At 37.9% G+C, this 72,089-nt stretch overlaps 1 protein-coding gene across 3 annotated transcripts; it reads right to left on the bottom strand.

Annotated features, from left to right (window-relative positions):
- Positions 1–13,616: 13,616 nt before the first annotated feature.
- Positions 13,617–66,324, bottom strand: ERCC6L2 (ERCC excision repair 6 like 2). 3 transcript variants are annotated; one of them, XM_040090451.1, is made up of 19 exons: positions 66,211–66,324; positions 63,276–63,700; positions 58,678–58,797; positions 57,049–57,242; positions 54,282–54,443; positions 52,910–53,117; positions 51,383–51,523; positions 49,816–49,929; positions 48,268–48,387; positions 42,307–42,378; positions 40,991–41,136; positions 39,832–39,927; positions 38,382–38,481; positions 35,437–35,589; positions 34,693–34,773; positions 32,245–33,436; positions 31,404–31,558; positions 16,330–16,517; positions 13,617–14,776 (listed from the first exon to the last, which is right to left on the bottom strand). In XM_040090451.1, exons 1-19 carry the CDS (start codon positions 66,230–66,232, stop codon positions 13,846–13,848), a joined length of 4,620 nt encoding a protein of 1,539 aa, XP_039946385.1. In that variant the 5' UTR covers positions 66,233–66,324; the 3' UTR covers positions 13,617–13,845. The 3 variants fall into 3 exon arrangements, with proteins under 3 accessions (XP_039946385.1, XP_039946386.1, XP_039946387.1); XM_040090452.1 differs by having other exon boundaries at positions 14,633–14,776; positions 16,380–16,517; XM_040090453.2 differs by lacking the exons at positions 13,617–14,776; positions 16,330–16,517 and having other exon boundaries at positions 31,362–31,558; positions 32,669–33,436.
- Positions 66,325–72,089: the final 5,765 nt, after the last annotated feature.

Below are 72,089 nucleotides of genomic sequence, written 5' to 3'. Positions count from 1 at the left end.
TCCTTTTAATTAGCAGGTCCATTTCTTTGAAAATATTTAAGTGGCTCCACTGCAATTTCATCTCTTTGGTTGTCATCCAGCACCTGGGAGGTAAGGAAAAAGGAAGCGATCACTGAATTTTTCCATCATTTCTGCCGAGGGTTATTTCTGAGACACTGTACTTTTGTGGGTGGGCGGATGGATGAATAGACAGACGGAAAAGGGAGTTTCCTTTATGGGATTCCAATAATTGGTATGTGGTTTACATTCCATTCATCTGAAAGACTCTTATTTTTAATCAGAAACAGGCTCAGACTACTAAACTATCTCTGGTGTTCAGAATATATCCATGCTTTTGGCTGCCGACTTTTCTCACATGCATCTTTTCTTTGACACCCACAGGCCTCACAGAGTAACGTGGTCATTTACCACCAAGATCTCAGAGTCAGGTCCCCTAATAGGAGTTGGTTCAGAGCCTTTCTCCAGACAGAGTGAGGTTTTCTGATTGCTAGCTCTTTAAAGTGTGGTATTTGAAACTGACATTGATTTATCTAAGTGGGTTTTAGGTTTGGTTGGCTTATTTCCTAGGCTCATCCAACTCTAGGAAAGCCTTGTCTGGACAGTGTTGTGAAAGTCTGGCAGCACAGCTTTGTCTTAGTAGCCAGATGCTAATGCAGACAACTGATGAGAAAACCCCTATACTCAGCAGCTGGACTTGCTGATGCGCTTTGAGCTCAAAGGAATGAAAGACTAACACCTTGTCCAGAACTAGTCAGACTAAACAAACAGTAATACATCAAATTTCAGCTTTGGGGCTTGTGAATATGTGAAAACATTCAGCATCAATTGCTGTCATCCAGGGTCAGGGAAAACATAAAATTACTTGCAGTGAATTAGTATTCTATTTTTCAAATCTCTTCTGATCCTTTTGTGATAGATCCCTAGTAAACACTAAAAATTTCTTCAAATGCCACCTTTCCCTATCAGCTAACTTGTTTCACTGTTCAGATTTGTTTACCGTTAACTTTCATTATGTGAAACATAACAAATTTATCTTTACAGGGTCTGTCTTGTCTAACCTGTCCAGAGAGTAACTGTACATGCCTTAGGGATTTCCATGTCATTCACCCTTGAATGCATTCCATGTCACAACTCCCTCCAGTGCCTACTGCTTAGCAGACCTGTCAAGCAGTGCAGCAGAAAATCTCCTGCAGGCAGATCACAGATTACACAACTGTTCCTAAGAAAGGAAGAACAGTTTCACAGCTAAGATCTATGTCAACCTGAGTCCATCACAGAGATTTTGCACATGCAATTTGCCTGCCTTGTGTCTCACTTTCCCTGTGGGGAGAGGGAAATGAGACACAAATGCAGATATGCCATCAAAGGGAAGGCTAAGTGTTGTAATGCATTAATTGGGTTTATAGTTCATCAGATTTGTAATGTTTTTTCTATGTATCACGTGATCTGTCCTTGCCCGGGGGTGCCCATCCCCCACACCGAAATGTAACCTAACTCTGTTCCCCTCCCACTTCTCCCTTATTGGGTGGTGTCTTGTCCCTGCCTCTGGACCCTGCCTCCTGGGGAAAAAGCCCCAACATGGGAGGGGCAAGGTCTCTGGCACCAGCGAGCCTTCTGGATGGGCTCCAGCCAAGCAGGGCAGGACCCGAGAACAAAAGCTGTAAAGTCCCACCCGGTGAAAGAGAGCAGACCCTTTTGCCATCAGCGGTCGTCTAGTCTTGTGGGGAAATACAACAGGAAAGCCTGTCCCCTCTTTCCCACACTGAAGATGTGATGGAGACAAACTGCAGCAGTGGCCTGTGAACATGCACAAAGGCTGAACAGCCACCAGTTCTTTCCAGATCCATGCATCCTGAAAAGACACCAGGTAACATGGCTTGGCAGTTCATCTGTCTTTGGCCCACACTAAGCAAGTAGGAGTTTCTAATACCATGGAAGAAACAAAACTGTCAAATACCTCTTGTTTCTTCCTTATGATTCAACAGACTCTTGGCAGCATTCATTTCGCTACTGTTTATTTACCTTGGCATCTAATTTAACGTTGGTACTGGGAGGTAAAAAGTATTTGTCTGGGCTGCAAAGGTTTCAGTAAAACCCTGTCTACAACCTGATGATTTCCTCTCTCATGCTACAAGGAAGCAGGAATCTCACTCCTTGGGCAAAGGCATTTAACCCTGCACTCTGATAGACCTCTCAGATGTGTGGACCCAGACCATGCTACTCAGGGCAAGGAGACTGTTATTGCATACCTGTCACAGGATGCTTTCATCAAATCATGTTAGCACATTTTGTCCTGCCTAGGCTTTCACAGATCCTGATCTCTCAGCATACAAGATTTCTGTCTGATACTCACTTTAAAAGAGATTATTTTGTCTTGATTTAGTTCTGAGCTATAATGAAGTTAATCTTTAAACACGTGGATTGGACAATTGCAGAGCTAGCTATATTGCTCATTTGGAGGGAATGTATCAAGATTAGAGATATTCTGCTCACTGAATACTGGATTTAAAACAGGATTTGGAATACTTAACCACATTCTGACCAAAATATTTCAAATAGAATGAATAGTAATATTTTGTTTGTTGTATTTTCTTTCTGCCATGAAATGAAACATCATTTATTTTGGATACTGAGATTTATCACAGAGCTAGAATTTGCTACAATAATGCTTTGCTGATGGACATTCCTAGTATTCCAGGGCAGAGCCATTTATAGATTTTGGACACCAAACCAGCTTGATACAAGGATTCTTTGGATTCATCTTTTTGGGGCTTACTAGAATAATTTTACACCACTTTTGATTAAAGGAAGGTGAAATGCTGAATAAACTGTGACCGGACCACAGGGGACTGACTGCTAGCAGCACAGGCAGTTCATTTAATCATTCCCCAGTCTTCTTCCTGGACTGATCAGACAGCACCTTCATACACCAGGAACTGTAATGCAGCCTTTAATGTTAATTAATATACGACTGCTTAAATTTGTGTGGGTTTTTTCCTCCCCTTCCTTCCCTTGGCTGGCCACAACTGTTCAAGTGTTGCTGTTGGTTATTCTGCTTAAGTATTAAAAAATGCTTAACTAAATAAGCTGACATTTGCTTTTGCTGATAGTAGCAGTCCACCCACAGAGCCCTTTCAAATCTCTTCAATGTTTTGGAAACTGGATAAGGGACTTATTCAGTGACGTGCAAGTTTGTCTGAGCCAGGAATGAAGCGTGCATTTCATGAAATGAGAAATAACCTCAGACCACACACAGTGTAATTTCTGAACTCCAGCTTGGGCTCTCTTCCCCTCATCCCTTTGCACACATACACACACCCCTGCTAAAAAACCAGATGATGACTGACATCTCTAAATTCTTTAGGCATTCTTTTACAGCTAAGAGCAGAGGGGGATTTTCAGAGCTTAGGTGGCTCATTATTAGTAACACACTGATGAAAAAAAATTGATTACTACAGTATGTGCATACCAGGCCAAAGAGAAATAGCAAAAAGCCTATGCCATCCAAATATTTTCATGAGAAGAAACTGCTGATGCAATATATTAAAGCTATTTTTACTGCATAGAGACATGAGAAGTCCTTCCCACAATTTTCCTAGAGACTAATGTTGGTTTTACCACTACTTGTTTAGTTAAGCTAAAAACACTGAGTGTTTCAAATATTATTTTCCATTATAATAATAAAAAGAAGTAAACCAGGAAGATATGTTTATTGCATATTAAAAACTCACACTCTTTCCTCTCCTAAGCAGAGGAACTATACTGTATAGCTGTTGAGAACAAACTACACAACAAAGAGGCAAAGGGCAAACTTTTCCACAGCTGTTACTCCATAGCTTAAATATCTCCTCCTACACTTAATTCTTCACAGCCTTATAGCAAATGACTACACTTAAACAATGAGACAGCAGGCAGACTCCTGCTCAGCTCTCTTTAAATATTTCCTTTATGCTAGACTAAAAGAAGTAGCTTCATTGTCTTCAACAGGTTAGGAGTTCTCCTGCATTACAGTTGTAGCACCACTGTTGAACCGCTCATGCAAAGCTTAAAATGGACATACCTGTGCCTCTTCCATTGCTTTGTACCTGATCAGTAATACTCTCATACAACTGAGCCATTGATACTATCTGCTTATGCATACAAATGTACACCTCTACTCATATCATACACACTGTGACACTTCCACCAATAAAGTTTGCAAAACTCTTTCTGTTACAGGATCCTAATTCAGTTGTTCAAAACTGTCAAATAAGTGCTCAAGCTGAAATTCTTCCTGCTACATGTCTCCATCAGGCTGAATTTTCCTCATAAATTTCAACTAAAACAGCTGTTCTGAAAAGGGGACTAAAGGGAATCAATCTCACTTTGCCTCCTGTTTTTTCTACAGCCATTTCACTGAGAACCTGTTTTATCTGCATGTTTGGGGAGAAATACTGTGGGTGGCAAGAGTAAGCATGATTGCTTACTGGAAGCAATCATACGCAGTAACAGCCTTCTGAAAAGCTGCCAAATTTTTGCCAGGTTCTAAACACTGTAGTTTACCCACACTCCATACAAATCTCCTAAAGAGAAGCAATATTATTTTCTGAACTCTCTACTAAAACAAATGACTACATTGCCTCATACACTTCCTCCATCACCAGACTACATGTACATCCTTCCCACAGATGAACTGAGTGACTCCACAATTACAAAAGGATTTATAGAGCATTTTGGGTCTTTTTATGCAATTTATGGTACTGGCCCCCAGAAGCTGCTGTAGCACCAGAACTGAGAGCTGAGAAATCCTGCCTGTTGTTCCACCAATACTCATTGATGGTCCCCATACAGGACACTGAGGAAGCTCATTAATTTGGAAACAAGCTGAAGAGCTTGGGCTAACAATAAAGAAATAGAAAGCAGAGCAGACTTCAAGAGACAGATGCAACATAGAGAGGGCATAATGATCCATTGTCTTAAATACACAAACACTGTCTCCAAACTGTAGAATAGAACAAAGATTTCACAGATGCCTGCACTCTTTTGTTTTCAACCAGTTTCTGTGACATCTATGAACAACTACATCCTTTCTTCCCCTAACTGGCTAGTCTACAAAAGAGATTGTAATCTAGTGCTATTAGCAACTCCAGCTGGTCAAGTAACTGGAATTCTGATTCCAAATTTTCATAATGATCCACATGGGAATCAATCACTTCTGAGTAAAGGAATACCCTTCTCTTTACAGTTTTGTTTGAAAGTTTTCAAAAATCACCTTTTCAGAACTGTGTTAGAAATAATAAAGTTATAATAAAGTTGTTTAAAAAAAACGCTCAGAAGCAAGAAAACAACAGCATTCCAACTGCTCATGCATTCTGCTTAGCAATATTAACTCTTCCCAGAGACATCACCCTCCTCCTCTGCAGATCACCACACTTCTAAAGAGATCCCTTTCTTTCCCTTTAAGATTTATAGTTTTTCCCCTTTGACTGTCTGAGCACAAAGCCAAGCATGAAGAAATCCCAGGTTGCACCACAGCTCAGCGGCAGCCTCTGCAGCTGTGAAGCACAGCTGCACTGTGGGCTACCATCTCAGTGCATCTAAACCAAGCTACTGGGTAGCTATAGTCGTTTCTACTTCCCAGTTCACTGCCTGAACAAAACCAAAAGATAAAGCCAGACACAGACCCCCAGACGTCCAATTTGTTACACTGCAATCCTGCAAGGTTATAAATGAAAGTTCTCTGCTGCCAGGAAGAACAGACTCACTGACACTTCCCAGAGGTTTTGAACACCCACTTCCCCTCCCTGAAGGAATAAAACAACAAAAGATAAACTATTGCTTAAACAGTGACATGCTTAAAGTATAGCAGCTCCGTCACAGAGGGTTTTATTGTCCGCTATGGGCCTTAAACACAACACCTCCTAAGATGTTGGGATTTTGATGGTGAGGAAAGTAAAATAAAAGTGTCTTGTCCTATTTTTTGAACTCCCTTAAAATTTCTTAAATTATTTTCTTGCCAAGGTTTTTTATTTTCAGAGACATCATCCTCAAGACTACCAGGTCACAAATGTTTCCTCTCATGGCAGAAGCAAACACTTCATGTAATGAAATTAAAAACTCTAACTACACTCAACTTATCACCACAGGCTAAATACCTAACCAAGAAGAGTAGCTAAAACCATGCAACAAGGCCTAAACCTTTACCTTTCTTAGGGTAAGGGGTTTTGACACTTGACAGTTTTGGCACTGGACATCAGGGTTTCCAGATGCAAACAAGCTCCGTGTCTTTGGCTTTTTCAGTCACCAGTTAGGTTATTCCTTTCACTGGCATTCATGAACATTAATACATAGAATGCTTGAACCAATGGATAAATGAGAACATTAAAAAAACTCCCATGATTTTAAACAGCTTTTCTCATTAGTAAAGAGGATTATTTAATTATTAAATATTAAATTCCTATTTTAACTTTTCCATTACATAAGCAATAATAAGTTTAACTTTCATCTTCAAGTGGCTTCCTTCTACTTCTATATTTTTTAGTGAAATGGAATTTACGAAGAGAATTCCTTAATATATATCCAGAAATGTTTCAAGAGAAATACCACAGTTTAGTCCAAGCACATTTTCCTAGATTGCACAGTCCAAGATCAAAATAAGAGACTGCACATTATCTTCTCTGCATTTTACAAAGAATCAGAAAGATGAATGGCACTGAATTCAGGTATTTCTAATGTTACAATTTTTTACTGGTTTTCTCATCTGCCTAAGGTTTATGAGTTTGACATAGAAAACTATCAAATAGCAAAGTACCCACTTTCAACAATTTGATAGAACCTTGAAATTTTAAGTTATTCTATGTTCCCAAGGTTCAAAGAGCAGTATGTCAAATATGAAGGTAAAATACCTAGTATTTCTTTTGCCTCAGGCATAAAATACCTATTTCATACAATCATAATTTCTTGTACTGTATGCTAGAAGATGATTATGTTGTATAGATAATTTAAAATATAATACTAATTTATAGATACATAGATATGTATAGTATATAATGTAAAGACAGTACATAAGTACATATATATAAAATATATATTATCTACCTCTAAAGATTAGGGCACATAGTAACATACCGGAAATGTCCATTACAAGGAACACAGGTTCTGTTTTGTCTAAATAGTGCAGAGGAATGCATCTGAAGCAGAACAGAACCTCAGTATTTGACTGAGAGGACATTCCTCCATACTTCCCCCAAGTATGAGACTCTTAAATTATAATTAGTGTATTGTAATTATAGCAATATATATAACCACAACTACAAAACAGTGAGGGCAGAGAGGCAAGAAGAGCACACATGCCTCTAGTAATGCTATTACAGTATACCCATATCGAGGGACCAAGCCAAGCTAATCTCTAAGTCTGCTGTAGAGGTGAAGAGACAAAAGCACAAAGGAGACTTTTAAGAAAACAGCTTTCTCAGAGGTAATTAAATTACATTTCCAATCAAACCACAGTATGAATGTTTTCCTTGCCATAGAATTATAAACCAGAACATGCAGAAACTATCACAGAAGTTCCATCATAGTCCAAATCACGGAGAGGCAAGTGCTGATGACAGTTGTGAGCACTTATCTCAAATAACATAAACAGACATACAGTATTTGTCAAGTAAGTAGCATAGAATGATTTTCAGGATGGTATGGGAGATGATGTTTACATGAGCATTCACATGACGGAAACAACTCAATACAAACAAAAGGGGAGTAAAACCCTTCTGGTATAAACAGTCCTGTTGAAGAAAGAACCAGATTGACTGTGAGGTTAACTGATACTTGTTCAGCATCCCAGCTATCCCCACTGATTAGTAATTGTCTTCACCGGGTACAGTGTTAGGGACTGAGAATGTTGCTATTAAATATAAAAATCAGCCATTGTGACATGCTGCAACAGACCAATGCAAATTGTAATGTAATTAAGCTGTTTCTGTGTATTTTCAGAAAACAATGCTTTAGTGCAGTGGGCGTGTTTATGCTCCAGTTTGTCCAAGTTATGTGTACAATTTCAATTCAGTCATACTGTGTGTTGACACAGCCACTAGGTCAGGTTCTGACCACTCAGTTCCATCCTCTCAGTTCATGCAAACTCGAAGAACAACTGAGACAACGTCCTCAGCTATCATGCATATACATCATGCTTACATTCAATTACGTCCTTTATTTTAGAGCACATTCTTCACTTGGTCTTTGAAAAGGTAATTCAGCTTTCTGATGCCAGCTAAACAAAGGTTAAGATCACAAGCAAACAACCCTGAAGCCCTCCAATAATCTGTTTAGATGTACTTTCTCCCTCTTTCAGATTTAGCTGTCAGAATCACACACAAGATATAGATTCACAAGGACGCTATGATCCACACGTGATCTACAGGACAAGAGGCATGCCTCTTAAATGCTCTAAATCACCACCTACTTTCTCATCTGCAATCTAGACATTCAGTTTCAACAGCAGAAATTGCAACTCCTTAGTCGTCCCTAGCCAATTATCTACTTTTCAGGTACCCTCATAAGGAAGGTAGATTCTGACATCATATCTACTTAAGTGGTCATTACTCTTTTTTTTATCAAATGGACCAAGCCAAGATGTACTCAACTGCAGAATGTGCAAACACAAGGAGAGAATTTATAACACTATTACCTCATTTGTTGCATAAAATGGAAGTTATGCAGTGAATAAGATACGCAGGATACTGCAGGAATGGAAAAAATATGTAGCAGCAAAGGCAGTTAAATGCTTCCTTGGAAGAAATCCTCTCCTCCTTCTGCAGTTGAGATTTCTAAGGAATTAACTTAAGTAATCTTTTTCTTACATTGTAACTGTATTATCACCTTTGAATTTTCCAGTGATACTTTGATTATGTTATTATCAATCACCCTTTCCTCTTAGTGCTGGTTTTTACTCACTGTGCTGAAGCCATGGCACTGGCATCAGTCTGCCTTCTGATGCTCGATCGAAGTCATGACCTACTAAACCTAAGCAAATACATCCTTTCAAACTGTCTTAATGTGTTGACAAATGTTTGCATCCACACACATTTGACTTTCTCAAACATATTCATTACCTGAAATTATTCAGTCTCGCTCCCCCTGATCAAATATGCAATCTGTGTACCACACAGCTACTGCCAAATGCAGTTCTAAGTATAGTCCAAGTTTGCAAAACAACTTTTGATCCAAACTACACTGCAAATCAGACTCAGAACAAACAGTGTCTTTAACTAGGTCTTGTAAGGTGATTGTTGGGATAGCTGTGTTTCTTAGCATAGACAAGCCCAAATTTCTTAAAATTTCACTGGCAACCTGTGTTTTTTCCAGTAAAAGAATTTCTATTGAAGGCAATACTGGAAATACTGGTACCACCTGCAATGTCATGGACCCACAGCCAGATGCATAGGAACTCCAATGAGTAAAAAAAACCAAGGGAACTGCAATAAAGAACAGTAAAACCTACCAAGTCATTTCCACGTGAAAGCAATGACACTCCATCTCCTGCATGATTTATATTCAGATCAGGTGACAACTACTATGAAGCAATTTCCTTATGCCAAGAGGTTATTAAAGTTTTCCTGTAGTCCATGCCTCCCTGCATGGAATCTGTACATGGAAGTATCAACTCCACACTATCATTTTTATTTTTAAAGCCAAACAAAATGATAACCACAGATTTCTAAGAAGACAGAATTGATCTCTTCAGGTCTAATATTTGCAGATTATGTCTTTAAATGTAGGTTCAGATTCATATTTTGAAATTATACAGACATCTTCATGACAAAAACATTTTACAGACAGATCCCTAGGACACTAAATTTCTACATTAATGGCTTGGGTGATATTTCCTTGTAAAATACATTAAATTTGCAGGAAGCTACAGAGTGACATAAATCTTACTTCAAGACTTGTTTCCATATTCAATTCAATTGCATACAACAAACAGACTTCCACAAATATACTGTCAGTATCTGGCATACATGTGAATAAAACATACACATCTATGGAAGTTTTGATTTATGCATACCATCACCTTATAAGAGAAACTTAATTTCCTGATTACTTCAGGAAAATGATGACAGCTTTGTACTTGGGAATCAATAGAAATCTTACTTACCTCAATCAGATTTTGCCCTCTCCAGTATCTAGTGATTCACACCATGACTGACAAACAGGGTGCTAAGGTGAAGCCTCCCTTCAGTACAACAGTATCAGCTGAAATCAATAACATTATCTAGCCCTCAGATGGAGGTTATCAGTCCCTCCTTCTTGCCTAAAACAAGGACAGTTTCCTCTATGCAACTTTTAGCAGGTGCTTTTCTCTCCTATTCTTGATTACGTCAGATACTGCACCACACAACCTACTAACTCCTTACAGAGTTTCTTTCCCTATCACTTAACTTCAATTATCTTTGGTGCAATTTAAGACACTTAACTCCTCTTTTTGTTGTAGATGCAAATGGATTATTCCCTTCCACTCTCTGAATGTATTTGACAACCATATCTTTTTATTCCACCAAACTTTCTCTTTCTTACCTAAGGAGCAGTTTGGCTCTCCAAGCATAAGAACGCTAACTTGTAAAGAAAGTCAATACTGATGTCACAAACAAAAGGCCTTAATTTATCTCATTTATTTACATCAATGAGGGTGTAGGTATTACCCAGCTTAGGCTGACTTCCTTTAGCTGTACATGATTCAAATGTATGATTGACTAATAGTTTACAGCTTCTTCCTTTACTCTCTTTGTTCATACTTTTGCTTGAAAAGTTGTTCCAACTGACCATTATACCATTTGGTATAATAAAGTGGTAACAGCATATATTCAGAGTAAGAAGTTACAGAACACATTAATCTAACTTATGTTAGTTACCTGTAAAACTCAAGGCTTTTATTACTTAACATTTATGTTAAATATTCAGCTCCTTGTTTTGAGTAGTTAAATCAGATTTCACAATCAGGATTTTAGATGGTTTCCACTTACAATATCTACACAATGGGTACCACAGAGACAGAGTGTAGTCTACAACAGCTTCCCATGACCTAAAGTAGAAGCTGCTCCAGCTCAAATTTAAGCTTATTTTCCAGTGGGTAATCTTGCAGACCACAAAAACTACCACCATTCACAGACCGCTGCTGTGCAGGTTCAGTGTCCAGTGTTTTAAAATTTCATAACATTTACCCTTCATATAAAACAATTTATACAGTATACTCAATGTAAACCTGTATACTAATGCTTACAAAAATGAAAAATTAGGGTTAAGATTTCTAGAGCAACGTGAAGCCCTGGTCTCTTCTAGTTATGTGTCACAAGGTACTCTTCACATGGTCTTGTAGCACTGAAAAATGTGACAGACTACTTGGCAAATGAGATATGACACTGTCATGGGTTGGTACAGTTTGGTTTTTTAGTTATGGAGGAATTGCTTTATAAAGGACAGGGACCTATCAGAAGGCTAGTTTGGGATATTGACATGTGTTTTGACCACTGAGAATGTCAACTGCAACTTTGGGAAATATAAATATAAAAAACCCTGATTTCCTGCAGGTCAGCCTCTTTTCCTTTGGCCAGAGAGAGAAAGGTATCATCGCATGGCAGCCAGGGGTTGGCTGGGCCCCGCCGCCCTGGCCGGGCAGCTGTGGCTGGGCTGAGGCGGGCCAGAGGAGCGGCCCTGGCCGGGCTGTGCCTCCGGGCCCCGCTGCTGCCAGCACGGGGGAACAGGCAGGCTCTGCCGGCCGGGCCCTGATACCAGCTACAGGCCTGCCTGGGCCAGGGCCCGCCCCGATTTAAACTGAGGGGTGGGCAAAAAAGGCATTTCTGATCCTGACCGGGGTTTTTGATTCTGGACTGCCCAGGTGCTCTGATCTCTGATGTTTCTGTGTGAGTTCTTCCCCCCCTCACCAGTGTGGCCTTGTACATCTAACACCATGAGCTGCAGCGAGAGAGACAGCGACTCTGGGCAGATTTAACCCTTTCTTGGCAAAATGAAGCTTCTAAAGCCTAACCCTGCCCTGAGAGAGAAAAGAAGGGACAGAGTGAACATAGAGAAAAAACAGCATGAAGTCAGTGGAGCAAGAGTGAAAAGACTGTTTGGGACAGGGGGTTGAGGAGTTTGTCATTCCATTCTTATTGAGCATGGAAATGAACTCCATATTTAGATTATCTCTTTAAATCTAGGGAAATATATGCATTTGGGGAGATAATTGTTTAGATTTGTTTGTGGATTTGAGCAAAGGTGTTTGTGATGGACGAAGTAATATTCATCTCGTAAGATACTTCAACAGAGATAGAGATGAGAAGCCCTCTGAGCCAGTGAAGAAGTGAGAAGATATCTCTGTACCTTGAGATGAAGAATCCTTTGCCTTTGGATTACTCATCTTTAAAAGCTGACACCCCAGTATGCAAAAGTCTAAGACCCATGACCCATAAGCAGCTTGGGAAACTGCTCCTGGGAGGGGTCACGAAAGCAGGTTTCCCCCCTGGTTTTGTGACAGGTAAAAAACCCACAAGAGAATTGTTCTAGGTTGTCAGTGGGATCCATGACTCTTAAGAGACTCCTCAAGATCGGTGAAAGACTTTTCAAATGGTGAAACTGACTGAAAATCACAGGTTTTGTCTCTTTATGCTGTTTTGTAGGAAAGTTAACAGTTTGTAGGGGGAGGGAAGAGTGTTTCTGGAGTTTCATTCTGTTTTGTTTTAGTTTTGTTTTATTTTCCCCAACTTTCTTTTTCCATCCTTTTAGTGTGTGTTAATAAAACTGTTTATTTTTAAGCTTGAGCCTGCTTTGCTTTTCTCCTAATCTTTCTCCCACAGAAAGAGAATAAACACTAGGACTACTACACTAAATTTAGCAACCAGAATTTGACGAATGTGAAACCACTACATTAAATGGTATTTCTGCCCCATTACAGACACTGATTATCTTACACCCTTCCATTCCATGAAGAAGAGTTTTCATTTGGAAGTTTTATTACATCCACCAATCCACATGCAAGATGATAACCTGTCAAGATGTTGAAATTCCTTACTACATATACACTGTACTGGATATTTCCAACATATATACTGTGCTGCGTATTCCCTGACAAAGACATGACAGAAGTCTATAAAAATAAAAAAAAGGAGATGAAAGTGTAACGAGATGAAATTTGAAACCTAACATCATTTAATGAGAAAGATCAAATAAAAAACCCTTCATAGTTCTTCACATCAAACAAGCTGAGAAACTCACTTTTATAGGACACTATGAAGATTTCAAAGGACCACAGCTTCAGAGACTGAACAAAATCATGGAGAATGTGAATCCATCAAAAGCTACTAGACACAAAGACATCATCCCTATCTAAGTAAGTCATCCAGTCTCTAGCACCTCAGAAAATATATGCAGTATCATGGTTAAATCCTGTTATCTCTAAATTGTGTTGATATGACTGACAATGTTCAAATTGAAGTAAAGGGAAAAAATTACATAGTACTTCTGTTGAGCCTAGGAACATAATCAGAATTAAAGAATGCAAAGTGCACTCAGAAAATTCTAAAAAAGTTTAATATAAAATCATTATATATCATAGGTTAAAATATGTATTACATATACATGACTATGCACATATGTACTATACACTGCATATGTAGTTGCATACATATTCACAACTGTAAAATGTAATTCTGTATCACTATAAATATGAATACATCATTTTACCTTTAATTTCATGGAATTACCATGTTTTGTGGCACAATGCTCTCAAAGTTCAAATAAAATAGTTATAGTGCAACTGACATAGAAAACTTTCATTTTACTACACTCTTAAGATTTAGCAGTGGATAATTCATCTCAATCATCTGCACTGTATTTTTTCCACAAAAAAGTTTCATTTCTTTTCCAAAGAGAACTTTCACACACTTCTCTCTCTTCTGCCACTGTGGAATGAGGGGCTCTTTCACAAAGCTTCTCTATGACTGCTATATCTGTAAGCTTTCTGAGGCTCTCCTCGTTCTGTTCATTCAGCATATCCCAGAAATCTTTTGGTCTTCCCTTCAATTTTTCTGCTTGTCCTGAAGAGAATCTCCTCGGTGATCCTGTAGACCCATTTCCATCATTTCTGAAGATTTTATCAAGAATAGAGGTATCTCCAAGTAAGTCCACAAAAGAATTTTTCTTGCAAATCTGAGCTTTTCTTTCCCCATTTTCTGAGTGAGAGAGGGATCTTTTTTTTGGCAGCTGTGTTCCTTTTGAGTCTGGCTGTCCTTCACAACTTTTTACAGGCAGTACCTCAATTATTTCTGATTTACTGTTTAATGAGCCAGATGTTAAAAAATCCTTGAATGCCTGACTGTTTCTTCTTTGGATATGTTGAGTAGCAACAATGGGTGATTGTTTATATTTTTCATCAACAAAAATATCTTGGAAGTAGGAGTCCTTATGAAGTTGTTCTCCTTCTCCTTTATGGCTCTCCTCGGTCTGTGTTTCTGTAGTTCCACTCAGAAGTAGTCTGTTAGGTGATGAAGGTCTAGACTTAGATCTTCCAAAATTAACAACTGATTTTCTTTTTCTGGAGTGTGTATCCAGTTCTCTTTCTTCACAGTTATGTGAAGTTTCTGCCGGTATTTCAAGTGAGAAGAAAGACTCCATCTCTGGATGCTTGGAAACATAGAAGTCCTTCAACATCTTCTGCCTGATTTCTGATGTAGCTTTTACAATATATTCTGCAAGGTCTTTCACTGATCCCATATTAAAGTGGGATACCATATCCTCAAATTGTCTCCTGTAATTATCAAGAAGGAAAAATACGTTATGCTGACACCCTTAACTAAGGGGTGGGGGAAACTGGGAGGAAGCAGTTGTTCCAACTCCTTTTAAAGACGACTTAACAAGAATTGGATAAATGGATGCACAGGAGACAAGCATTCTCCAGATCATCCTACCCAGTGAGTTATGGAATATTTGTTTCTGCTAAAAAGCCAAGCTCTAATTAAAATAGATCACTCTAACTGAGTTAGCCCTAGTCTGAGGTCAGGGAACCTTACTGGAAGGCTGGAGAGGTACATTTATAAACCCATGTTGGAGAAAGGATATGAAACATGTTGCCTTTCCTGTATGAGGGCTCCAAAAGCCAGTAAGATTTAACCTTGTTTGTCTCAAATACCGCTTGACTGGCTAGGTCCAATTATTTGAGTGACTGCAGACAGCTTCCCACTCTGCCCTACAATTACAACAAACTGAGGCCTCTTCCTCATTCACTCTGTGGCATGTCCACATGTACTACAAAGTCTAACTGCATGCCAGGTGCCAAGAGATAACCTGTTCAATGCTCAAGAATTGTTTAAGCTTTTTGCTAGATATAGCTTTAGGATCTTGGAATAACAGCCTTAGTCACTTCACTGCCTTTGAAAATTTTACCTCAATCAATTTTTTGTAACTAATTATGATTTTGAACATTTTTTATAATGAAGGGTTCTCCTTTACCTGCCTCATAAATATTTATTCAGTGTCTATAATAGTAAACAAACCCAACAATTATTGGCACTTCAACAATAGTATGGATAACTGAGGCCAGCTAGCTGATATGACAGCTTCTGAATGCTTACAGGCATTACCTAGATACCAATTTTCATATAGTAATTTACTTGTCTCAAGGCAAATTAAAAATATATACCAAATACCTATTCTATAGGTTTTCTTAACTAGTTACAGCTTTTCACTTTCTATTTCTACAAACCACTGGGCTATTTTTATTGAACTTCTAATACAACAATGGAATTTAATATTCATATCAATAATAGTAATCATTTAGGAAAAAAGAAAACAAGGAAACATAAAATTATTATTCCTCCAAAAATAACAGGTGGGGGGAAAACCTTAAAAGAGATATCAAAAAATATTGAGGCCCATGCTAAAAAAGAAACATGAAGCCCATTTTTTTTAACAGCCATTCAATGAAAGTAATGAGATATGGGCAAAATCAGTAGGCAGTCAGAAATTATCATTATAAAGCGCCTCTTTTCTGTACAGTTTTAACACTGTTTTGTAGCAGCCCATGATGCACATACTACAAACACTCATGGTGATGACACCTACATAGTATATAATATATGACGATTTAATCAACACATTCAAGTAAATTGTGGGTTCAATTAATTTTATTAATCAATTACAGTACTGATAGAGTAGTGTGAGTTGAAGTTTCTCACTAGTTCCACCCTTCCCACAGAAAATAATAGTATTTCCTGAGTAGGGTGGAAACAAAGACAAATGCAACTACTCAAAGGGAAGTGTCAACCTTAGAATTTTACTTCCAACTCACCAAAACCATCTCACCTGCATATTCCTTTGGGTGTTTTTCCAATCAAGAAGGTGGTTGAACCTACCCTGTGTATTTTTTTGCTTCTCTGGGTCACAGGATGCATAACATACAGATGATGTTGCTTACTGCTCACCAACATTTCTTGCCTTTCCTTAACAACTTTCTTCTCTGAAGTATTGTCTTCTGGGACTTCATAATTTTTCTAGTAAAATGAGACATGGAAATCATTAGAACAGCTGTGTCTCTGATGTAACAATGCACCCAACTACACCCAGTTTTGTCCCTTGTAACTAGCATTACTGGACTGAACACTAGGATTGGGATTCAGAGCTGAAATGCAGACTCCCTACTCAGTCACAAACTTCCAGGGACATTGAGGGGAAGTCTTGGTACTCTGACCTCTTGCATGAAAATATGATCCTATTAAACCTGAGTTATTTTTCTGAAATTCTCACAAATTCTCATCAAAATTTCTCCTTTGCCAAAACACAGCTGCTTAGTGATATCCTCAGTCTCCCTACTAACACTACTTTAGAGGTGAAATCACAAATTGCATTCACACCTTTTCATCTGCTGCTCAAAATTTGGTTTCAGATCAACAGTGTTTCTTCCCAACGTTTTCCTACTTGATCTGTGTCTACTTCCTTTATTTTCATGGGCTGTTCACAATGTTCTTGAGCTTTAGAATCTCACAGGTGTTCTCACCCCACTAATTTGGTAAGTAACCTCAAAGTAGCATACAGAGATGTTAATATTACAGAACCTACAGGCATACATTTTCACTTAAAAACAAATGTACAGCTCCAAAGATTAAAATTTTACTTCACCAATATGTCACTCTAGGTAAGACTGAAACCTCACCCCATTAAGATAAAAACCCTCGTCTCCCAATAATAGTATACTAGTAACAAAATTAAGATTGAATTCATAGATGTTACCTACAGCATAAATATTCCACAGCTCTCTTGCTGGTTCTGTATACATTTGTTAACGTGGGATTTTTTTTGTTTGTTTTTTTAAGTATGCATGGATAATACAGAATTTTACTTGGAAAATGTATTTTCAGAGAAGAAAGCAATCATACTTTAAAAAAATATTTATTTTTATGTATTTTTTGCATGAAAAATACACATCGTATTCTGATCTCACTATGATAAGACAGCCTATTTTTCACTCTGTTAGGAAATCAGAGCTGTATAATTTAATTCAAGAAAGTATAACTTGAACAGAACACAAGACTAACCATGTCAATGCCTGTCTTAAAGTTATGTTAAACTCCCATAAATATGCATCAATCTACCTCTCATTAAACAAGACCCAAGTATAAGAGACAGCAATACTCATCTATTCAAACATAAAAGATTTTTAATATCTTTGGGAAAAAAGCCAAATGTTGTAAACACACTGAAAGTCGTAATATTGCTTGTCTTTGCAGAGAAGCACATTTAATGTTTAAGTATTACTAATTGCATATAAATGCACAAAAGGCAATTTTAGGTACACTGCACCACCCAAAAGAACTACACCAAAATACCACTGAATACATTCAAAGAACATCTCTTCTTCTACTTAAATAAGTTGTTCAAAGGTGGGGCTTTTTTAACTCAAGCCAGAAAAAAATTACTGTAAAAAGTTATTTCAAGAGCTACAGGAGATAATTCCACTGAAAGTCTGCAACCATTGTGAATTACTCCTAAAAAACTTCCCAGCTCCCCAGAGCAAAGGTAGTTGGTTACATGATACCCAGTTAGGCTGAAACACAACAACTAACTCTCCTAAACGTTTTAAAAAGCCCAACACGCAGCACCTAAATCCAGGAACTTCATTTAAAAAAACAAACAAACAAACAAAACATTTTTAAAATAAACCTAAAACACTTAATTTTTTTGGATATCTCCATGTTCGTTAAAGGTCTAATCTGATGTTTATTACTCTGAATGATACAATGGATGACAGGGTCTATGTACAAGTAAGATTTGCAAAATGAGATTAAAATATTCTATTATCATTGCTATCAAAAACCTGAAAACTTCAGTCAATATTCCAGTATGTCAACATTCTACACTATTTTGCTTTCTTTTGAATTTGACTCCCTGTATGGCCCTCCTAAATTTATTTCTCTCATGGCCAGTATCTTTTCAATCATCTTTCAATATCTGCCCTCTAAATCACTAATCTCATAACGAAAATTTCTTTTCAACAGCTTTCTATATTTTTCTGTCCCTCAAGCCCTTTCACTGACAAATTACTGTGTCTACATGCCTCACTTCTACATGAAATGCTGTGCTGAATGTATAGGGCTGGTCATGTTTGCATGAACTATCTATCATACTTATCACATGCACAAGACAATCTCACAAAGCAAGACTGAAATTAAGACAACTTGATTCAGCTAGGAGCCTCTGACTCTAGTTCTTCTACAGACAACAGCACATTTAATCTCTTTATATTACTGAATATCACACTCTGTATGACATTCAATATGTCACATTTGGATACTGTATGATGGAATTGTACAGGAAACAAAAATCCTTCACTGTATGCTATAGCATACAGTGTCTGCTGTATGATAAAATAATATTGACAGAAATAATCACAGCAATCAGGAAAATCTTTAGTAAATATTTAAATACAGTAAACACAATATGCCTTTGCAGTGCATGTTATAGAATTTCTACAAATCAAAGTGGAGAAGTTTCACTTAAACTTGACCAGTACTTGTTGATCATCTGACAAATTATGTTTGTCTATATTGAATTATCTGCAACACCATTACACATTTCTGTTTTCACAAACTTGGTGGGGAGGGGTAGGAAGTGCAGCAAAATAATTACATTGACAAAGATAAAAAATTTTGACTGAATTACTGAATGCAATATTTTTACTACTTTATTAAACTTTCTGCTCTTCCATTATGTCAAGAAAACTTCCACAGCAAGTTCAAAAGAAGTGCACACTTTATTTACTTTCAAAGGCATACATGTAAGACAAAGACTATGCAACTGGTTTAGTAGAAGGCAATGTTTTTTAACTGAAAAAATTAAACAATAAAAAGTTGCACTCCAGAAATATCCCATTAAATGCAAAGAAAAAGTTAATGAAAGTACAATAAAATGAAGTTACGAAGTGCTACTGTGAACTATGGAAAAACCTACAAAATTGTAGCCAGTCCTTCCTGTCTTATTCCTGTTTTTGTCTCCTATTCCCCTTGATCTACTACACTTACTCCTAAGACACTTTTTATATATTGCAATGGGAAAGAAGACAGATAATTAGAGTAGTTGTGCAGAAAATGGTTTCTAAAGTATTCAGGAACCCCAGGGATTCTTACTACAACTGAAAAATACCTTTCATTTAGTCTGTGACAGTTTCAATCCCTTCTTTTGTTAAGTACTTCTCTTATTCTTGAAAGTATATATCTAGTTTTGGATACTAAGAATGAGTTTTGATTTCTGTGAATTATACATTATCTAAAGAGGATGCAACAATCAAGAGTCTAGCAAAAATGCTAGACTAACTGCAAATTCAGTGTCACACAACTCATTTAAGGGTAACACTCTTCAAGAACAATGAACATAGGCATCAAGCAAAAATTTGATACAATGCGGCAGTAACTTCCACTTCAAGATTCCATCTTAAATCTATAACTCTTGGATCTGTTAGCTCTGTATGGCAATCTGTCTCCTGCTGCTTAGTTACAACAGTTATTTAAAAACAGTATACACCTACCAAACCAAATTTTTATCTATCTTTGACAGTAAAAATTTTCAGTATCTGTCCTTCCTGTAACAGCCATAAGGAGGCAGCTCTATACTCTAGAGCAATGAAGTACAGTCCATATATATGCATCATCAGACATGACTAAGATGATTGGACCCCTTAAGCCAGTAACTCCCTTTCCTTTAGTCCCTTCGAGCAAGGCAAAGGACCAAAATGTTTCACTTTTTTACATACAGGAAGATGAAAAGGTATGGAGAGTGAGTGACCAGAAGCTGGGAGTAAGATGAGTAGAGAAGAAAGGGAAACAGATTCAGTGATACTCAAGGTTTTTCAAGCTCACATCTGTGGCAATTTGTTAAGAAACCAGACTTGGAGGATAATTAACATCCTTCAGAAGCCTGCATCTGAAGCTGAAAATGTTTGCACAATTATTCTTTAGCCATAGTTGCACTGTGTTCAAGCAGCTTCCTCTTTTAGTGCCTCATTACCCAAAGTATCTCCACAGTAACTGTCTTGCCAGGTACTGACTTCCAGTCATCAATAATCCCTCTGACTTGCCCCCAGTGTCACCTTTCTCCTTAGGTTTGCATGAAACCACCACTGTCAGATAGCCAGGATACTTATCACTGCACAGGTTCATTGTTTACATTTCTATAATAAACAAGAATAGTCTTCTAAAATGTCTAGTTGCTTTGCAGTCACCCCAAAAATACAAAAGAAACACAGTAAATTCACTATGACTGACTTCTTAAAATACATCTTACAAGCAAATAACAAACCATTATGCCATATGCTAATTTATATTTTCCCACTTCCCTCAAAAGCCGAGAAAACATGACTTTCTCAATACATTGTGACTTGAAGTTGGTTTTAGATGATTGCTATTAATTTGATGATTTGATACTGCATTCCAGTGCCTTTATCTGCACAAACTACAATTATTTAAATTTTTTTTTTTTTCCCCTTTGCAGTTTTCCTTGTGGGTTTTTGTGATCTGGTTAGGAGATTTTTGTTGGTTTGTTTTGGGCCCCCCCCCCCCCCCCCCCCCCCCCCCCCCCCCCCCCGGCAACTTTTCTATATATATTTATTATTATCATCCTTCCATATGCTATTGCTACATTTTACCAATGCTTCTCTGCTGTCAGGACATAGACAAAGTACCAAGAAGCGTTTGATACCTGACTGTCCATCCTTGGTCTTGTTTCTTTCTCTTTTCTACACAGACTGAAAGAGTAGTTTGAGTTGGAAGGGACCTTTTAAAGGCAATCTAGTGCATGTATATGTCACACAAGAATTTCTTCCTAAATTATTCTGTATGTCAAGGAAGATAAATTGTAATAGCGTCCACATAAAATTTCATGTAGTTTCTCTAAAAATGAGGTCCACATGGTGAAGACAAGGAATACAATTAGCAAAAAATGTATCTGCTTTCTCAGGATTCTTAATTAAAGCAGAATTACTTTTCTACTTGCGAAGAACACACTACTGAACAAACTGTACTTCAGAGACTTACAATGAATTATAAATTCCTGTTTGAAATTAGCCTGAATCTTTCAATATTAAGAATTATTTGTGATGTGGACATTTGCTTTTCCATTAAGAAAGCTAAATTCAAAGGGAAAACTGTCTCGGAATGAATGCATCTGCTGTGGCAACAAAGTACGGTTGTGGAATGAGAATTATAAGTAATGCATAGCCAACAGTCAGTACATTAATTGTCTTAGAAAATAAAGCTAACTTACCTTAAAATTTTAGAATACTTTAGGGTAACCATTTTAATATCAAGATTTCTCAGTTAAACAAAGTGTATCTAATATTTGAATGTATCCCAGCAGACTAGCAGCAGAAATATTTTTCAAGTTATAAAACCTGTTGGACAGGAGCACTCTTTGCACGGATAAGAACTGGCTGGATGGCTGAGCCGAGAGAGTGGTGGTGAATGGTGCTGCATCAGCTGGCAGCCAGCCACCAGTGGTGTCCCTCAGGGGTCTGTGCTGGGGCCAGCTCTGTTCAATATTTTCACTGACTACATGGATGACGGTATTGAGTCTTTCATTAAGTCTTTAATTAAATTTGTGGATGACACTAAGCTGGGAGTGTGTGTCGATCTGCTGGAAGGTAGGATGGCTCTGCAGAGAGATCTGGACCAGGTGGATGGGCAGAGTCTAACAAGATGAAGTTTAATAAGTCCAAGTGCTGAGTCCTTCACTTTGGCCACAATAATCCCCTGCTGCATTATAGGTTGGGGACAGTGTGGCTGGACAGTGCCCAAGAGGAAAGGGACCTGGGGGCACTGGTCAGCAGCTGGCAGAACATGAGCCAGCAGTGTGCCCAGGTGGCCAAGAAGGCCAATGGCATCCTGGCCTGTTTCGGGAATAGTGTGGCCAGCAGGAGCAGGGAGGTCATTCTGCCCTGTACTCAGCACTGGTCAGGCCACACCTTGAGTGCTGTGTCCAGTTCTGGGCCTCTCAGTTCAGGAAAGACTTTGAGACACTTGAGTGTGTCCAGAGGAGGCAACAAGACTGGTGAGGGGCTTGGAACACAAGCCATATGAAGAACGACTGAGGGAGCTGGGGTTGTTTACCCTGGAGAAAACGAGACTCAGAGGTGACCTTATCATTCTCTACAACTTCCTGAAGGGCGGCTGTAGCCAGCTGGGGGTTGGTTTCTTTCTCCAGGCAAAGGTCTCTTCCAGCCTAGTGATTCTGTGATTTATTATGAATACAAATTACTCCTCCAAAATATTTTGCAAACACCAAGAGAATAGTAAAATTAAAGCTGATAAAATTACACAAATTTTAGAGTAATATGTAATCATTTCTCTATGTATGTCGCATGTAGCTTTACTGCATAAACGAACTGAGACAAAGGACCTCCCATAAACTTTAATCTTTTGCTTAGCACTGGATAATCAACTATCAACTGAGAACAGATTGCATCCTCTTTATTTCACATTTACTTCTGAGTCTGTTTCTTCTACAATCAGATAACAGAGAAAGAATTTTTCATTCAGGAGTAATCTCACTTAAGTTTTTGAACCTTTACATAAACTAACTCCCATAAGACATTATCATTGTCTTTCACCAAAAAGCTGACCTTGAATCAACAGAGTTATTGCTACTAGTGAAAATGAGAGGAGATAGTCTGTCTCAGAATTCAAAGCTTAATGTAATTGCTTGTTCCAGCAGAAGCTGTGGATTTGCACCCATCTTCCCTTCACCCTCTCACCCTTCCATCAGAGTAGCAAAACCAAAGGCCATGCACATACATCATAATGAAAACTCTACTACAAGCTTCAAAGAATGCTACATATTAACTCACTACATTATAAAAACACATCCAAAAGCAGAATAGTGGAATGGTTATTTCCATTGCAAACTGAACCAGTAAACTCAATAAAGTAGCATTATAGGCCAATCATTTGACTTTAAAGCTGAGTATCTCCCCATACTAGAAGAGTAAGGACAAAGGCGTGTTAATCTCCCAAAAGCCTACCCTTACTATCTAACCTTGTTGAATCTAATAGCTGTGCAAACACACTGCAGAGTTCCCACAACTGATAGATAGTCTTTGTTTAAATAATCCACAAAATGTCAATGTAATACAAATAAGATAAAGCAGAGTTGTTAATGACACAACTTTTGTATTTACAGTATTCTCAACAGTACTTAAATCTGCATTGGAGATACAAAGGGCATGTTTCTTCCTAGGCTGACAGCATGCTTAGTTTTCTCATTTACACCACATTGCAATAACATAAAGAGGGGTTTACCATTAATCCAGGTTTTACTACAAAGCATCTCATTATTTCTCTGTCAAACACTGGCAACAGTGCCAAATGTCTGTCATCCAATTCAGAGGATTAAGCCTTCCTTTATAGTGCAGTTCTTGTACAAATTTATAAAAATACAGATAAAGTTTCTTAGTACTGGTCACAGTCTATATTTTGGCCTGAATTCATGCTGCAGAAGTTGAATATGACAGCTGGCAGGAAGCTGAGGGGAGAATACATCCTCCCCCTTTTCAGTCACCACATTTCTGTTGCTATAGTGATTAATCCTCAATTGAATGGCTGTCTTTGTACATTTCTTTTCAGTAAAACTTTAAGTAAACTTAAGCTGAAAACATGCAGTTGACAGAAAAAAAGACTTCACATATTAAACAGGTATAGTACAAGTTCTTGCAACTAACACTTTTCCAGGTATTAAAAAGTACAAAGTTGCTCTAACATGGGACATCATCAGTTTTTCAAATTACTTGGTATGTCCTGTTCCCATCTTCTTTCTTTTTTGTGAAACCTCCAAGCCTTCTTCAAAGACTTCCCCATGTTCACACTGCATCCCCCTCCACACCCTGGACTCCTATTGAAGAAATACTACACAAATTCAGCTGTATAAGAGCTAGAGAAAGACTATCCCAGACTTCCATACTGTGCAAAACATTTAACATAAGCTGTTTTCGCCAATTAACACATAAATTAAACAGGAAATTCATTAAAGAAATGCAGTAATTTAATTTAGAATAGACTAGAAATACTAGAAGAAGATATTTAAATTTTGCCTCTGGGAGGTTTCTCTTTCTTATGGTAGCTATGAAAAAGTTTCACAAATAAAACTTTCAGTGCAAGTTACCAAAAATCCTAAGGAAGTAAAAAGCTTATGCACTGAAAATCAGGTTGCTTTGGAACCTGGAGTCCACCAGGAAAAAAAAAATGACAAAAATCAAAACTTCTAAAAATACTTAGTAGATGACTAAGGCCTTACAGAGTTTGTTAACACTTCCATGCTTTTCCCAAAATTAATGTCAGAATAATTTTCATATCATATGAATTGCTCAAGACTTCTTTTCCTCTCTAAAAGGCTGAAGTAAATGTAGGTCTGCTCTGAGAATTACCGTCTGGCTTTGCAAGTTCACTGTGTACAATCTACAAGTTCATTTCATGCGTGCTTTTAGAAGCTTTCATTTTCATATGATTCTTTCTGTGGTTACACAAGACAGTTTTCATCTATGCTCTTAATATATACTGATGTGATAACAGAGACAGCAATCTTCCATTTGTTTAATGAAAACACAATGTTTAAAAAGTCTATTTGCACAAGATTTGAGTTTCAACTCAAGTGCAGAACACAGATTGCTCAGTAATTTTTACTGTAGTGGCCACATGCCACACTGAATGTCATGCATTTTCTACCTCAAGGTATGTGCTATAGCCTCGTGTGATTCTCCCTGCATCATGCCATCACAAATAGAAACAAAACTCACACTTTAACACTCATGACTTCTTAGCAAAGATTATGAATAGCATGAAATCTCAAACTGCACAGAAATACACCTGACTACGTTCTGTGACACTTAGTTTCTGAGACATGCAAGCAAAGTTTATAACTATAAAGGAAAATGAGATGTACTATTAACCTATCATACATTGTAACCCTTATCTCCAAAATTTCTTCAGAAACAGCTTCTGCCACACTTCTGCAGGGAAGAGAAATCCCTGGCTTTTTTTTGATAACCAAGGCTCTAAGCACCTCCAAGTATTGACACAGTTCCTTCCACATTAAGAAGTTCTCTCAGAAACATCAACTCTTTGAGGAAAGATTGTCATACCTGCTGCATCAAAAGATGTGTGGCCACAGCTCAAGGCAGGTGATTCTGTCCCTCTGCTCTTATCACAGAGGATGACCACAAACATTATTAGAGGAATGGAACACCTCCTCCTATCAGGAAAGGCTGAGAGAGCTGGGATTATTTAGCCTGGACAAGAAAAGACTCTGGAGAAAACTTTCTGTGACCCTTCAGTACTTAACAAGGGTCTGTAAGTGTGCTGGCTTGAAAGCAAAACCAGTGAGAGACTCCACGTCAGAAAAACAATTTAACAGGAGGAGAAAAAAAAAGTAAAATAAAACAAATGCAATAGTACAAATGATCACTGACAGTCAGAATACAACCTGAAACCATGGTGGTAGCAGTCCAGATGAAGTGGTCTTGTTGAAGCAGTGATCCCATAGAAAGGTCTGGCAGCTCTTGTCCTCTGGGAATCCAGTGGGTAAGGCTGCCTGTGCTGTCCCAAATCCCAGATTCTATCCAGGTGGGAATGCTTGGCTCCTCCCCCTGGGCGGAGCATCTCAAAATGCGCTGATATCATTTTATCAGTCTTGTAATGGGTCCCTGATTGCCCATGAAACAGAGATAGCTCCTGGAGGGAGTTATCTATGAGTCACGCAGCAGGGCATTGATGGGGCATTAACAGAAGATAGTCTGGAGGGAGGGGGCAAGGGAAACACTGCCCAACCTAGTTTCAACAGCTCATGTAGATGGTGATAGAATACATACTTTGGGCACATCTTACATTGTAACCTAGGACAGTAAGAAAGATGGAGAAAGATTTTTTAGCAGGGCCTGGTTTTCATCTGGATAAGGCATAAGAAGGTTTTTTTGCAGTGAAAATCATAGAACACTGCACCTGGCTGTCCAGAGAGGTGGTGGATGGCGGTATTGGGTCTGACTGAGGTAAATTTCAAAGCCCTTACAGTGCTGTGCTTTGCATTGGTAACTGAATGGGTGTTGATAACAGACCAGTGTTTTGGCTGCTGTTGAGCAGTGCTATCCCTCTGACATTCCCTCCCCTAGCACAGGGGATGAGAATGGGCAAGATCCTGGGAGGGGACACAACCAGGCCAGCTGACCCAAATTAGCCAGAGGGATATTCCACACCATACAACATCAGCTCAGATATACAAGTTAAGGGAGAGAGGAGAAAGGGGGGGCATTCGTGAGTTTTCAATGTTTGCCTTCTGGAGCCTGACTTCCCAGGAAATGTCCGAGTATTGCTACTGTTGGGATGTAGATACTGATCTTTACCCTCTCTAGCTCTTGCATGTGCAGATCTCTGCTTGTTTCTTTCTTTCGCTGTAATAAAACTGCTTCATCTCGTCCTGCTGGTTGTTCTCCATCTTATTCTCTCCCCTGTCCCAGTGGGAAAGGTCAAGATAGAGCGACTGAATGGGCACCACAATGCCCCATCCCTGGAAACATTCAAAGTCAGGTTAGATACGGCTCTAAGCAACCTTATTTGTTGATGATGTCCCTGCCAGCTGCAGGGAGTTTGAACTAGATGACCTTTGAGGGTCATATTCTATAGTTCTTATGTATTTTCTTCTCAAAATCTACAGCAATCCAATACTGACAGTCATGGGCCACGGTCAGAAAGCAGACAATCTTCAACAAAGGATAATTACACTCAACACAGGAACTATGGATATTACAGTATTTTTAATCTAATTCTAACCATTCTACATTTAAGAGACATCATGCCACATCTGTCAAAAAACCCATTAATCCTAGTCTTTTAAGGACTTCCCTCACATACTTGCAAAATAAACTTAAACCAATCTCCACTGCTGTAGATGACTATTTATAAAAACTCATTCTGTAACAACTTGACAATGTCTTTCTTCACTGAGAACACTGCTTCAACTCATCTAACAGCAAGAGCATAATCTTCTGTTTTTATGAAATCCCAGTGACTTCTGTGATAAAAGGAACATGTTCCACAATTTATTTTCCTTTCTTCAGGATCATGTGATAAAATACCTTTCCACATATGTTTGCTACTACTATTGTCATACACAAACTTTCTTTAATTCAGGTGCTGGACAGGATTTATTTTAACTAATCATACACAGTCAAATTAGGGCTCTCTTGCTTGTACAATTAATGCATAGCTTATACCACTACATTTATTACTTTTGGATTTTATCTCACCTTTCACAGCTGCTAAGTTGTGAGAGAGTTGTCTTGTTTCTTGATAGCATACTTTATATTCTGGTTGCCATTACCAAACTGTGTTTTTCAGAGTTATACAGTATTTATAGAAATACAGACTAAATAAGCACTTAGTACCATAAATGTGAACATTCTAACTAAACTAGCTGGTTAGCAAAATTCCTTTAAAAACCATATATAGACAATATGACTGCACTCCCCATCAGCTCTGGGGAAAGAAGAGTAAAGGGCTCGGCAGTCTTGAATCCAGAACTATTAGGGAACCTGGAGAACAAAGTAATCAAGGAAAAAGAAATAGTAGCGAGACCTATTTCTCATAAAAAGATTCAAAATTTTTCTTCCTTAAGCCTTTAAAGTTACAGAGCAATAGCAGATTAAAATAGTTTTACCTGTTCAGAGAAAAGGCAGCTAGGATATACAAATACTAGGCCAGGTAAAATAAGGACAGATTGAATACTTACTTCTGGATAAAAAATAAGCTTGATTGAAGCCTACTGTTTAAAAGTGCAAGGGAGACTTGACTGAGAATTACACTAGTGCCAACTGTGCTGATCTAAACTCCAGGAAATAAAATATCACCAAGGTGAAATTTGAGGTAAGAAAAAGTGTTCCAGCCTTACACTTTTTTTATAACCAATTTAAATGACTCATGTTTTTAGGATGTTCTACATACCTTCAGTTATCTTTTGAGGAATAAGACTTGCTGCCTCCCATCCCTTCTAACTCGGCTCTCAAGGATCTCCCATGGAACCTCTCTCACTTTCAAAGAAGAAATCTCACAGGTTTTGCAGCCTGCTCCAGCTTTAAGCAGTTACTACAACTTAAGCAACTACATTAGTCTCCATGATTCAACAATAAATAAAACACCAATAAACCTAATTTATACTTTTAGCTACTATAGGTAGACAACTATGAAGAAAACATTGTTTAATAGTGCTTTCCAACAATTTGGTTTTTTCTGTTACTCATACTTACATAATTTCCATAAATTGGCTACTGAAACTAAAGACCTTAACCTAGGTTCTAAAAGTTCAAGAGAAGTACTGAACCCAAAATGTGATTAGGTGGCTAGTCAACAGCAAGAAATCTACATGTCAATGTTTTTACAAGGGGTTTTATTAATTACTTTAGCTTACTAGATTGCTTATTATCCCTGTCATTCCAGATTTCTATGTAAGTTTGAAATAAAAATGTCAGTATTCCACCAAGATTTGTAGGAATTTTTATTTCCCAATTAACAACTCATCCAATTCAAGAGAATACTTTTAGATTTTCAAAATTCTTGAACCCCTTTCACAGAGATTTAAGCCATTGCTTGAAAAATGTATTTAAAATTTATTAAGTCAGAAATTTATTATTACAAACTGCTTACTGAGTGAAATTGTAAGGTAGGAAGACAGAGTTGGCATAGGTAAAATGAACAGCACAAAGGACATTATACTTTTTGGTCCTTAGCAGACCTGACTATGAAATGAAAATAACCTTTCTTGATCGCTTCTACTTAGAAATAAAACAATTCAATTAACTGTGCTTAAGAACAGACATAAATATTATCAGAGCATAAATATTATTCAGGTACCTTCATGATGCTATCACATAAAGCTTCAACATAAATACACTGTAAAGAGAGCTTCTAATTAAGAATCTAATACCATTGATACCACACCCAATGGAAAGAGCTACACAACAGTTTCTGAGAAACTATTAGACCAATGATACTTGAAATCTACATCAATAGGAAATTTAAAAATTTCTGACAAAACATTGTTTTTCTTTCAATAACTATTAGTTTCCAATTTTCAAAACTGTAATTTTATTTACATTAAAAAATGATGGAAATTTAAATGACTCAGCTGTATTTTCAATATTACACATGATGCTACTTTAATCTGCTGAAAAATGGGTTTTTTTAAGTAGCATTGTTTATGATAAATGAAAAATAGATGTTCAGACAGTGAATGTCCTAACTTCATTTGATGGCAAATAAATAAAAAATGACCAGTAAAGCCTGACGGCCAGATGCACAACAGTGATCACAGTTTTCCACAAAACCCCTTCTAAGGAGCAGTAACATTCTAAGAGAACCTTTCAAAGTTGTCTAGAAAACTCTCTTTTTAAGCAAAGCACAAAAAGCTCAAAATGGCACATTTAAGAATAGGCAGTCATCTAGACTTTATTTCTAGATTAGTGTTTTTATGCAAGTGAGTAACAGGAAGTGAAAAAAGAGGCAGCCTTCTCCATAATTTTTGATATTCTTCTCCCTACTTAGCTTTCCGAGAGGATTGATACTACTGTTGCTTCTGCGTGAAAAGTACGTATCTTAAGAAAACTGACAAGTTAATCAGGGGAAGTTAATTAGCAATACTTGCAGTTACATAACTCTACAGAATAAGCTCTAAGTTACATGAATACCACAAACTAGTTTTGAACAGAGGTGGATCAAGAGACATTTAGTCAAAATAGTCTCTTCAAAGTTTTCTTTCAGTTTTATTTGATTTTAAATATGTTGTCAGCCATTGCCAATTAGTAATTTCCTTCCTATAGTACTCTAGAGTATTTTTGACCGACTTTTCTGCTAATGAGGGACATTCTAACCAAATACATTAGAAATGAAAAGGCCTTACTTTTACTGGTTTGCCTGGTTTGATCTTCCCATTATAAAAATTTTTGGCAACTCTGCTAATGGCTTAATTAAATACAGTACATCAACAGCACTGGAAGAAACTCTTCTAGCCACTGTGGATGTTCAACACCCCAGAAGAACACAGTCATATGTCTACAATTTCTGTAATGATAGCTAACATGTCTGTAAAGACTAAGCTGCACATTCATCAATTACTTATTTCTGTGCTTGTGGTTTATCTTGAAAATCAATCTAGGAAACTGCAAATGTTTATTACAAAGTACCAACCAAATACCCAGATAATCAGAGCAGATTAAAAACACTGTGTAATAAGAACAAAAATCAGGAAGCTGTACCTGAATTTATTCCAGATTTGTGTGCATCCCAAATGCAATTAAACAAGCTACAGGACCAACAAAAGCATTTAACATATCTGTTGCTGCAAATAAGATCTCCCAGTAAATTCTAGTTTTATGTTTAAGACCTTGAACATAAACAGTTTGACTCAACTATAGCAACTCCATATGTTCACCTCCCCAAGAGACTCTACGAACTCATTTATGCTCAAATTTCTATGCTACAGGGGTTCCAGAATGTACTGTGGCAACTGGATTTTTGTTAACAGGATCCAGGACAAACTGAAGATTTTTCAAGGCTCAAATCAGAAATTTTATTTCGAACACCTAGTCTTTAATCTTACCATTTCTCTCACAGAAAAATCCCACAAAGGGTGCTGTACTGTTTAATTCCCAACTCTTTCAAAGCTGTCTAATGTAAAAGCCACCCCCCAAAAAAAGGTTATTTATTAGACTTCCAACTAGGCATTCTCTTCCTCCCATCCTCAGTGTCTTTGATCATTCGTGGTGGCCGGTAATAGAAAGGTAAGGTTTTTAGAGCTTTTAAGATGAAAAATGAGGATTAAAAAAGGTTAAAATGACATTTCCAAAAATATCTCTTTACCTTGGCACTACAGACAGCTACATTAGCAGGGAGCTGGGAAAACTGCTTCAACTCAAATACATCACGCACTGCGCACCGGCTCAAGTGATTTTCAGCCTTGCTGGATCCAACCACATGCTGATTTGAATGAATATACGCCACTTCTTGAACACCATCTGATACATAATGAGAAAAATACAAAGATGTTGGTTATTCCAAAACTCTCAAGGTACACATTTGCACTGAAGGATACTGAAATTTAAAAAAAAAATTACACTGAAGTTGTAAAATGTGTTATGATTTCACTCAGCACCAAGTTTCTCAATTCTATGAAATTAAAAACTATCATTAGAATTATTTGGATTTATCAGGTAGTTTAATACTACAAATTCTGTGTGGCTATTTTCAGATGGACAAAGACATTCCACAGCATCTATGGCTTAACGGCTACAACATCAGTGGTTAAAATTAAGACTTTAGGAATCAAGTCATCCACATGGTGTTTATAACTCCCACACCTTTTTTTTTTTACTGTATATTTTATTTAACAGCCCTGTCAAGACTCTCAAATATTTAGTTTGTGAATTCTTAATAAATCTTCAATCTCAGCATATTTCAAGAGATGGTAAGAGTTTAACCAAGAATTACAAAGCAGCCTGTCACCCTGTGAGACAGAAAAGTAAGACTAATAAAGAGAAAGATATAGAATAATATTACTAAATAATAACTTAGTAGAGCATTTACTACATCTTGTAACAGAAAAACATGTACAGCAAGAAGAACTTAAAACCTGTTGACAATGGTAAATTAGACCTATGTTATTACTTTAGTTGAAATAAAATCAAATTAATTTAATAGTTACCTAAATATTTGTCCATTGATTCCATTTTTTTCTCTTGATGATCAAATTCAGTTTCACTTGCACAAGTTCTATGCATAGCATAATTGCTGGATTTCGTTTGTGTAACAGAGGTATCCTGAATAGGGCACAGCATTTTAGACTCAAACTGAACTCTGCCTCTCTGTTGTTCACACCTACAGCTTTGCTTCTTGGCATGAATTTTCTCAACTGGGAAGTTATCTTCAGAAGATGAGAATTCATCTATATTCTCAGAACCACTTTCCTTTCTTTTTCTATGGGGCTTCTTTGCTTGTAGCAGAGATTTGGAGACATTATCTAGTTCATTGTTAAGGGCACATCTTTTCCACTTTGGAAAATTCAAAGTTCCTAGCTTTCTTGATTCAGAATTATGGGAAAGTTCAATATCATCAGACTCATCACTTATGTCGCTTGCTCCTTTCAAATCGATGTCATTCTTGACGTCTTCAAAAGACATGGCATTACTGAAATTTGACTCAGTACTGTGGAATCCAAATTGTCTACTGTTTCCCTTAAATACAAACCCAGCTTTTTCTTTTGCTAACTCTCCACAATTTTCAGATATTGAGCTAAGTATTTCAACTTCTTCAGCAAGCACTGGTTGCCGGCATACTTGAACTTGGGTAGGAAAGATGACATCATCATCCGCTTCAGAACTACTTTCAGTTTCCATGACTATATCACATTGTTTTGAAATGCCTTGATCCTCATTTTTTCTGCTGCCTTCCTCCTCAGAACCTGATATACCAAGCCAGTCTGTACTATGCATATCTTGTTTATCAGTTCCATTTGGAGACAGAACAGCTTTCTCATGCTCCAAAATAGGCACACAGGTTTGACACTTCTGAAAACTACCATGCTTGCTATTAACATGTTTTCTCATAGTGTGATCATCAGAACGTGAATGATGGGAGTTATAATTATCATACCCTTCTTTGGTAGTTTCAACTCCTCTCTGCAACAATTTAGAGAATCCACACTGCATTAAGGAAAGCTGTCCTTTTTTTACCATAAAATTATTTTCATTGTATGGCTTCCTTCCATCACTTTTTTTCACAGAACTCTCCAGAATATCATCATCACTGAAATCATCCCAAAAATCAGTTTCTTCTCTTTTTAATTGTGCCTGAATGTTTTGGGGATCTCCATCTTCTTGACAGTCTGGTTGTTCATACTAAAAAAAAAAAAAAAAATACAAGTTATTTAACATTAATAGTATACACAACATGTCTAATTCCAAAGCAGTGTAAAAAAGTGAAGATTTTTGCTGTTACTCAAGCAAAAAATACGCAAAATAGTATTACAAAACGCAAAATAATTCACTGTGAGAAATTATTGAAGCCTCTGGCTTTTTTACCAAAACAACACTGAAAATAGTATTATGTACTTGAGACAACATATGCAACACACTGCTAAAACAACTTATGCCTTCCTAATCCACATACATATTTTTCAAGTTTGTACTAATCTCAGTGCTACTTTTCATCTTTCAAGGGTAGTTTGGAAAGTGACATCATGATTCAAACCTTAATATTGTGTGTAATGACATTCACAACAAAAATATATCTCAGTGCAGTGATTAACTTCCTCGTATAGGGGGGCTAACATTCCACTCTAAAATTCATCCTCTAATCAAATAAAATTATGCCCAGGCAATCTTAAAACACTTTTAAGGTTAACTGAAGTCCCGAACGTAGCTCTGAAACTGTATAATACTGAGATAAGAATTATGACAGCATGTAAATGGAAGTCAGAACGATAAATACCAAAATGCTGCACTCAGAGAGACAGTTTAAAATCCATATATTAATCCTGATATCATTCTGCTTATCAAAAAGCATTTAATATAAGCTTAAAAAGTTGCTCTTTGTCAGCAAGTCATATGTAAGATCATGACCACCCAGTTATGCATTATCAATATGAGAGTAAGCTCAATGTAAGGGCACTCGTTAAATACTGACATTGACTCACAGAATAACAGTCAGTGCAATCTATCTAATCTAATGATTACTTTAAATACCTGAACATGGTGCTTGGTCAAAAACACTCCTACAAATGCAATGCTCCTATTAAAACTGACCTTTGCTGGAAAAAAAATAATAAATAAGATCCTATTCTGGAAAGAATACATTGGATAATTACATACATTAAAAATAAAAAAGACAGTATTGAACAGACCACTGGTTTGGTGGGAATCACTCTCTGATTGTCCAACTACAACAACTAAATAGCCCAGGTCTTCTAGAGTTCCACAAAACTTGAAGGTTACAATCATCCCAAACAACGGCACTCCTTTCCAAAATTCTCTAAACAAAATCTTCTTAACAACGGGGTAAAAATATTATCAGCCTAATGACATACTGCCCATATTTGCCACTCAGTATTGTGAACTAGAGGCCTGTCATGGTCTAGTCTACAAAGATACCTCACCTTTCCTGAGCTGCATGAATGATTTTCTTCCTTCAGCCACGTAGCCGCTGTCATGACTCCTGCTTCGACCTGTCCTTCCCTCTAAACAATCAAATATGTTAACATAAAGAGATACAGTTTTTACCACACACAAAGACAAGCACAGGAAAAAATGTTTCCTTCTTGTTTCAAAAGTGTAAGCACCAAAAGCAGAATCAGTCAGGTCCAGATTAAATTCGCAGCAGAGGAAAAATAACGAAAGAAAAAGAAACGTGGAATAAAGCTGCAGTAAATTTGAAGATGTAAGCTAGCTGCAGTAAACATTTTTTTAAACAGTTATTGACATCCCAAAAAGTACTCTAAAGAGGTTACGGTGATCATAAAAATATTTTTATGGTAAGATTTTTGGCTTAAAAGATTAGTTTGAGTAACTGATGAATAAAAGGTATCAGTGCACAAAGCTGCATGAAAGTAACAAAAAAAAAGTTATGTGGTTTTTATACAAAAAATATATATACTAAGAAATTAATGAAAATTATATTATAATTCAAGCTTTTTCCGTTCTTCAATTTAGAGAAATTTATCTGGTCTGTATAAGAATGAGAAATTGGCACACCTATTTCATTCATGCCATTGCACACAGACAAGAATTAAGTTTCACCATTGTTTTATAGTGTTTTCATTAAAAATGATCACCAAAAAGTCTCATTAAGAAAGGAAAAATGTAAAGCTAATATCCAGAAGTAAAAGGGTAGTACTTCGCACCTCCAGTATGTCTTTGGTAAGACAGGACCCATGAGTCCTAAGTTTGAAAAGGTTATGAATCCCAAAAAGCTCTCCTTGATGTTCCTTTGATCCTTGCACTGCCTCAAAATACCGCCTGGCATTTTCAGCTCCAATCACTGCACAGTGAAGCTGCTAAAACAGAACGACACAAGAGATTTCAGAAATGTTTGCTTCAACAACATGTCAGATTTTCCTAGCACCCAAATTACATACACAGCTTTAGTTGGAACAAGCAGAAATTCCTAAGAGACGATACTTTGTTTTAATTTTCCTGGCAGATGCTGGTATAATAGAGATCGTGGTATAATATGAACCTGCTTAGCTTTACTGAATTTTTTAAAAAATAGATTATTTGAAGACTTTTACTGCATTGTTTCCTATTATCAGACACATACATATTACTGGCACTCCTCTCTATCTCTACAGCTCAGCTTCCACTATACTAAATAGTACTTTTTTTCACCTTCTTTGCACTGCATATTTACTCACTAAGGGAAGGCAATCCAAGTATAGCCAAAAAACCCCCAAGCCTCAAACTTATAATTACTCTGTTTATTGCTGCTTGTTCAACTTGAAAAATACAAATCAATTTAAAAAAAAGAAAAAAAATATCTACACATCCTTTCAAGACTTATATATGCTTTTTGGAAATCCAAACAGAAAATATCCAGGTCTTCTTTTTCTATGAGATCACCAACTCCAAAGATCTCCGCAAAGCAGGCTCCCCGTCTTTAGCATTTTAGTGAATATAGTTGGTCTTTATCTTCTATTGCTCATTTTGTTAGCCTGAGATTTTCTGAGACTTCTATTGAAACGTGCTGCTTAAAGGAATTCTCAAAAGTACTTTGCACAAGAGAACAGGATCTTCCTTAAGCTTTTCCATGAACATGCATGTAAACAATAAATAAAGTTTAGAGGTGTTTTTGCAATGAACACTCTTTTATACCTTACTAATGTCCATAGAGCAGTACAGTTTATGCTTATGATGTGTTAAAGAATTGAACTATTAGCTTTCACTTTTTTTAGACCACTGTTCCTCAAATGCTGTTTTAGGACTTACCATGCATTATACTTAACTTGCCTTTCTAATATATTATTTCAATTACTAAAAGGTGCTATTCTGAGCTTCTGATACAGAATCTCTGAAAGTTTCCCAATTACCTGTTCAGCCCATCACCTACTTTTGTTATTTTTTACATAAGTTTCCTCTTTCTTATTCAGATCATTTTGTCAAAAATAAACAGAACTCTAATGGCTTTTTGGCTTTTACAAAACATTGACTTTAAGTGAGAAAACGTCACTGTTACATTTCCAAAAGTAGCATTTTAATGCAAACCATGCACATTACTTAACAACAACTCACGATTTGATCTTTCTGAGAATAAATTCCTTTTTATTCCTTTCACAGAGATTATTGCTCTGTGAAATCAGATGATCTTAGAACCTTATTTTAATTTGTCTAATGACAATCTCTTTACTGCTGCATTTCCCACTCATTCAGCCTCCATCTTCCTTGTAAATAACCCAGCTACAAGTGCTTGGCACTGAAGACTCATTAACAACTTTTCATTTTTGCAGACAAAATTTCTAATTTTTAGGTTAATTCCTCAAGTCCACTGAAGTTTTCTTCAATATATAGTATCATTCTCCCACTAAGGCAACCTACTTTTATTTTTTCTTCGCAATGCATTCTTCAGGACAACTGTACCCCAATGGTTTTCTTCCTTTCTCTAAGTTTACATACCTGTAACATCAGAACTGTAAAAAATCAACCATCTCATTTCTTAACTTGCAACTTTTGTTGAGAGAAACATGTTAATATTTCTTCTAATTTCTTACTATTCTGTAGCCTGCTCTTTGCTGATCATGTTCGAGTTTGCTTATTTTTTGTTTCAATTCTGATCTCATCAGGATACAGTTCCTAGGTTATGTGTTCCTCCAACCCCACACCCTTCTTTCCCTGCTCTTAAATACTTAAGCCTGTTGTGGTTTAGGAATTATATTCCCCAATTTAGATATTCCCCCTCCCCCTGCAGCAGGCTGAACAGGATAATTGGAGGCTCAGATTGAAGATCACGGGTTGCAAGAACAATTTACCAGAAACTACAATGAAGTAAGAACCGAACAGTTAACAGCAACAATACGAGTAACAGAGTCTACAAGAGAGGTGAATGATTTGTACACAATTGCTTATCACTTGGAAACCCCCAATAACAGCCAACCTCTCCCACCACCACACTACACAACCCAGAGGAGACCACTCCCCTGATTCTTGAAAAATGACTGGAGGTGGTCTTTCCGGACTTTCAGGCCCTGGCCATGCTCCCTTCTGGCTACTACAAAAATGAGCCCTGTCATGGCTGTAACCAGGACAAACCCTATCAGTGCAAGTAAAAAAATCTAAAAAACTCAAGTGATCCGGGCTGAGTGTTCCAGCAAGCAGCATCACTTCTCATCTCCGTAACAGAAACAATGATGTTTCCCTCTCCTTTTACACACAAATTTATAGAATCAGGAAAACTGCAATGCTTCTTGCTTTTCTTCTTTAGCATCAGCAAGATTTCTGCTTTACTTTCTACAGAATTTCATGAGAAAAAGCCACCTGAATCAGACTGCTGCAGATACTAACTACAATTATCACAGCTGTACTTTAAAGTCTTCAAATAAAAACAGGTCTCTACATAACCTGAATAATGTACCTTGCGTAATTAAACTGTCAACAGTTACAGAAAAACTCTAATACAAATATAATTCTGTTCCATTCTTTAACAATTGCTAAATGATGCAACTTTGCTTAGTAAGTTAAGGTAACATCATACACCATAAACACAAGGTCAACCACAATTTCACCATAGGCTAGATTAGCCTTCAGTCCCTGAAACTGCAAGGAAGAGCCCCCCATTTAAACAGTTTGTGAGCTTTACCTGTTTATAAACTTGTCGCAAGTACATAATCTCTTCCACAGTTCCCAAGGATATCAATCTAAACACTTTAACAGCTCTGTGTTGGCCAATTCTATAAGCTCTGCAAGGACATAGCACATTAAAAACATTTTAAGAAATGAGAGATCTTAGGGGTGGTAATAAACAATAAATAAACTAAATATGTAAAAGTATTCTAATAAAACAGGACTATTCTAAATCATGCATATGCTGATTGGGTTGTTTTCCTTACTTTTCTGAATTTTCCTCATTAATTCATTTCCTTTTCCTTTACTATTTCATATTTCTCCTCAGGCCTATCCAGTTTAAAAATATTTCTCCTTGTTTTATATCACAAGAACTGTCTCCCGGCTCTCAAGAAAACACATCCACTCTGTTTATCTCAAGTTTGTTTGTTTGTTTTCTTCTCTGTCTCCACCTACTCTTGCTTCAAGTATTCGTCTATTTCCATTATACAGGAATTAACTCATGGATTAGTTGGAGCAGTCTATTATTTCTTAACTTTATAAATCACTTTACGAGACACAACGTAATAAAAACAGCTAATGTACTGGTAGTGTTCTATTCAAATAGTAAATTCTGAGACTTCTAATAGACTATATTCCACAAAATTCACAGGAGGCTAAAACATTTCACAGTAATGTGATCTTACAAAGATTCTTCAAAGATAGTCCCCAATACATGTTTCTGATGCATTTCTCTAGAACAGGTGTACATAAACACATCCTAGAAATCACAAAGACCCTTAAAACAGAATTACATAACTGCATGAGATAACAGAAACAAGTGTACTTCTGCATGAAAATATATAAATCTACTCATTTTTTAATATTCTTTTATATGTTTGTAATATTCTTTATAGCTTTTTAATATTTTTCACTTCAGTTACTAAAAGGTCTGCCTTGGATTCCTAGGGAAATATCCTACAGTCAAAAAGTCTTGAAAGAAAAATCTGTGTTACTGGAAATACTCCAACACCATAATATCAGAGATAGGTGTGAGTGCTAAAAAGACACTAATCTCCACAATGGTGAAGCAGTAGAGAACATAGAGCACTCCTGTGGGTTTTGGAAATCAAAACATCATTTGAACTATGTATTCTTCATGAAAAGCACAAGAAAAATGTCATCTACACACACATATTCTAGAGATCACAAAAAGTTATAGTAACCACAAGGAGGTTTTTGTTGAGTTTTTGTTTGGCCCACTGCTGCAAAAAAGAAATAAAGGAAAATAAATTGTAAAATTCAGGGTTAAGAATAATCACATCAAAGCTAAAACCTGATTTAGCTGGACTTTTCCTATTATCTTGTGGATGAATCAAACGATGTAAAAAAAATCTTACTTGAGGAAAAGTTTTAGCTTGACAATGAGATTACAGAATGAATGGAAGAATACAACATGGATCAAGTTCTGTATTTTGAGAGTCTACCTGTCAATTGCTTGAAGATCATTTGCTGGATTCCATGTAGGATCAAACAGTATAACAACATTGGCACCAACAAAATTAAGACCTAGTCCACCAGCCCTGAAAACATAAAAATGAAAGACCAGAACTATATGAAAAAAACTGCAACTAGATAGTTCTGTATTAGGTCCATATTTGCCTACCCTTCACCAACTTAAAAAAAAACAACAACCCACATTTAAAGATATTGAAAACAGTGCAGTATAGCTGTGTTTTATTAAAATAACCACCAAGTACTCAAATAACCACTGCCATAAAATGCAGTTTTCTCACGTAAATCTCAAGATTGTTACATACTGTATGAATAGTTGAGTCAAAAGCAACTGCTATCAACTTGCTTAGTAAAATTCCCTGTTGCTGCTGTATACTCAGCAGTATTTCATGAAGTTTCACTGAATTTTCCCCCCTGAGTAGGAGGCAAAAGAAGCAAAGCTTCTCTTTCCTCCTTTTCTGCCCTTGCCCAGCAAAAAACTTCATCCAAGATGAAGCATGAAAATAACCTGAATAAAACAAAAAAAAAGTCATTGCAGTAACAATAACTTTAGTTGAACATAATAATCTATTTCAAAATAATTCATTATCCATCATAAATAGATAAGCAAATCTGATAGGTAAATACAGCTTAAAAAGACAATCAAAGATCTTCTTCTTTTGAAATATTTTAAATTGACATGCTAGCTAATTAACATAATTGTGAGATAATTTTTCAGTTCAATATGGCATTTCATGTTCAAACTCACTTGCCAGCTCTAACACAAGAAACCAAGTCTGTCTACAGTAAAATTAAAAGCCTTTTGTAGACAATGACATCATTATCATAACAATGTTTTAATAACAGTGTTTAAAACTGTTTCCTCAATCCTACAACACCGAGAAATTTAAATTCTAGGATAAAGAAGACACACTTCTTTCTGATCTTGGAAATCCTCATGAAGCAGGAAGGGGGGATGGAGAAGGTACCCATATGTTTCAAGAATCTTCAGACCAAATCAGTAAGTCTATACTTACTCCCACTTTCTCAAGAAGTAATCCCTCACAAGCTCAGCAAAAGAAATGCAGAGTAACTGATTTACGGAACACTAGACAGATATATTGAAGCAAACTACAAGTTAAATTTTCTTACATTGTAGATACAAGGCAAATGTTAATTTCCTGAATTCTGTTGAACTCTCTTACAATTCTGATCCTATCTTCTGATTTTGTATTTCCATCGAGTCTTCGGTAATCTAGCCCAGATGCTATGCAGTACTGTTCCAGCACGTCTAGCAACTGAGTGGAAGAATGAAGAAAAAAGGAAAAGTTAAGTACTTAATAGTATCTTTTTAATTAAACATGATCACAGGGGGCATGTTTATCAAATATACTTTCAGTACACCACCCATTGCTAATGACAGTAAATCTTTGCCACTTTGGTATCAACATTCATGATTTTCTTGGCCATGATTCTACAGCACTCAAGGTGATTAATATTGGTCTGCTGTGGTCTCCAGCCAACCAACTGGATTCTACATCCAACTCCGGCTGCCTGTTTCATCTCTAACTGCCACTCAACCCAAACAGCAGGCTGTCCATTTAAGCAGCTTCCTCCCATCTTAGCAAGCTGCGATTACTTGAAATAGAGTAAATGAGCACCACAGCCAGCACAGTGCACAGAGTTCAGGGGCATGGAAAGAGACTGCAGTAACCAGCAGTCAGTCTGGTACTGGACGCCATAAAACATAGCCTAAGACACGTGAGTACTTTACTACTTCATCTAAACATTAAACTTGCATTCTTTCTTAAAGCCAAAAAACCCGAGGTATTTAAGACTCCTAAATTATCATTCACATTACTGTTTTTTAAAGTACTTCTTAATGCCATCATTACAAATATTTAAATAAAAAGCCCCAATACTATAGAGTGCACTACTTCAGGAAACTGATTATTCTCTAAGAAGGCAATCAATGAGCAAGTATCTTAAAAGTAAAATGTACATACATGTCTTCATATATGGCTCCAGTTAGACAGTTTTAAGTTCAAATCAACTAGTGTAGCAAGAATAGAAGTTTCATTGCTGGTGATGATCAAAAGTCAACAGAATGAGGAAACTTAACAAGTTTCAGTGCTAACACAAAGGTTTCATGAAATGGCAGTCACACTGAGCTGTGACAGTGCTCTAATTCAAGACATTCCAGCTGAACTCAGCTATCTGCATCTGAAGTAACACAACTATTTCAAAAAGCTCCAGGGAAGGCAGAAGAGTGTTTCACTTGTTTTGCTATTACCATTTTTATCATGAGGTAATATTTCAATATGCTTGTAGAGTACGGCACACTGTGCTTGTAATTACTCCTAACAGTAGAAGCAATAAGCAAATGTGGTTGACAAGGTGTCAACTTTCAGATTCATGCTTCAGAACTTACTGCTGCGCTTAATTGATAAAAATCACATGGAGCTCACCTTTGTGGAAAAGGAGAAAAGAAGAACTTTATCCTTATTTTTTCGGAAGTGATTTAAAAGCTGCTGAAGGACCTGTGAACCACAGCAGGAAAATGAAGACATTTTTATCTACAGGTCATCTTACACACACTTACTCATGTTTTTGACCTCCAAAGAGGCTACACTGTACTTAATTATTTGCAAAGCCAAACAGAGCCATAACAAAAATCATTACTAACATAATAAATGGGCCAAAGGTAATGAAGATGCTGGATTACATTTTTCAATGAAGTACATGGAAATCCTACTGTGAAATAGTCATCAGATCACTAATAGATACAGAAGCTACTTGTGTCAGTGCATAGACTGCAACAAAAAGTTACTTACATCACACACTAGCTCAGATTCTGCATTTTTTATTTTAAAAATACACACATTTATCCCAAAAACTCCAAGGTCTGTTTAATCTTTCTGCCCTACATCTGAGTTCAGAGCTTCTTGGAACTTGCCTTCTTAAAATAATCAGTGAGATATATACCCCTCCCCACTCCCACTCTCATCTCTTGCTCTGTTTACAGTAGGATCCAGCTTCCCAGACTCTGCATAGACCTTGAAATGCCAATAATCAGCCCACACACAACGTTCTTCTGGTGGGGAAGCAAATAATCCCAAGCCTTGTGATACTGTTATTTTCAAAAGAAGCATGTCCACATCTGGCAATGGCAGCTCCAGAGCACTATGCAGAAGCCATACAAAATGGGAAAAGAGGAATCTTCTGTACCATGACTGTAGCTTTTTCTCACTGGGCAATAAATATTTTTGAAATTGTATTTATTCACTGATAAATAGACAAACTGTTAATCAAGAATTATTTCACTACAAGCCTAACAAATCTTCAACAATCAAAAATTATGAATGTTCATATGAATGTTACAATTCTGGACAATATCTACAACATAAAATGGTAATTATATGAAACCCATGATCTCCTTAGTAAATGTTAACCAGCTTGTTACAAGTGAAAACAAGGTACAAATGACAGATTTTTTTGCCTCATTTCATTGTACATGAACATATATACTAGGATTTCTTTTACTGGGGAAAAAAATACACAACACACAATTTAACAAGAGCTATACTACGTACATTTGCATTTTATTTAGCCACATTAAGAAAATAAACAAAAGTGACATTCTTTTAAACTAGAAGGAATTGGCCTCTGTTTTATTGTTATTATTATTAAAGTACAGGTCAAATTGTGAATTTCCTATAGGAGAATACAAAAATAAATCCACACAATTTGCTTAAATAAAATGGATCAATTTCATCCCCACTGGGAATGTAGGTATTTTGGAGTAGGAAACAACTAACACAGAAAAGTAATGAATGCATCAAAGAGAAGTAAATTCTACACTTGCACACCAGAATATTATCCTGTATGTTTCAAGTCCAAAACAAAAATACTTGACCATATTCCATCAGAAGTCACATGTTCTTTGTGAGTCCACATGGATTTAAACATACATCTCCCCACTGCTACACATCGTGAGTTGTCTGTATGTAATGAAATTTTACCTCTTGCTTTTGCGAAGTTTTTTCTATGGAGATGTTCAAGTTAATCTACAGTATTTTTTAAGCCTTCAAAACAGGCCTGCCTTGGTCAGGTTTATGTTTAATGCTAGAGGTTGGTTACAATTTCTGGCAAAGTACTCCAATAGACTTCAGTTTTCCTACAGAATCATGATATCCCAAGCAAAAAATAATTAAATCAATGCAACAGTTATTCCTAACAGATTTGTATTGAAAACAGTATTCCAAAACCCCACAAATGAAGGTCTGTGAAGTGTGTGAAGTTTAAAAAAAATAAAAAAATAAAATAATAATAATAATAATAATTCAACTGCACAGAAATTTAATAACTCTTTACACTTAGATTATAGAGTCTCTCGAGACACAATTTTAGCAAAACTGTAGAAACAATCAAACAAGGAAATCTGAATGAGAATTACTGCAGGATTGTACAGCTACTCCCCCTTGTCTTCTTTTCCAAGCAGTTCCCAATACTTCCTTGTGGGCAACCTGAAATCATTGCATTTCAAAAGCAACAAACCACTTGTCCTTAACATTTTGCAGGTTCCCACTATTTTACATCATGACAGAAAAACAGTGTTTTCCAAACAAAGCAGGACACTCCTTTCAGTCAGTTCTCATATACTCAACTACTTCTATTTTAAAACCTAAGGATTAAATTCATCCTGTAATAAAATGTGTCAGCAAAGCTTGCAAACTGTATGTTCTGCAGTATGAGTGAAAAGGAGGGGACCATTTCACAAAAAAAAATTAAACTTTTAATCACTGTGTATTACCTACCTCCCACTGTAAAACAGGTATATTAGTGTCCTCAGTTTACCATATTAGGTACACCATCAATGATTATACATGTACATTTGGATTGTAGGAGACTGTTTTTTCCAGGCTCTTGTTGTAATCCAAAATTCAGAACAGAAAACCTGGGGTGACACGTTGTTAATGCTACAGCTTGCAAAACACAGAGAGATGACTGCAGCCACAGCAACAGGTAAGACATAAATGCCACATATAGGCCACTCTTTAACCCTTGTGTACAAGCAAATCTAGTTTTATTGGTGGAAATAATTCATACCCCATAACAATGTTTCCCTGTGTGTTTTATCTCTGGTTGGCTGGAGAACAGATACATTAAGCAGATAGAACCTTTTTAACTTGGCAAAACAGTTACAACCGCTTAACTAACAAACTTCATTTAAAAAAAAATCACCCCCCTTCCCTGAACAATTTTTTTTAAAAATGCCACAAACTATTTCTTTGCAATTAAGATATCTACAAAAGAATAATCACCTGTACCAAAATTTCTGTGTAGTCTATACTGAATTTTAAGTTAAAAGACAACATAATACTTATTCAGTCTACACTGCTGGATGAAAGTTACAAAAGAATTTCACTTAATTTGTAGAATTTATTTATAAAATAGGAAATGCAAAGTAGTATAGTGCAAGAACTTTATTAAAAACATTTTTCTATCAGATGTCTCAGTTATTTCCAAATAAACACATTAAAAATTGGTTAATTGATTTCCAAGCTCTAGTATCAGTTGACTCTTCTGTGATTACTTTCTTATGGTAAGGCAGTTTTCTAAATTAAATACTTCCTGAATGATTTTGCTTTCACAGCATAAAATGCAAAATCATAACCAATAGCTTCCATTTTGTAATTAAGAATAGAAAACAAAAAAGCAAATCCCCACACCAAAAACGTATGAACTAGTCTTCGGCACCATTAAGTTAAAACTAATGGACTCAAAACCCAGCTTATTTTCAATGATAGTTATGTAACCCATTATCCTCCTTCCATGCACAAAGATCACTGAATCATACAACAGTCTGGCTTAAAGATAATTTCATTTCAAACCACGCCACCATGGACAGGGATGCACCTACTAGATTCAAAGTCCCATCCTAACTGGCCTTGAACATTTCCAGGGATGGGACATTCACAGCTACCACAAGGGAACCTGCTCCAGTGCCTCATCACCTTCACAGTGAAGAACTTCTTCCCATTATCCAATCTAAACCTATTCTCGTTCACTTTGAAGCCATTATCCCTTGTCCCATCACTGTAAAAATCCCCCTCCAGATTTCTTTAGATTTCCTTCATCAGTGAAAGGTGACAATAAGATTACCCAAGAGGCTTCTCTTCTCCTGACTCAGCAACCTCAACTCCCTCAGCCTTTCCTCATAGAGGATGTGTTCCACCCATCTAAAAATCTTCATGGCTCCCCTCCAGACTTGTTCCAGCATGTCCATATACATTTTGTGCTGAGAAAGATGGATACAGTACACTGCAAGAGTAGAGCAGAGGAAGGAAATTAACCTCTCTTGCCCTGCTGGCCACACCTCCTTTGATGCACTCCAGGACATGTTTGGCTTCCTGGGCTGTACAGAACAACCCCTTGGCCACTCCAGACACTGCACAAAATTAACTCTGGCCAGAATCAGGACAGCATCTTAGCACAACCCCATTTCAGGTAGTTGTACAGAGTAATAAGGAGCCTCAAGGGAGACCTTTTCTCCAGGCTAAACAATCCTAGCTCTCTCAGCTGCTCCTCATAAACCTGACAAGCCAGACTCTTCACCAGCTCTTTCACCCTTCTCTGGACATGCTCCAGCAGCATCTCAGCCTTCTTCTTGCCCAGCGGGGCCTAGAACTGAATATAGCACTCAATGTGTAGCCTCACTAATGCCAAGCACAGGGGAAGAATCACTTCCCTGATCCTGCTGGACACAAAATTTCTGATAAAAGAAATTCTTCTTCTTGACCACCTGGGCAAACTGCTGGCTCATGTCCAGTCACTGTTCACCAGCACCTCCACATCCTTTCTCACCTGGCTTTCCAGCCACTCTGCCCCAGCCTGTAGTACTGCAGGGGCTTGTGGCCAAATGCAGGACCTGGGATTTCATCTTGTTGAATCTCATACCATTGGTTTCAGCCCACTGATCCGTCTGCAGAGCCTTACTAACCTCCAGTAGACCAACAATCCCACGCATCTTAAGTATACAAACCTATTGAGAGTGCACTTGATCCCCTAATCCAGATCATCATCATCAGTAAGGACAATAAACAGGAATGGCCTCAACACTGAGCCCTGGGAAACACTACTGGTGACTGGATGTCAACTGGATGTGGCACCATCCATCACCGCTCTCTGGGCTCAGCTACCCAGCCAGTTTTTAATCTGGCAAAGGGAGCACATGGGCTGCCAGCTTTTCCAGGAAAATGTAATGGAAAAAATTTTAAAAAAAATTAAAGAATAATAAAATAATAACAAAAATGTAAAATAGTAACATGAATAATGTTAGATAAAATAATCAGCAACAGAATTGCTTCATAAGCAATTCTTCAGCTCCTGAAGATGATGGATTGGGTTTTTAAAGCTGTGTATTAAAAATTTGCTGGTAGCTAGTTTAACAACTAAATTCACCTTCTCAAAATAATTAAGTGTACACAACAAAGTTAATATGCAGGCATTTCACGCATATGTACTAATAGTAAAGAAAGATCTTGCTTATATGCTAACAAATCAGTAAAGTGATAACAGCCATTCCTATTACAGCAATGTAGTCCTCTCACTGCCACCAGTCCCATGAAGCAAATGTTAGTACCCAGGTTTATGGAGAGCCAAAATTCTTCACAGCTTCTAAACCTACATCCCCCCAGTTACTCTCAGCTCCAGAGCACTACTAAAACTAGTATGGTTTTCTTTATAATTATCTATATTAGACATACTTTCCTTCTACATTAAACATCATCATCATCATCTACACTATATATCATGATGTCACCTTCTGTTCCTCTCTGAAACCAGAGAAAGACAGCTTCTGAGATGAGGAGCGTTGCAGATTCATACTAGACACATTTATTTTGGTCATCTGTAGCACAACTACTATTATTTTCATTTAATGTCCAAAGGGTTCAAGAACTCAGTATGCACTCAGTACATCTTCACCAGTTCCATTCTATTAATGATTGTGTAGGTCCCACTTACATTTATCCTTTGATATTCTTTACAGTCTGGAGAGTCCCAGCCTACCTGGCTGCTTTTGTTTTGCTTCCTTTTCTTTGCCAAATATTTCCAAATGTCACCAGAATCCAGGGTTTCATGAAACAATAGTTCTGCTGACTGTAAGGATCATTAATCATGCTCACCATCAAACATGTGAAGCTAAAGTTGCAGAAAATTTTACCATCACAGATTACTCTTATACAGTCTTTGCCCAGATAAATACTGATCCATGACAGGAGATACCTTCTGTTGTGTGATCAACCGCAAACAGAATAACTAAAACCCCCAAAACTTTTAAGTGTATATTTTCTTATATCCATATAATATAGGCCAAATCTATTACTATTAATAATATTTATTTTTCTTCTAAGGAACGGATTTACCTTCATTTTTCCACTATATTTGGGATCTGAAATTGTTTCAAAGGCTGCATCTTTACTTAACTGCACAAAATCTGGAAAACTGGAAAAAACTTGGCTGCAAACTCGTTTGATATGTGCTTCCTGGAAGAAAAACAGAAAGATTGAATAGGTGCTAAAAAGCAGACGTATATTAAGGTATGCAAGGAGTTAAACAGGTTGAAACATGATCCACACCAAAGTATCTCAAGCAGAGTTATGTGGTTTTTAATTTGGTTTACTACAAAACTGCTGGATAAAAAAAATATCCTGTGTATTTCGTTTTGTTTCATTTAAAAATAAAATATATTCTTAATCTGAAATCATGGATCATATTCAAAATTTCTTCTCCTGGCCAGAATTGTCAGTTTCAAAAAATTCTGTTGCCTTGAGGTTTGCATCACCCAACAGTTGTGCACCAACATTTCTCTTGACCTTCTGGCATAACAAGCCAGTATGGGAATTACATATTGTTCCGTAACAAAAACCGTACAGGAAATGCACTTAAGCTGTTCAAAAGCCACATAAAGCTCCACTGCTAAATTTAGATCCGAACTTAAACACGACTTCACACTTAAGGTCCACTTTTCCAGAGAGAAAGAAAAGATCACATCTCTGGCCTAAGAATAACACATGTAAGGGCCTTCAATACTGAAGGTAAAAAAAAAGCTACCAAGTATTAGTTTATTTCGTAGATGTTGGCAAAAATAATAATTATGTATCATGCAGAAGACTGTAAGTCACAAAATACTTGTATTCTGTTATTTCAGAGGTTATTTAAATATCAAATGTTATTACAACAAAAACTACATATGCAATACACAAAAAAGCCCACTGAAAACATCTACATGTGCAATGTGCTGGACATTAAAAGTAATATTTCTGAAAATGCAAAACTGCTTTAATGGAAAAAATTTGCAAAATTAGCTAGGACATTCTGATTTCTCTTCATTGACAGTTTCTAAGAGAGAGGGGTAACATCAATAAATCCCCTTCTGCATTCCTGGGTCTTAAGACTCACAAACAAACATTTCTAAAACTTCCATTTGTCAGTCTTGTTGCTTGCCATAGTAATAATGTAAGCTGACACTGATCTTTCACTGAGCAATTTCTTCTAAAACATGTTTCTAATTATTTGAATAAACTCAGCTCTTAATATAAAGTATTAGAGAAAAAAAACATTCTAATTATCTATTATTTATTTATTTGCACCAAGACATTCCTCTTTTGGCACTCTTCATAAATGTAACAAAAATGGCACTATTACAAATCATTAAAAATTACTCTCCCTCCTAATCTCTTCTATGTTTTATAACCCTTACTTTCAGATATGAATCAACTAAATGAACATGTTTTATATAACATCTTTATAAGGCATGCATTCTGTATGACTGAATGGAAAAGGAATTTCACAAAATATCTTAGTTGCAGTTAGTTAAGACCTATAAAGGAGGCCAGTAGCAATTTTCATTCAAGAGTTTCCATCCCATTCATTTGCCACAAGTCCATTTTTTAGATACTTCTGGAACTAACCTGCAGCTTGCTAGCGTTGTCTGTCTGCAGCAGTGCAGCATGATTTGCAACCTTCTGCAGGATCATTAGGTAACTGAAGCGCAATGACTTAATTGTTTCACCATGCGCATTTACCTACAAAAAAAACCCAGTTTATGCAAACAAATACTAATGAAAAGAACTAATAATCTCAAATAAATGCTATTCTTACCAGGTTTAATGCATTAACAATTCTTAGTACTATAACTGATCCCCAAGAGATGAATACTGTATTTGTGATAAAACTAAACCAAGTTTTGTTTTTCCTGCAGCTTTGTGACCCTATTAATAGAAACATCTTCTCAATAAGGAAAAAAACCTACAGCTACGTTCACTGCTTGCTAAACATTTCGGATAGCAACTTCTACAGACATCACATGGAGATAACCAAAAACTCTTCAGTAAACAAGATGGTAATTTTGTAACTAACTAAATCAAGCAAGAGCAGTTTGAATGACCTATCTTTCAACTGCTAACTTTACTTTTCTCTCTAGCAAAAGCCTGTAAAGCTTTACAAACATCTCAAATAGCATAATTCAAGCTTTAGACATTCTACAGTGCAACAGCAACAACCTCATCAGCTATCTTCCTAGTTATGGTTGGCTGGTTTGACCAATATTTGTTTTCCTTTGCCTTCTCAAGTTACTAAATTTCACAGTTAACTTTGGAATAAGACAGCCTATAAGAGTGATCAACTATCTGCAGGTCTGCCTACTACCCTTTCATGAATCAAGTTCACCAGCATTTATTTTTTTCTACAAAACATCATTAAAAACAGAATTCTGCAAAGAGGACTAGTATCCATGGAATATTAAACAAAACTGATAAGGGGGATATTAAACAGAACACTACACAAGAATGAGAGCAGGCCAGAGAGATGAGAAACAAGCATGTGACATACGCTTCTAAATGTTTAAATATATGCTTAATCTAAGCCTACTGAGTGAGGTAGGCTAAATAAATACAAAGCTAGACTAATCAAGTCTAGCTTCTTTTAGAGAAATCCAGAGAAGATTCAAGAATTCTGAAAAGCTGTTACTCATGGACAAAGTTTGGCTTGTGCCCTGTGGCTGCTGTTACAATTCTCCCCTCATGAAGCAAGCTAAAATGAAGTTTAATGGCACAGAAAGGCACAACTGCACTTAGAACACAACGAACTGCCCAGGCAACCTGCTGAGTTCAGGGTGCCTCCCATTTGCAGCTCCTGAACAAACCACCTGAGGCACCTGGGAGCAGCATGCCTGACACATACTGAACATCTTAATGCCGCACCCTTGCCAATATCAACTAAATCACAGGTCCATTTATGAATACAAACCATCCAGAATTTACTGCATAGGTAACAATCACCTGCTCAGGGCATGCAAAGCAGCTTTGCAGTAACCCCAAAGCACCTAACTCCATCATGCTGGTGATGCAGCTCCCCACGTTTCCAGTTGGAATTCCCCAAACAGATGGGCTACAACTAGGCAAAAGGTTCATCAGCAGAGAGTCTCTCAAGTAATTCACAAGACTATGCTGTAAAATCCAAACAGTGCCAAGTTCTTACTTTGTAACAACAGTTCTTCCTTTTCCGACCACTACTGCAGCTACAGGGCTCCCCTGCTTTTAAGACCAAGCTTACATCATCCGTCTCTAGCACAGCCTGGTACACTGCTTTCTGGAATTCAGTTAGGGAACAAAACACCATCTGCCAAAGAGAAAACACAAGAAATGCTATCATGTGCAGCATATAATGTAATAGGGCAAAAAAACACTGCATCAAAAAACACAAGTCATAGATCACTGAAAATAAAGCAGAAGTACTACACCTGCTCAAATATTACAGGAAATAATTCTGCCACCAAATGAAAAAAAAGTGTATCTTTGCACCAAAAGATCATGAAACAAAATGTATGCACACTTATATTCCACCTCAAAATTCTACATAGAATATTAATATCATTCTACAAGAACCTGCTATTATTTTGCTCAAAACCTTTAAATATGGCTTTTGTGACAGAATAGGAGGAGGAAGGAAAAGTGAGAGAAGTAAATGCGTAATGTTAATTACAGATTTCTCAGTTTTCCATAGTGCTTAATTTGCCCTTTCTTTCCCCTTTTTAGGCATTAGCTGTTGTAGGGCACTACCACAAGTGGGACAAACAGAATAAACAATGAGAAGGCAAGGATTTACACAGTGCTATGGCCAAAACTTTGATCCCTCTTCTTAAAGACCATGGGTGGCATCTCCATGACATCTTTAGTCTTAAGCAGTAGGAGACAGAAATCCCAAGATCATTCCTTAACCTATGCCATCCACATAGTAGCAGCACCATGCTGAGCTATAATAATACAGCAGTAACTTGAACATATACTCACATTAACAAGATAATGAAAAGAATAAAACCTGCTAGATTCAGAAAAGCGACTGACTGATGTTTGTGTTAATCTTTCCTGCAGAAGACAGACTAGATGACATTATTATGAACGAAGCACGAAGCAAAAACCACAAATTTTGAAAATAAAACCAACTGCAAACTTACGTATTTGTCTACTCAGAGGAAAATATTTAGCAGAACTCTTACTCTATCAATAAAGTATTATCAGTTCATATAATATTTACAATTGCATCAGATGAACAGGATTAGAGACTTATCACAGAATCAACTCATCTGAGATTCCTCTTTTATTTCAGGTTCGAAAATGAGGGCGTTAAAAGCATACTGTTCCATACAAAGTGTCAAGATGCAAATTAAGAAGTTCTGCATAGAATTTCAAGATATTTACACATTGCTTTGGGCTTGCAGAGATAAGGACAAAAACACAGATAAAACAGACATGTAAATCACTAGTCAGAAGACTAGCTGAGCATTTTCATGCTTGATTAAATCCATTTCAATGTGCAATCATAGTAATTATGTGAACAAAGCACACTACTTCAAGTGCACTTTTTCCAAGGCTATGGATTCTTCTTAATAAGATGAAGAGAAAACCATAAACTACAGACATGATCAAGAAAGAAAATACAACAAGAAAACAAAAATGAAGAAATACATTAATTAACATTGTATTTCAAATGTGAAGGCACTCTTACTCTGTCTTCCTTTTTTGGTAACTGATCGCTGATAAGCGCTTTTGTACGTCTCAGAAACCAGCCAGCCATTTTTCTTGCTAACTTTACCATGGCCTTACGACCTGTTGCTAGCTCTCTTTTAGTTGCAGTGTGCCTCTGGCCATGCTCCACTGGATCAGAAAATGTCTTCTTGAAATGTACTCTGCTACCCAAGAGTCCTGGTACAGCCCTATTAAAAAACAAAAGGGGATGAGGGATTGATTCACTGATTTAAAGCATATAGTAATTTTCTTTTCTGGCTAACAGCAAAATATCTTAAAGTAGCAGTCACTAGAGAAAATACTAAAAATCTTAAGTACAAATAGACACATACAATTTCAGACATGCCTTTTTTCATTTGTTTTCTGTGATTCTCAAATGCTAAGACAAACTCTTCAGGAAAAGGGCTGCAATCTCAAGAAAAAAAAAAGTTTAGCAAAACAAGAGAAATCACAAGTATATAGAAGCTCTAAACGACAAGGCTACTAGCATTGAGGAGCCTAAACTGGAAGCTAAGCAGCCATGTTTTCAATTTTTACTGTTTTTATGAAATCAGAATATGCAGATATTATAATTAACTAAATAAAATCTTGAGAAACTCAATAGTAAAAAGAATTTACTAATTGTTGGCAACATTACACATTGGAACAATTTACTAAAAACATCAGCATAGTTTTAATGAACCAAATGCAACACTAAACTTAAAACATTCTTCCTGCTATTTTTGTTCTGTATATCCTTATATTTAAAGTATGCTTGCTTTGTTCTTCCTCTGCAAAGCATTCCCAGTAGGTTTAGATATCCACCTACGGTCAGTTGTCCCTCTCCTTGACCATTAAAAGTTTTTCTGGAGAAGACTGTTACTTTTCAAATATGTGCACGTGTGCATTTTGGAAAAAAAAAAAAAGCAAAATACTATTCCTTTCATCCTCCAAGTAAGTCAGAATGACCTGCACATACTGGACAGAGCAAAGGCACTATGTTGGTTAAGGCTGTGTAATGATTCCCTATCCACTGGGCGAAGCACAGAAGAAAAAAAGAGTGTCCTTAGGAAAAAACAAACAACCAAAGAAAAAGATAATATGGGAGGTGGAGGAAGAATATTTTTAACTACTTCCCAAATTCCCCAAAGAAACCAGTTGGGATGAACTCCAAATGTATTAAGTAACTGTAAAATATCAGGAGCTTACCTTCCCAGTAAGTCATATTCTCAAAAAAAGCAAGTGTTCTGAGGTTGAGGGCTGTATTGTTTTTTTAAAACACAGATGGGTTCATATCATCCAGTCCTGTCCCAACCCCACTGCACAGTTAACACACAGAGGTGCTTAACCATAAAAGAAAATATTTTATTTACCAGTCCATAACACACCAAAGTTCCTTCATATTGTTTTGAAGAATGGTTCCAGTAAGACCTATTCGAACACAGCATTTTAATGACTTCATGGTTTGAGTTATTTGAGCCTTTGGATTCTTGATTCTATGTGCTTCGTCCACTATCACAGCAGACCACTCTATACTGCAGATCAAAAAGATTTCTTTAATTGACATTACTTGTCCCATCATCCCCCACACATGCAAAAAGTGAAGTCAGCCACACAAATAGCTGTGATTGTATGATAAACATTATTCCTTTTTGATTCCCCTGGTTTTTTATACTATACCATTTAATTTCTTTATATTGTTTATTTAGTAAATTCAATTAGCATAGTGAACATAATTACTAAACTACACCACCAAATAAATGAGCTACTGTTACCTGTATCAAATGCTTTCTGTGAAGAAAGCAGCTTTCAATCTGTGGACCAACCAATGAACCCAGCACATCTCACTAAAATTAACTCTGCTCATAATTAAGATCTACAAAAAATTAATAACTCTGAAGGTAAACTACTGAAATATGCTTAACATAGGTATACTTCATTTTCCCAACAAAAATTACCCAATGTAACTACCAGTGAACTGAAAGCATTTCCATCTGCATGGTTTTCAACAAGAAAGTATCACTTAAATATTTATACAATACCAATATAGCAGAGGAATTTAGATCTTTTGGGATTGTGATGAGAAGGAGCATAGCTATAGGCAGCGATCAGAAGATATCTTGCAGCCAGTTTAAGAATAAAACTTATGAGTAGAATGATCTGTATACTGTGATAATAATAAAAAAGTCTTCAAGTCCCTATGAAGAGATTTACTAACTTCTTAAGTTCACTTTATATACATTAATATTTCAGAACACAACCATATCCAGTTTTATATGCTGCAAAAAGCATAAACAGACATGTTTAGAGATGTTTAGTAGAAAGCCTATCTCCTGAGCATTTAGTTCACTAATGAAGGCTGTGCTTGTGGCATTTTTGATACCCACGAAATACATTCACTCATATTCAAGTTACTACATTCCCAAAATATACTAAAAATTGAAATTTCTGAGAAGTCTAACAGATGTTCATATCCTAGCTCCTTCCACTTGAGTCTCTCATATTGATTTATGTGCATTACTGAGCATATGTATTCCTATTCCTGATTGCTAATTATTTATGAACAGCCAATCCATCACTGTAGTGAAGCAAGACACAAAGATTCCTCTGGTGTTGAGATCATAGGCCCATCCAGCCACCTCCTCTGCAGAAACAGTTTGATAAATCTGCATGCTGAAGAAATGTATTTGCAGGCAGTCACACATCCGATCTGCTCCACACATGTACCTATTTCCTGACCACAGTCTATTACATGATCAAGCATGAAGAGTTCCTCAGAAAGAGCACAAAGAGTTAGGGGGCTGATAACAAAACTACTTTACTCTTCTAGCTGTACTTCTCTACTCTCTGTACTTTAGATCTGAGTACAGAGATGAACATCTGATTGTTTTGATGATGGACCTCCAGACAACTAGGGTACTCCCTGGGGCTGGCCCTTTCCCAACACCTGAAATGCCAAGATATTCAGATCTACTTATATGAGCTGCTGAGGGCAGGCTGCTACCACCAGCCATTGACACAACTCTTACCCTACTTCTAAGACAACATTAGGGAAAAGGACCTCTAGGATTGGATGAGAAATATGTGGGTTTAAATCTCAAAGCTTTTTGGGCTCAATAATTTTGTCAAGCTGGTGAAAAGAGCAAATAACAAGAAAAATACCTTTCTGAATGTTTGCTAAAAATTCCAGGTGATTGTTCTCCTTAAACTGTACTAAAAGACAGAAATACCTTCTAAGTATCTTTTAGCTATCATCAGTTTTCAGGCAGGCAATTCCTGCATCTTTCAGAGAACATGTCATAACTGTATTACCAGCAAAGACTGGTTTTATGGGAACTATTCAAAAATTTATTGCTACCAAGCGTCCCATTACAAAGATAGTTGTATTGAGTCTATCTGAGATGGAGTTAATTTTCCCACAGCAGCTCTCGCAGGTCTGTAGGTAGCTGGAAAGGTGTTGTTAACACACCAGGCCTTTGGCTACTGCTGAGCAGCAGTCGCAGAGCATCAGCGCTGTCACTCAACATTCCCCCCACACCACCAGTCTGGGAATGGGTAAGATCCTGTAAGGGGACAAAACTTGGCCAGCTGACCCAAAATGACCAAAGGGATAACTCATCCCATACGGTACCTGGTATATTATGATATAAAAGCTTAGGAAAGGAGGAAGAATGGGGCCTTTGTTATTTATTGCCTTTGCCTTCCGGAACAACTGCAATGTGTGCAGAAGCTCTGCTTCCTGGGAAGTGGCTTAACATTGCTAGTTGGTGGGAAGCAGAAAATAAACCTTTTTTCCCCCCTATTTACATGCCTAAATTCTTGCTTTTGCCTTAGTAAACTCCCTTCTCTCAACTAAGAGCTTTTTTTAATCTTAATTTCCCCTCCCTGTCCAGATGGGAAGGGGACTGATACGAGCAGCTTGGTGGGCACCTGGTGTCCAGCCAAGGTCGACCCAACAAAATTGTACAGGTTAAATTCAGCAGTACAGGATAAATTCAATATTTATCAGGGATTCTTCTCTGCAGCACAGTGAGTCAATGGATTTAACAGTAAATGTACTATACAGAAAAAAATCCTAGAAAAGAACAATGCATAATTAGATAAAATTCAGTGTGTAAAAAATCACATTAAAACCATTACCTGTTAAATTCATCCAAATACAGGCGAAGTATCTCATATGTTGTAAGAGCAACTTCACATTTCCCTTGCTTAATGCGACTCAAGTCATCATCTTTTTTACTGCCATGTAAGACAGAGACCTTAAAGTATCCCCAAGTGTCTAACTCATCCTTCCAGTTGTACAGCACTGAAAGAGGGGCCACTATGAGGAAAGTCTGAAAGCAAATATATATTATAGTATCACTCGAAAAACTACAACATAGCAATTTCTCAATAATGGAAGTCAAGATCTTGACTGTTTTACTACCCTGAGCAGCTTGTTTAATTCTGTCATTTCAAAGGCTATATGGAAAATATCTAAAGTTAATATAAATTCAAAAGTAATAAGTTTACTGTAAGTATGTATATAATACAACAGAAAAATACTGTAATACTAAAATTTAATACTAAAAAGCACTACTTACTCAAATTATACTCTAACAACTGCAGTAATATGTAAAAGACTATCATTTTGCTTTGTTATAGCATCTGTATACCATAAAATGTTTTATAAATGGAGAAAATAAAAGGATGAAGAGGGCAAGCAGCTTCCTCAAATCCGCAAGTCTAGTCATCATGTGACTTGAAAACAGATAGTCCTGAAAGGGGTTAAAAAAATTAGGACAGCTCATGCAATTCACTTAATATCACAGGAAAATAAAATCAGTGAGGTAGGAAGTAACCTTGGGACATTTTCTGTCCAACTTTATAGTCAAAACAGTGGTAACAGTGACTTCAAACCCAGGCTTTCTCAACTGAAGTCTTCAAAACCCCATAAGGATGGATGGGGTCTACAACCCCTCTGTGACCTATTTCAACATTAAATGTCCTCAAAGTGACATTCCTCTCTTATTCTTCGTCAGAAGCATTCCTGTTTCTTTGCACATGAAGTGCTATCCCTTTGTCCTTCCTCTCAGCCTGTATTTCCTGAGGAGCATGTATGCATTACTCACAGAGCTACAGTCACATGACCCATTATGCCAGTCAAATTCTCTAACTATTCCAGCAAAATAAAAATAACAATGGAAAATAAAAATCACATGGTTCCTGTAATGGGTAAAATTAAAATGATCTGCAGAATTATCTAATTCACACAGAACTTTTACATGTATCTTATTTGCTGTCACTGTATTTGATTACCTAGATTATCAGCCAGACTTACTTCCGATATTATGACAACCAATCAAGAATATACAGGATGCCACAAGGCAATTAGCAATACATTTTCCAAATATATGGATTTCTCATAATTAAATACCCTGTTATTATAGATACACTTTTTTTTCATTTAAAAATATCACACAACACTCATTTTCTACTCACTATCACAGGCTTTTCAATGTACTCTAGCCACAAATCTAACCTAGACACCTCCTTTTTTGTTAGTGCAGATGAACAGTAGTAATAGACTAGACAGTAACAACTAGAGAGAGAGGGCACTATGACAGTCTGGAAAACTGAAGGCTTCCCAAACACTACTAGGAAAGGCATGAAATCCTACTTCAGCAGCTGAACTTTAAAAATTAATGTACATATAAACTAGAACAAACAAACAAATCCAAGTACTGCTTTTCATCAAAATCCTTCAGCTAGTATCACTAAAAGTTGTACCTTCTTGGGGTTACAATCTGAACACTTTTTCAATGTCCTCAGTAAAAATTCCGGCATATTATTTTCAATGTCCTCACGTGTTCCCTTCTTGTGCAACACTGCAGCCAAAAATGAAATGACCTTGAGAAAGAAAACAATTCTCAGTGACTACGTACAATAAGAAATTGAATTAATTCCACAAAAAATAAACATTTAGGACAAAATCTTGGACAGAACTTCAGAAGGTGGCTTGGTTTTGTGGGGGGAGATTTTTTTCTGGGCAGTGCAGGCAGGGGGTGTTTGTTGGTTTTAAATAAATCTGGTTTAAAATGGGACCCTTCTCTCCCTTGGATTCCCAAGAATTCCTTGAATGAATGATAAGAACAATTAATTGCTCTATCTCACTCTTTTGTTCTTTCAGTGGAAAAGTCACAAAAATACACAAGAGACCGAGTGTGAATGAGCCAGAAAAAAATAGAGATGAGGCTTGTCTTTCAACTCTCCTCCTTTTCAGAGTACTTGAATTTCAGATGAGAAAACAGAAGGTTTTAGATATCCTCTAACTATCTTCTCAACATTATTTCTGCAAAAGGAAGAAGAGGATTATCCTAGATGTTTGTTTTTTACAAATATGCCTCTTTCTGTTTGTTCCATTCCTTCAAATTCCTGTTGTGGACATCAAAACCATTTTTTTTCTTTTGTGCTATATTCTCCCATCTGCCACAAACCACTCAAGGTAATTATGAGAACATATTTATTACAATATACTACAACAATGACAAACATCCCAGCACAGGCTATTCAAAACTGCTCCTATCATAATCCAAAACAGGAAGAAGGCAGAGAAAGATCTGGCCAGAACATGCAAATTCAAAATCCACTTGGGATAAATGGTATCCATGGCCTAAGCAGCAGCAAGGACCAGATGCATCACCAGAGAGATGCCCTTCTTTCGAAAACTCAACAGACCCCTCTTATTCAGAGCAGCCGACTCCCGCCTCTTCCTTTTTACAGCTGCTACACAGCTGCTCACAGCAGGACAGAGGTAAAGCTACCAACTGCTGATTTCCAAAAAAAAGAACTTTCTCTCTCTATGATGGGGAGAAAGAGCTAGTCAAGAGAGTAGAGTGCAGAAGAAATATCTGCCTGAAGAGCAGTTACATGTACAGAAGAGAGAAGAAATCCATCATATGTATGGCCACAAAGTAAAAGAAAGGTATGTAGAACAAAAGTAACCCAAACACTTTCATACATAGTATCTAACAAACTGAGTCTGAGATGAACTTCCAGTTCGTGCACGTTTTTTAAATACTGATTTTACTTTTTTTAAAAAAATCCTTTAATAATTAGAATCAAATTCAACTGAACAATGAATCTCCATGTCTTTTCCACATTCTCCATTCTTGGAAGAATTTGCATGACAAATTTCTAAGAGAAGCAAAGGCAGTGAAACAGCAAATCATTATCAAAAATCTTTGGCTCTTCTGGATAAAGCAAGAAGCAACCTAGATGCCTTGACAGCAAACTAGTTTATCATAAGCACACTAAGCAACAACATTATTCTATTTGCCTTCATCTAAACTTCAGCTTTGTATGAATGAACCATATGGCCAGGCCATTTAAAGCAAAAATCAGTTGAGACATACAAAGAACATTAAAATTCAGAGGATTTCTAGAAAAGTCTTTATCTCATGAATCATCCTCTAATTCAGAAACAGTAAGCTTCAGCTAACTGACAAGCACAGGACTTTCTTCTAAGACTATACCAGTTATTCGATGAAGTTTAGATTTATTTTTTCATATGTGCTAACCTTTTCTAAACAAGTGAATTCTACCATTTTACTTCGTATTCACTGAACTGCCTTTCCCATGCTGAACTTGAACATAAACACTGTGGTTTATAGAAAATACACAAGATCACAGAATCATAAAATGGTAAGGGTTGGAAGGAACCTTAAAAGATCACCTAGCTCCAATCCTTGCAATGGGCAAGGATGCCATTTACCATACCAAATTGCTCAGGCCCCCATCCAACCTGGCCTTGAACACAAAGGTAACTGGAAGGCCACAGTGAGGTCACCGAAGAGCCTTCTCTTCCCCAGGCTGAACTGCCTCAAATCTCTCTGCCTGTCTTCATAGGAGAGATACTCGATCCCTTGGAACGCCTCGTGGCTTCCTCCAGACCTATTCTAACAGGTCCACATCCCTCCTGCACTGGAGACCCAAGAGCTGGATGCAGTGTTCCAGGTGGGGTCTCAGAATAGTGGAGCAGAGGGTCAGAATCACCTCCTCCAGTCAAGACCTGCTGCCCACACTGCTTTGGATGAACCCCTAGGCTGCAACTATTGGCTCATGTCCAGCTCTTCACCCACAAGAATCCCCCAGTCCCTCTTCTCAGAGCTGATCTCTACAACTTCTCTCAGTTTGTTCTTCTCATGTCTGGGAATGCCTCAGCCCAGGTGCAGCATCTTGCACTTGGACTTGTTGAATTTCCTAAGGTTCTCATGCGCCCAATTCTCAAGCTTGTCCAGATTCCTTTGGATGGCATCCCGTTCTCCTGTTGTGACAACTGCACTGCTCAGGTTTGTGTCATCTGCAAACTTGCTGAGGGTGCACTCGCTGCCACTGTCTATGCCATTGAGGCAGACAGTGCAGAGCAGTGCTCCCAAAACAGAGCCTGACAGACATCACTCATCACCAGCCTCCACCTCAACACAGAGGCACTGACCACAACTCTCCAGCTGCATCCAGCTGGACAGCCAGTTCCTTATCCATTGAACTGTCCTTCCATCAAATCCACCCATCTCCAGTTCAGAGGTAAGGATGTCATGCAGAACCATATCAAAGACCCTACAGAAGCAGAGACAATTGGCCATCTTCCCATACTGACCATTGCCAACATTCCATCCTATAAGATCACCAGATGGGTCAGGCACAAGTTTGTTTGCTGCCTCAGATTAGTCTCCTCAACCTATGTACTTATAGAATCCCTTCTTGATATTCTTCACGTATGATATTCTTTATAATCCCTACCTTTCTTCCAAAAACTTGACACAGATTAAAAGAAACAGCCATCAGATGTGAATTCCACACAGAAATACATTATCACCATGTGATATATGAACCTAGAGAATCAGCTCTGAGATTCAATAATGGAAGATGCAATCAAGACAACTAAATTTAGTTCCCCTCCATGCCCCACCCCCCCCCAATTTACTATTATCTTTCACATATATAGATAGATAGATACCTCTTACTACATGAAATCAGATTATTTGCAATTCTGAGTTGAATCAGTCTTCCATAACTACCAAGTTCTTCAACTACCATGGACAAGAAACATGGCCATGCTTAAAACAAATGCAGTTTAGTTTTAATAACAATATGTTAAGAGAGCCTAATCAGCTACATATACAAACCATGATACACCTCTAAATGCTCTATAGAGTGTTTTGACAGTTCAGTTTACCCAGTCCTCTTGCTAAGTTTGCTACAGGACACTTTCTTGTGCTAAAAGGCACCTGTCAACATTTTTCTAAATGGAAGGGCAATAGATACTACAGCCAATAGCTGTCAGGGAAGGAAGGAGCTTGCATTGGACACATGGAGCAAGAGAAAAGAGAGTGGGACAAAGACTAGCCCCCACAGAACTCAAACTGCTAACTCCAAATCAGGCAGACTATAGAGAACTTCCACACATAAAAACACCTTAATTATAGTAAAATAAAAAAAAAAGTTTTAAAAAGTTTAAAAAGTAAAAAAAAAAGTTTTAAAAAGTTTAAAAAGTGAAAAAAGTGGGGAAAAAAGGGGATGAAAGGGAGCGAAAGGGGATGAAAGGGCAAGAAAGGGGATGAAAGGGCAAGAAAGGGCAAGAAAGGGCAAGAAAGGGCAAGAAAGGGCAAGAAAGGGCAAGAAAGGGCAAGAAAGGGCAAGAAAGGGCAAGAAAAAAGCACCAAAAAAAAGCACAAAAAATAAGAAAATAATAAGAAAAAATTAAGAAAACAGTAAAAAAAGTTTAGAAAGTAAAAAACAGGTAAAAAATAGGCTAAAATAGGTAATCTAGGTCACACAGATTCAAAGAGTAATGAAAAAAATCCAGCTATATTTTGTCCTCTCATCAACCAAGCTGTATTTCCAATAGAGTGATAGAAGTAGCATGGAATACCAAAGCACTGTTTCCGGAGATGGGAGTAAAAGTACCCATTCTTTCACATTCCCAGAATAGAGAAACTATTTGTTGTCAGGAAAAAAAGGAACTTTAAAAGCAAGAGACAGATAAGGCCCTCAAGTTCTTTTAGTGTACTCCAGGGCAAATTGCTTTCATGATGGGCAGGTAGCAATCCTCAAAGTAAATCCAACACTCTAACATTTTAATAATCATAATTACTCATGCTTATACTAAAAGGAGCCACATCCCAGTTTTATGGCCTGCAAGGAGTGAGTTTTAAATCAGCAATGGGCTCCTGCCTCTGAGTGCTGTCCTGGACATCATGTCTTGGCTCATCCATCTCTGCAGCAGCAGAGGGAGGTTTAAATTTCATAAATACATTAAAAAATAAATAAATTTGCAGATCCCAGAAAATAGTATGTTTTAACACTGTAGCAAACAAAAAGAATACCTGTATTGTCTTTCCAAGGCCCATATCATCTCCAAGAATACACCCTCTTTTATTAGCATAGTGTCTGTACAGAAACTGGGCTCCTTCCCTTTGATAATCACGCAGGTATCTGTTAATTGTGTATGGGATGTAATCACCGTTGTCAGATAATTTAAAAGCAACCGCACGAGATGGAATATTTTGGTCAGGAAAATATGGCTTTTCCAGATCACTCTCATCAAATATTAAGCTCTTCCAGGGTCCTCTACTGTCTTTGACTTTACAAAGTTTTGTTATTAGTATTTTCCTTTCTTCAGACTCCAAGAATGATACAACAGCAAATGATTTTCCATTCTCATCCCTTTCAAGAGAAGTTATTGTTCCTTCATGAAGTTTTCCATCTTCAAAACAAGGGGCAAGGCATTTCTCCCCAACACGCCAATGGTCTATAAAGAAAACCAAACACACATAGTGATAAACTGGCCTGATGTACAAAGTACTTAATTTCTTCACTATTAAAACAATGGATGTAAATTAGTTGACAAAATGCATACAACTTCATAAAAACACTTTATTGAAGGTAGCACTAGAATCAAAATAGTTACTGTTTACAACCAAAGCCTGAGCTAGACATAAAATTATAGTTTGCTCTAACACCACTATTTTAGAAATAACAGAAGGTGTATAGGAAGAAAAAGCAAAATCGAGATTCCAATGCATTAAGTTTACACAGTAGCTTCACACAGGCAAACACAGCGGTGTGTATCAAAGTGGAAAGACCCCCATATCGTACTGACAAAGAAAAACAGAACAAGATACCTCTACTAGAAAAAACAAGGTCTTCACTCTTCACAGTAAAAAGACCTCGCAAATAATGGCTGCAGACAAAGTTTTCCAAATTTGAACTGAGAGGAAAAGGGGTGTACTTCTGAGTTTGCAGAAACAATTTCTAATCTTCCCCAGCTCAGTCATCCCAAAACAAAGGGAGACATGATTCATTTCAGAACCTTTATTGTTTCTTATCTATTTGCTGGAATAAGTTTTGATACTTATAAGAAAGCTATTATCAATTACTGTGAGAGGGACCATTTTTACAGGAAGGAGTGAGCCAGAGAGAATCTTGCACCAGAGCAAGTACTGATCATTCTATGACCAGTGGTGGTATATGTTCCTGGACACATCAACCCAGACACTTTTCTCAGGTAAGGAGAAAAGGCAAGAAACTCCACCTTCACACATTTTTAATATCTGTGTAAAAACTGCAAGAAGGCTGGTTCTCCTCACCAAGTTCTGAGCACCTGGAAGCATACGCTTCCAGCACTACTGTCTGCAACGTATTAGTTAAATCAAAGATAACTATGATTCATTTACTAAATAGATTTCATTATATACATTTAGAGAAAAGAAAAGCATCCATGTAGCCAAAATCCCACTATTCTGCAGCCAGCATTGGCCCAAAGCTGATGTGCAGATAAAAATACAAATAGTACAAACCTACAGAACGCTCCTATTCCAAAATTCTTTGGCCTCTAAAGTATTCTTTTAGTTACAGACATTTCATGGGCCACAGGTGGTTCGTCCGTTTAGCAAACCCCAGCAGACTGCCCTCCTTCAAGTAGCTCCACTCTCCTTTCAATGCATGCAGATTCCTAGAATTTGGTGACTTTTGACTAAAAATATTGTGGGTCTGCTCTGGATACGACACACTTTTGCCTGATATGTACTTTGATCCAAAGATCTAAACTGATAGCCCACTAGTTCTTACACTAACAAGGTCACAAACCACAGCCTCTCCATTCAATTCACCCTTTTGCAGATCTCTTTAATAATGGCCCCATCATCTTTATTTGGAGTTCAACCTCATATGCTGTGACCTAGTACATAAGCTGCTCCAAGACCTTCAGCCGTTCCCTCAGATCTTCTCAAAGACTTGAAGCTCAAATGTAACTTTTTGAGGCCAAGAGTGAAGTACAGGCTGAATATTCAACAAGTCATACATAAGGAATCCTTAAAGTTCATGGCATTTGTACCCGTCTGTCATCTCAATGCAAAAAGATGAGCACATTAACTTCTCCCAGTAGCATCTAATTCCGCAATTTCATGAGAACAGGAACCAAAACTGGAAAAATGAAACCAGCTATGTACAGTGCACTGTTAAATATGCAAATCAAAGTTTAAAATAGCAGAGCACTTCTGTAATGCCTTTTTTTTATAGCAGTGAAGGGACACGCAACATGTTTAGAGACTCTTGAGTTAAAACCATGATTTAAGACAACTGAGTTTTTGTTTTTAATGAAGCATTTACTTGAGGCTAAGGAGTTGCATATGACTGATCAAAACTAGAGTTCAGGTGCAAAGCAGAATAAATTATACTGGGCAAATAGTACTCGTATTACAAAGCTCCAAACCTAGTGACAAGCAGGGAACAAAACGAGAAAAAGGCTAAGCCATAAAATGGTATTAAGGACACCATTGTTACAAAAGGCCAGAAAATAATGCCGTTAAAGCCAACGCACAAACTGCTTACTTTAACTAGCCTGATTCACCAAGTTCTTGGCATTTGAATTAGAACCATAAGAACAAAACAAATTATCTTGTATGGCTTCCTACTATGGGTATAGTACGTTGCCACCAATGATGACAGCTGGTATTTAAAATGCTTGTCTGTACTTACCCCTTTTACAACAGGTGGAAAAAAATTGCCACTGTCAACATTAACTCCACTAAATCATGGCAGTAATGGCCTCCTGTCACACAATAGTTCCTTTCAACCACTACTCCTCTATGAAATTATGTCGAATGCTTTCTGACTAGTGAGGGCTGACCACTCAATGTAGAGTAAGGTTTTGTTTTCCTTTCGGTTTTTTTGGGCTTTGTTTTTATTTACAGTCTAATAAATTAGTATAAAAACAGAATTCGAGGATATTGTAGAGCAAGACACACGGAAGACGCTTACCTGGGACATCATCATCACACATTTTAACTTTTTGCCGTGCAAAGCCCGACGGGGCCCGGGGGCGGAGGCACCGGGAGCCGACGGGCACCGGCGCGCTGGGGACCCACTGCCGCCCCTCCGCCGGCCGGGTCACGGCGGGGCGGGCGCCGAGGGAACTCCGGGGACGCCTCAAGGAAGGGGCCGGTGGCTGTCCCCCGCTCTCCGCACCGCGGCCGGCCCCAGGAGAGCCGCAGCTGGGGAGCGCCGAGCCCGCAGCCACGGCCGCACGTCAGCCCGGCCCGGCCCCGCCTGGCGCAGGCAGCGGCCGCGGGAGTATCGCGAGAAGTGCATTGCCAAAGCGCTCCGCGCTTACAGGCGCCGGTGGGCGGGCGGCAAGTAGCGCGAGGTTTCCCGGAGGAGCCGTACGGGCTGCGGCGGGACGGATTTGGCGAGCCTGGCCCCGTCCTGCCCGGAAATGTTGTGTCCAGTTCTGAGCTCCTCGGGAGAAAAGAGGCTTGGAGCTCTTGGAGTGGGTCCAACACACGGCTAGAAGGATGATTAGGGGCCTTGGGGGCATTTCTCTTGTGAGGACAGGCTGAGGGAGCTGGGCCTGTTCAATATCGAGAAGAGATGACAGAGTAGACCATATCAATGTGTATAAACGTCTGAAGGGAGGGTGTCAGAGGATGGAGCCAGCCTCTTCTCAGTGGTGCCGAGCAATAAGACAAAGGCAATGGGCACAAACTGATGCACGGAAGTTCCACCTTAACATGAGAAAGAGCTTTAGTGTGGTGCGGGTGACCACGCGCTAGAACAGATTATCCAGAGCGGTTGTGGGTCTCCTTCGCTGGAGATATTCAGGAAGTGACGGTGGAATGTGCTTAAGGATGACCCTGCTTGAACAGGGAGGTTAGACCAGATGACCCCCTGGTGCTGTTATTCTGGGCAGCAGGGGGGAAAAGAGCTAAAGTTATTCTCTGTGAGAAAATTGGAGAGATGAGAAGCAGGGCAAAGAGCTGGTGCAATGGAAGGCACAGATGGTACAGTACAAAGTGGCCGGCTGCGTAGGGGTGCTGGGTGCTGAGAGCAAAAGATCTGACATTTGGGAAAAGGAAAAGTCAAGAGAGACTCATTTGCATACAGCCGTTCCGCCTTTATTCATGAAAAAGCTCTGCTTTCAGGAGAGCTGAACTGAACACAGTTAATTTTGCAGATTACAAATGCAGACAGTAGCAATTTTCCTGTTCTTGCTGAAAAAAAATTTAAAAAATTAAAAATTGGGCCCCACCAAGAAATCTATCCAGATTGACTCATATCTTGGTACCAATACAATGGAGTATTACATGAAGGGTATGGCGTCCCAAATCCTTGCTATTTGACAGAATGCCTTCACATGCATTTAATTGTTCTATACTAATTTCACTTCTGATGGTTAAATGCAAATGTGTAAGGAGCGTGCAAGATCTGTTTTTAAATTAGCTTTGATTTTTAATGCAGAAGACAACAAATTTGGGATGTTTTCTCCATTCCTTTTAATTCTCTTTCAATTTATATAATTTTGGTGAACTTATAGAAGGGATTGAGCATTAGCAGCAAAAAAACCTGTATTCTTTTGGCATATGCCACAAAATTCTGTACAATGAAGATGGATAGTTAGACTAACTAATCAAAATTCTGCATCCTACAGTATTTTCAGAAGCAAGGCAAGGCAGTAGATATAGGTCTCCATGCTAGAGGCCTCTGCTTGCAGCAAACATGCAAAAGGCTGCCTGTCTGCTCTAAGAGTAATACAGACTTGTGCAGCCTAGAGCAGCATTAAGTTGCTTCTTTAAGTTGTCTGCTATTAACCAGAATTTTGTTTTACAGAAGGTTAATGAAAGATGGGTGGTGTTTGCTCAGACAGGTAAATTAGACTAATAGGAATATAGCAAGCATGAAAGCACTAACAAAAGTTGCTGCAGCTATGGACTACATGAATATTAAGCACCACACACATTGCAGGAAGTCATACAGCAGTAGAACATAATACAGTACCAATGTTAAATTATTTTACAAACATGCATGTAGTCATGCATTCATTTGAGAGGAATGTGACAAGAATTGTGCCAACCACAAAAAACACCAAAACTGGAAGGAGTGGCATGCCAGATTTTAAAATTCTCACCGAAGAAACACATGTAAACTGTACATGATCTCAGGTACCTAATAGACCTTGATCTTGAGAGCATCTTTTAAAAAGGTGCAAAACTGTAGGTTCTGATTCTAAGTGTTGTGGTGTCCCTCACGCACTTGGAAGCGCTGGCCCACGGGCTAGGTCAGAACCTTCACCGTGGCTCACGCGCTATGGGTTGGGGTTGCTAGTTGCACTAGCTCCCTCCTGCCCGTGTGTACTCGGTTCCCCATGCCCAGCGTATGACTCGATGTTGCTGCGACCACAGCAACAGATAGAAGAGCGAGCGAGAAGAGATTCTCCGAGCAGGGTTGAAAGGGCTTTATTGTGGGGGAGACCCAATGGGAGCTCTGCACCAGACTGCTGCTGCTCGGGAGAGCTCCAAAGAAGGCCTGTGCATGACCTTTTAAACAGGGAAGGACCAAGGGGTGGTAACAACTCAACAACCAATCAGGAAAACTTGGGGTGGAACTGAGGGTGTAGCCATACAACAGGGGAGCCAGTCAAAGATGAGGAAAAGGGGATTTCCCAGGCACCAGCCTGTCACTTGACGCCCTCCCTGGAGCTTTCCAGAATCCAGGGCAGGGCCCTGGAAAGACAGACAGGGCGCCCCAGAGGAAGAGGATTGACAACAGCAGGTGAAAGGTTAGGGTGATTGACAGATAACCAAACATTACATAACAAACACAAAGGGGAAAAAACAATGAGGGGAATGGGGGGTACATGGAACAAACCATTACAGAAACTTCTTATGAAAAACTGTAAATTGACCAGATAAAACTGTGTAAACGAAATGAATCAACTTTCACACCACCACATCTAAGGAAGCTTTTAAACTGAATTGTGTTTGAATTGGATTGTGTTTATTCTACAGGTTTGCATTTGATTCTTATAAAAGTGTGCTTAATAAGGACTCTGATGCAGGGTTGAGCTGCTTTTTTACAGTGACAAATTTGATATTATGATTTCGCAATAGAAAAAATAAGAAACAATAAATTCTTTCTTAAGCACTTCAGTTTCTCTGATTAAAAAAGGCAGAAAAATTCTGCATACAGTTCAAGGGCCCATTGGGCTTTTATGTCAGTGATAAGACCTCAGTGGCTTAGCTGGAAACAATTTCCCCAGAAAATCCTGATGAAGTCATTAGGATGAGTTTCCATTACAGTTAGAGACACTCTTGAAGCTTTTCCATTCAGGAGGGAGAACAAAGAGGGGAAAGTACCCTTAACAGGAACAGTTGGCTGGCTTTTTACCTTTAAAGTTTCTCTTGCCAACTACATGCAGTTTCTGTATCTTTACTTTGAAGAAGGAGCTAGAAAACAAGCTGTCCCATTGAGAGTAGGACTTCTTTCATGCAATAAACCTCTTCGGACTGGGCCCATAATGAAAATGTTTCCCAAGAGAATATTTAGCTCTGTCACATATCTTTAAAAGTTTTTAGAATATGTAAGTCCTTTCAGGAATATTTCTAGCACGAGTTATAAGTTATTTTCTGGGATGTCAAAAATATCTCTTATCGTGTTTCTTCAGGAAAAGGTTTGTAAAAGATTTCACTTTGAAAAGCTGTTGCCGTTACTGAAAAGTTGAATATATCTAAACTCCATATTAAAATTTGAACTCTGCTCATATCTGACTTAGTTTATATTTCATAAGAGGAGTGTTAGGCTCAGATAAAAACCAAAGCAAATACCATAATGTAAGCACTTTTTAAAGATATGCTATATCCCCGAAAGCATTTCACATGTAACATTGTGGCCTTCCTGTTCACTCTTCTTTGACAGAGAAAAGAAACAAATTAACTGATGCGCATCTAAAAAGGGCAGCTTAGTTACATTTACAGCATCCTCCACTTCAGTATGTCTGAAAACAAAGCAAGACTGATTCTCAGCATTTCAAAGTCTAACCAAAACCCACAGAAAGTACAGGCACTTAGAATTATTTTAAATGTTGGTTGTTTAACTCTATATTAGGAGAATTAAGAGGTGGTTCAACTAATTGGCATTAATTAAGCACAACAGCATTAAAATTGCCACAAAGAGGAACTTCACAATGTGATAGTCATCAAATTAAGATTTTTGGAAAGCCTTTTGTCTTTTCAACAGTTTATTTGCCACAGAGTTTTAAACATTACCCATCTAAGAACTTCTCAGAGTTCTCCAGAGCCTGACTGGGTGCTCAAGAAAAAAGAAAAGGCATTAGAGCTTTGGTATACAGCTGCAGGGCCACAGCCTCCTTGGGACCACAGAGATGTGGAAGGATAGCTCACACAGCTGAATGCCAGAATGGGCAGATGTGGGCAGGATTTAGAAAGGAGAGGTCAGGACAGTAGGGAGGAGATTTGGCCATTTAGGTCACACGGCAGGAAGGATATGTGGAGCTCTGCCTGCTCTATAGAGACCATGATATGCTGGAGTCCAGGATCTTGAGAGAAAGGAACAAGGCAAATCAAGTAGCAGGATCTTGACCTTTGTATTGGATTATGTAACCAGGAAATGTGTATTCTGTTTTATCTGTTGAAAACTGGTTTTTGGAAGATGTTTTATCCTTCTCTTGTAACTCCAGGGGGGAGGGGAACAGATGCCTTCTGATGATGGCCCAGCCATTAAAACCAGGTGGGGCAGTGTTTCTTATCTCTTTCATCACCCCTCCATCCTCCAGGGGGACAGCTTCTGATAATGGGCCATTAGGGCCCACCAATGATATGACTCATTCCATCATCCCATTGTGAGATGCTCCACACAGTGGGGGAGGAGCCAACTGTTCCCAGCTTGTCGAAGTGTCCACTGTGCCGGACAGGCGCTGGCCACAGGCTAGCTCAGCGTTACACATTGCGGCGAACGCTCTTGGGTCGAGGTCGCAGGCTGGGCAAGCGACCTCCTCCCCATGGGGTCTTGGTTCCCCCACGATCTGTTGGAGTCGCGACCACGGCGGTGAAGAAAGAGTCGTCTCTCTCAGGCAGGGTAGGAAGGTGTTTATTTAAGGGGAGCCTGGCACGGAGCTCCGCCTCAGCCAACAGCTGCCCGAAGAGAGCCCCAAACAAAGCTGTGCACCGGCTTTTAAACATGGGAGGGTTCAGGGGTGGCAACAATGGATCAGCCAATAAAGTAGAACTTGGGCGTAACAAGGGGTGTTAACCTGTGAACAGAGATCCAACAGCCAGACGGGGGTAGGGGATTTCCTGGGCACCAGCCTATCACTTGACACCATCCCTGGATCTTTCCAGAAACCAGGGAAGGGCCTCGAAGTGACAGACAGGGCACCTAAGAGGAGAGAGAGGGGATTGACAGGGGTAGGTAGAGGAGAGGGATGATTGACAAGAAACGAACTATTATATAACACACTCCAAGGGGGAGAAACCATTACATAAAACGGGTACATCAGAACAAACCATTACATTATAAATTTTTACAAAAGTCTTACAGGGAACTTTTAAAAACAGAACAAAATCACTTTCCACACCACCACACCAGCTAGATAAAAACTGGGACTGAAGGACAAAAGGTATCTGGTTTTTCCACTGGATTCCTGGAGGAAGACTGGACCCATCTCGTCACCACTGGACTTTCTACAGGACCATCTCTACTCCACAGAGCCATATCTGTTACTCCAGGAGGACTTACTTGGACTGCTTCCAACACCCTGGCCACCAAGGTGCCAGGTCATATCCCTGACCCTGTCAGGATTTTTTTCCAGAAAAAATACATTGTTTCCTTCCTTGCTTGGTTTTTTG

This window comes from Hirundo rustica, chromosome Z, assembly GCF_015227805.2.
Source record: "Hirundo rustica isolate bHirRus1 chromosome Z, bHirRus1.pri.v3, whole genome shotgun sequence".
In the NCBI taxonomy this organism is placed as follows: Eukaryota; Metazoa; Chordata; class Aves; order Passeriformes; family Hirundinidae; genus Hirundo; species Hirundo rustica.
This window is presented reverse-complemented; position numbering and strand designations above follow the sequence as displayed.

Coding starts and splice junctions, on each gene's coding strand:
- ERCC6L2 (XM_040090451.1), bottom strand. CDS start 66,232: ATGTGTGATGATGATGTCCCAG. Junction 39,928..40,990: donor ATTTGCCTTGTATCTACAAT/GTAAGAAAATTT, acceptor TTATGTTTTCAG/GGCTGGTGGACTAGGTCTTA. Junction 38,482..39,831: donor GATCTTCAAGCAATTGACAG/GTAGACTCTCAA, acceptor ATGTCCTTGCAG/AGCTTATAGAATTGGCCAAC.